The sequence below is a fragment of the Pinus tabuliformis genome, chromosome 1_2, assembly GCF_031772625.1.
Source record: "Pinus tabuliformis cultivar Carrire ecotype Pingquan chromosome 1_2, CPIR1, whole genome shotgun sequence".
Lineage (NCBI taxonomy): Eukaryota > Viridiplantae > Streptophyta > Pinopsida > Pinales > Pinaceae > Pinus > Pinus tabuliformis.
Window position 1 is genome coordinate 165,081,868 of NC_142298.1, and position 72,089 is coordinate 165,153,956.

The window sequence follows — 72,089 nt, forward strand, 5'->3', positions numbered from 1 at the left end:
CAAGAGGGAAGCCTATGACAAAAACGCAAAAATTAGGGCAGATTGGTGAAATGTTGCGAATGACTTGGGAAATTTGTGAGAAGTGAGATGATGTTGGCTGCTTTATGGATGTATGGTGAGCTAAGGTGTCCTGCAAGAGATCTACACATCTACTTACAAAAACTGATCAAAGAAAGGACTAACTATACCATGGAAACAAAATTTCTCTAGCTTGACCTAATTTCTGACCTACAAATAGAAAATGCTGAAAAATAACCTTTGAACATAAAAGCATGCAAAGAGATCTATTGTAAAAGAACATGAAATGATCTAGGCAACTGAATCTGAAGCAACACATTAACTTTTGAATCAAGTCATCACACTAGAAATTGCATGGAAGAGCAAAACTATGTTTTTATGGCAGCAAGCAGATATTGACCTCAATTCATGGTCCCCAAAGGAGGAAAGGAGGTCAGGCTCTATTGATGGCCTTTTTGTATCTTTTTCTTACCACTATTTAACCTACTTCAACAACTGAAATGGAAACAACTATGTAAACCACCAAAAGCAACCTATTCTACCAAGGAAAAATGAATCTATATAACAGAAATTTATTCATGAACTGAAGAAAAAACATATAAGTACAAAGAAAGAGGTGTTGGGCAGCTTGGGTTGGGCCCTAACCCAAGAGCTTCAGCCCTCTGAAAGAGATCAGTGCTGGCTCAAAAATTGTTTCATCTCCATTATCAAAAATAAAAGTCACATTACATAAACTGTCCTCAAAAAAAGAAGCTTGAAACTGAGCTGCACAAAAGTGTGAAAATTATACTAATAACTGGCTAAAATCCAACTAAAAAAATTGAGCACCTAAGCCCTGCTATTTATACAACTCGAGCCTCTAATAGCTCTCCTAAAATCAAGGAGCTCAGCTTCCCAAAACTGCAGATAAACAACAATCCTTCTTTACTTGTTCGGCTGCCCCTTGGATGCACTAATGTGGCTTCTTGTGCTCCGAGTTTCTGATGGAGAATTGAAGGTAAGGGTTCATAAATGAAGGGGACACACCCCCTAAAAATCCTCTCCCCTGTTTTCCTCGAATATGGCTGCCAAATGCTCATAAATCCTTTGACTTTGTCCAAAATTGACCAAAACATCTGCATAAAGCACACATTAGACTTCATGGCATAATGACTAACCCAATTCACCCTATTAGCATAAATATAATAAAAAACATGCAATAAACTAATGAGAATGGTGGATTAAGTCGAATTAACAGGCAGAATGAGCCCATATAATTACCCATTTATGGGGCTCATCAACAGTGGGAAACAAGTCTCAAAGTGTTGTGTCCTTGAAGGATTAAGGACCAACTAGTGAGTGTGAAGACTCTATGTGTTGGTTGTAGATGGACTTATAATTAGATAGAGGGTAGATTGGAGAGTTGAGTTTAGTGACCTAAAGGACCAAGAGAATTGATAGAGGTAGTGTAGTAGAACGAGAGAGAAGGACCTATAGTTGTGTTCATTGTACAAAAAAGAAGTTGTCATTGTGCATTACATCAACTAGACCATTAGAGTATCTTGTTCTTGTATTCTTGTACTAATGGATGTATGAGGGTTGTTAGCCATTGTATGGGATCCCTAAACTATTGTATTATCATATTGCTAATATAATGAATTTGGGTTATTGAAAATTATAAAAAGTTTTCTATATTTGTGCACTAGTATATCTCTTATTGTATATTGTTCCAATGTGCAAAGTAGTTTGTTGTGATACTCAGTGGATTGGTAGTGTTAGTGATTGTAAGTAATCTAGACTCTAGTATCATGGAAAAAAAACATGGTATCAAATCTACTTTGAAGGGCCAATGAATTAAAGTGTGCATAATGAAGTACAACTTAAGAGGGAGTTGGTCACATTGTTGTTGAAGGGCTCACAACAATGTTGAAGTTGGAGGTTGGTCTCCGGTATGAGGACATGTTGGAAGGTTTGTCCAACTATAGTCCATGGAAGGAATGGATCAAGTTGGTACTAATGGTGATGTAGGACTTTTCTGAGAAATAAATAAAGAAGCCGACTCACACTAAGGAGTTGGAAATGTAAGAGAAGATAGTTACGAGGGCCAAGTTGATTATCCTATATGGTGTAACGGATTCCTTAATACCTCATCTATATGGGAAGAGCACTACCCATGAGATGTAGTAGGCTCATCAAAATTTTTTCTAGAACAAGAAAGAGAAATAGGTATTGGTGTTACAGGATAAGTTTAAGGCCACCCAGGGTGAAGGGGTGACTTCGTATATAATGAGGTTGTCTCAAGTTTGAGATGAGATTGTAGCCATTGGTGAGACTATTTAAGATTCTAAGATGGTGAGGATTTCCTTGAAGGGGTTTATTCTAAAGTGCAAACCATTAATCAAGGGGATAATTTCTAGGGACAAGCTTCTAGACAGAACAGGTTGTGGGATGCCTTTTTTTGGGAAGATTTACGAGATGAGGATCTTCATCAGAATAAGAAGGCTTTAGATGATGGCATGGCACTTGCAACAAGAATGAAGAGAAAGAAAAAGAAGGACTTGAGTAAGATAAAGTGTTTCAATTATGGCGAGATGGGTCATTTTTTGACAAAGTGTCCAATGAAGAAGAAAGGAGATGATGAGAAGAAGCAAGGGAATCAAGTTGTAGATGTCGCCACTTCTGCTGAGATAGATGATATCTCCAAGGGATTAAAGAATGAGGACCTTTTTTTGCTCTCTCATTTCTCGTAGGGTACCATTGATGAGGCTGCATGGTACACAAACAGTGGAGAATTGAAGCATATGACATGGTCACAAGATGTATATAGTTGAGTGGGACTCAAAGTTGAATATGGATGAGAAGAGTTAGAAAGAGATTAGGGGATCAATTGTCGTCTCATTCATGATGGAGTATGGTTAGGTGATGTGACTTCATGATGCACTCTTTGTTCCAGGACTCAAATACAATGTGATGTCTATCTCAGCGATCAAGCAGAAGGGGTTTGAGGTGCTACTCTAGGGTGGGAAGGAAAGAATTAGGTTGAGAGGCTCTAGTTCTGTAAGAGCTGTGGTTGGAGTTAGAGAGCATGGTTTATATAGGTTGATGGGAAATCATATAGATTGTGAGAAGAAGAAGCAGAACCAAGTATAGGTTCCAGAGAAGCAGGTGAAAGTTTCAGAGGAGCAGGTATAGGTTCCATAGAATAAGGTTTAGGTTTCAAAGCCTTATAGGGAGTAAATTTCTAGAGGAAATTTATAGGTTTAGAGGGAGAATGTGAAACCTAAGAAGAGTGCATGGTCAATGGGGAGAAAGGATACTTACACAACTTCCAAGAAGGAATCATGGAAAAACCTTAAAGAATTTCAGGAGAAGAAGAAGAAGCAGAAGGGTTCTAGTGACAGTAAAGCTTCCAAGAGAGGCGTAGTCCATGTTATAGGGTTTGCTATAGTTATGGGTGACACGAGTTGGGTGAGTGTTGCGAGTAGTGAAATTGATGATGAAAAATTACTTAGTCTTGGAAGTACCTCCCTCACTAAGAGGGAGTGTTGAGATTTTTAGTTTGGGAGGTACTTCAAGCCCTAGGGTTCTAGGTTTTGGAAGAAGGAGCACCAAAAATGTGATTCATGGGATTAGAACCTGTTGACAGTGCTGGAACTCCCAACATGTCAGGGATCTCCTCGGTAAGAAGTACCAACTAGACCTTAGATCGTTTAGAGTAGGAGTCCTAGAAGTGGGAAGTAAAGCAATTCGTTGACTATGATAATGCGCAGAGGTAAGTGTGATATCTTTGTCATAAGCAAGTTTGTGGACCTTGCAGCGAGTAAAGTGAGATGCATGGGTGTTTTAACACAGAGGGGAAAATGAAGCGTGCCCCTTAGAATCTTGTAATAGTACACAACCTGAAAGGAACGCACAAGCTAAATGAAATAACAAGATGAAAAGTAGAATAGTGCACAATCCAAAGTGACGGGTTAAACCAACAACACAATTACAAAAAGATTCATACAATTGCATAAAAAATAGTTCATACACAAATGTGTAAGTTAAATATAATACATTGCTAAAGCAACCAGAATAGTCCAACTATAATAACGACATATGCATGAAAATGTGTTGGCTCTATTATATATATAAAGTGAAAGTCCCATCCATACATATGCCATTGACAACCAGTAGCCCCAATAGTGGAACATTACAATCAACATTTCCTGCTCCTCCAAAGAGATGTACTCACGACGAACTGATACCAAGCTTGGTACTGTGCTATTATGTCCCTGTATTGTTTGATGACATCTTTGTTGAAGTAGACTCTTGCCTCCATGGCTTCCAGGTATATGGTTTTGAAACCTTTGTCCATGTCATCCTAAAGCATGTGCAACATTGTCCTAAGTGTGGTTGGACCACTAATGTACCTTTGCATGTTCTTTGCACTAAGCTGCAAGTCATTGCTAGTGGCTACGTGCATCAACTGCTCTATGTACTTATCGACATCCAACATGAATTGGTTCTTCCTCATGGCCTGGGTGAGGGTTACGATGGAAGGGATCTTGTGCATTCGCACTATGACATCCATAATCCTGAAAAACCGTGCATAGGAAGCCTCAATGCTAGTGATGAGCGAAGGGAGTTTCTCATAGTTCCAGATCAACATCTGAATCTGTGCTTTGTCTAGCTCAACCTCTGGCTTCATCCTCTTGTGCAAGTAAAGTGGGGTTCCCTTGTTCCTCATTTTCCATTCTTGCATGTCTGCAATAGTAGTGTGAATTTCTCTGAGAGTTTGGGCCATCTACGCGCAATGCTACTGAAAATCATATAGATGGAAAATTGCTTTGTGCACGGTGACAAATATTCTATACATTGTCTGCATGGTGACCTCCAAAGTTGATATAAACTTCACTATTGATTTCTTCATCTCTATCATGGAAAATGCTTTGGATTGCTTTGTTCTCTACCAAGCCTCTTGCAAGTCCTTCACCATTCAATCATTCTATTCTATCAAGAAATTGACCGTTGAACTCGTTGCTTCTGCATAAGCCTTAGAAGCCTTGTCCATGGCAACCATATTTATTCTAACATTTGGTACAATCACCCTTTCTTCTATGTGCGCAGGTGATGTATGTTCTTCCGTGAGCTTCTTTCTTCGTGCCTCTACAATCCTCTGTTGTGTCTCGTCAAACGCAAGATTGTACACATTCGTCTCTGGATCATCATCAAGGAGGAACATTTCTCCTTGCTCGCTCGGGACTGGTTGTAGTTCTAGAGGTGGCAGAGACTATGGTATGACCTTAGATGCCCTTGGCATGAGAGTGATGTCTTGGTCCTCCAGCTCCTGTTCCATCTCCATGTCTATTTCCTCAACCAACTACTCAACCTACTGATCAAGTTCCTAAACCCGCACCTGCTCACCCTCTTCTTCATCTGTTGGATTCTCTGCTATCTCAACCTATATCTGCGTAGTTTTATCTGTTAGTGCGCCTTATCCTTCTTCTTGTTCCCATTTCTTCCTTTCTTCCCTTTCTCTCTTCCTGAGCTCTTGCTCTACTTTCAACTTCTTCTCCATCTCCTGCAACTTCTTCTAATCTTTTCTTCTTCCTCTTTCTCTATGCTACTCTCTTTTCACGTTATCACCTCTTTGCATCTACCTCTAAATCTAATCTCTCAACAAGTGGATCTTCTTTGAACTTGTAGCTTTTCTCAACCTCTACGCTCTCCAAAAACTTCCTCTTGCTTTGTCTTGCGTCGTTTTGCTACTCACTGCTACTATTGTTGCTGCTTCCTGTGGTGTTGCTGCCTCGAGTGTTGTTTTCCATTCTACCGCTATGTTGACCGGTTCATTGAGACTATAGGAGTAATTGTAATACCTCTAAGGATCTTCCTATGGCCAATGACATGCCTCGTGGATCCATGGGTAGTACACCTTTGCATAGTGGTTCTTGCATATGTAGTGTAGATCATACAAAATGAAGCTCTTGGTGCCGAAGCCAAACTTCTTCAAGTATTCAGTCTCGACATTTGCATCTTTCAAGGTACGGATCTCGTACAACCCAATCTTCAAAGGAAGAGTGGGCCATGGTGCCTTTTTCCTCCTGTGTCGTCCTCTTGATAACCCTATGGAGATGTGGTATGAAACCTATTACATGACCATCTTGTCTGTGGCAAACCTTAGTAGCTCATGCGGAGGCTTCTCCATACCAAACATCGTGATGAAGATGCCATCGAGTGAGGCATACCAATATGCAATGTTAAGCAATGTATGCATCTCTTCCTAGGACATGCAAGGTGGATCCTGTTCAAATATCATCCTATATAGTGGGGCAATGAAGTGGTTAGAAAACCTCACCATGAATCCTTGGTAGTTGCACTCAGAGATAAACTTGAAATAAAATTCATAGCTTCCTCTGATGGTGTCCATGTCCAACCCATGTCAGGGAACTACTGTTGGACACAGATTGCATCAAGTAGGTAAATAAACATATAGAATCTTGCTTTTCCATCCCTAGGCAGATTACAGGCATTAGAAACATGAAATTTTAGCTAAAGAGCCAACATGTCTGACCAGTTGAAAGGCCTTCCCTCATTTCCAACTGATCTAACATAACAACCCAACTCTATGGGAAGGTTTCCATGCTCTCTTAACCATACGAGCAACATGCGAATATGACCAAGAGTTGGTAAGCCTTCCTAAGTGACTTAGTCTTGTAGACCTAGTTGGGTGTTGTCCTGAACTTCGATGGCTCTTTTACCTAATGCTTCATGATATCTTTAAAGTTTACATTTCTGTTGGGAGTGAAGAACAATGCATCCATGTATCTCACCTACTGTGGCAAGCGATACATCTAATGGTAGTTTTCCATCCTGAAGGTGGTAAGTTGTGTCCCACTGGTGCTGCTCAATGTCATCATCTTGAGATCGGTATGTGAGAAAACCTAATGAGTAATATCCGTGCATGGGAAGGTAGGGTACCTGCATGCAACCCTGTACAAGCCTGACTTGTGAATTTAGACATAGACTTGTTGATCTTCTAGATATTCCTTGAAATTGCCTGCAAATATGTCCTTTATTTCTTGCCATGTGACCTTCATGTCCTTCTCTACGCACAACTACGTGTTTGTATATATGGGCAAGTTCATTGGCACTTATTCAACCATGTCTCTAGTGATAATCTCTACATTTTCCTTTGATCCAAATCTCTTGAAAACCATGATTCCTGTACTATTGAGAGACTTCTCATCAACTGATGTACCTAGAGACAGAGTGGACACTCACGATAAGAAAATGTCAGTTAAGAAAAAACAAATCACTTCAAGGATTGATCATGCAACAAGCTAGGTGACTGCTGAGCAAGATTGTACAGTAGTGAATCTCAGAGGCAGGAGACTGTCAGCTAGAACTACACATTGCACAGTCCCAGTTTCTAGTGAGACCTACTGCTGTCTGGAACTGCGCATAGTGCAATCCAGCTGGGTTGACTGTGGACTAGAACTGCGCAATGTGCAATTCATTATGGCTTGACTACTGGCTGGGACTGCGCATTGAGCAATCCCAGTGGGCAAGACTGGGCACTATCTCCCAGAAATGTGCAGAGCACAGTTGGAGGCCAATGACAGGCATATATACAATTCCTGGAGCCAAGGCAGAGCCTTGAGTTCTGGGAATGAATAGTGCATGTCAGGGAAAGCAAGATCCGAGCCAAGGCAGCCCTGATCTGCCCAAGGGAAACTTGAAAATGAGTAGATATGAATGCATGAGCGAAGGATGGTGCATATAGGAGTGGATTATCATGCATGCAATAAACAATTATGTAGGAATCAGTCAAACAGAGGAACAACAAAGCTGGTGCGGAGGGTCACCATCATGGCGACCATTAGTGAAAAAACAATGTTTTGCATGCGACGCTTAAGAAAGACAATGCAAAACTTGAAACAAAACTTCTACAAGTTAAAACAAACTAAAACGCCAATGGCCATTTAGTAAAACATGAAAAACAATGCTCACAGAAGCCAAGGAATAAAAGTGATAGAAAAAGTAGCAAAATATTTGAAAAGCAAAACTTACCTATAAAAGTTGTGCTAACTGTGCTGAAGGTTCCTAGATGCTTTGGGAATGACAGAGCTCCAAGATCGAATGTGTAGAATGAGCTCTGGGGTGTCCATTAAATATATTTGGTAGATTTAGGGTTTATGATGCGCATGCCACAAATCTAGGAAAAAGCGACACTTAATGGGAAGTTTTTAAAATCAACTTGAGTGTAACTCCAAGTGCTAAAAATAGATCCCTATATTTTAGGGATGTTTTTTGCTTCTTTTTTTTTTAATTTTTTGGGAAAGGCTGTCGTGCATGCATGGAGAAGTTTCACAGTTCTGGATGGAACCGGGAAACATGCCGAAACATGCATCGGGAAGTAGCTGAAGGAATGATTTTGTGCAATTGCTGGGCTGAGTGGATCTGGCTGCCTGTCATGCTCTGTGAAATTTCCCAGCTAAAGACAATCTGTCAGATGGGTCTATGCAATTCCTAAGCTGAAGCCCAGTGTCTAGATGTTCTGCATAATTTCTCTGAGTAAGGTTGTCTACAGGACTGCTCTGCGCATTTTTGGAGAGCAGGATTGGCTGTCAGGCTACTCTACCCAATTTTTGAGAGCAAGGTTGGTTTCCCTATAGGATTGTGTAGTTTGATAAGATATAGCAAGAACCGGATGTAAACCAAGTGACAGGGTCAGCTTGTGGTTGGTCAGAAAAACAAGTTAGCGAACGCAAGCTGCAAAGTGAAATATAAACTTGAATGAAACACAAGTACCTGAGCAGTGCAAGACGTGCTGCTAAGATTTTGAGGAGGGAGGCTCCAAAAACAAAGCGAAGGCAAAATTTTGGAGGGTGGTTGTAGCTGCTACAATAGAACCTAAGCTTGGGGTTTTGTACCCAAAGATGTGGGGCCAAGACCATGAGGGTATTTTCTTACTTGGCACATGGAGATGAATGAGGACCCTAAAACAAGCCAAGGTAAACTTCAAGTACCATGAGATTCCTTATAGAAATGGAGTTATAAATTTTTGAATGTTTTATATGGATGAATTTGTCTCAAAATCAAGTCAACCTTAGTAAAAGGTGTCCTTCTTGATAGGTTGGATGTCACCGTAGATAAAGCTATTAAAGGAGTGAGGAGAGGCCTCATTCCTCACAACCTAAGTGCAAAATCTCATAGAGGAGGACATCTGAAGGAGTTACAACTCAAGGAGACTATGCCGAGGGCTTAAAGGAGACTATCTTGCTCTATTTTAGGGCCAAGTAAGAGCAGAGGCTAGCCGCAAGCTTAAGAAGTAGAATGTGCATGGTTTGGGGTGGATCTTCCTCAAATATAGGGCCAAGATATTTTTGGTCTATTATAGGTAGGGCTGAGCTCTTTTTATGCCTCCAAACAATGGTTTGGAAGGGTAAAAGAGTTGTTGGGCATGCTTAGAATGACAAAAAGCTAGGACAAAGTTTGTGGAAAGAAGAGTGAATGGATTTGATAGTTGGTTAATGGTTTCATGTTTCCCTCACTAGGTTGAAATATTGCAGACCTGAAGCATCCACAAAACCTTGAGCAGTAGCAGGAAGAAGCGATCTTTAAGTCAGATGTATGTTCTCCTATGTTGATGGTTTTTCCAGGTGGTTGTATTCCTAGAAGAGGAAAAATTTGGAAGGATACTTGTGAACTATTGGATGGCAATGAGACAATGATCCTTGTGAGCCCTAAATGCAGAACTAGGAAGGAATCTAGGTCTTCTAGGGGTGAGAGAAATGACGAGGTCATTGACTGATATTTAAAGGACTAAATATGGAGGTCTAGAGGAGACGTTTGTAGCTAACATCTAGAGGAGAAATTTGTAGCCCAAGTTTATTGTTGGAGAAGCACTTCTAATAGTGATAGGTGGCAACCCTCCTACCCTAATTTTGTCTTCATTAGAGTAGCATAGGAATATAAGGGTGGGAAGAAGTCTCTAAGTAGTTGAGGAGTTGTAGTGGGAAAGAAGTCTCAAAGTGTTGTGTTCTTGAATGACTAGGAGCAACTGGTGAGCATGAATACCCTATGTGTTGGTTGTAGATGAGCTTATAATTAGCTAGAGGGAAGATTGGAGAATCGAGTTCAGTTACCTAAAGTCCCAGGAGCATTGATGGATGCAGTGTTGTAGAATGGGAGTGAAGGACTTGCAGTTATATTTAGGGTACGAAAATGAAGTTGTGATTGCACACTACATCAACTATACCATCAATGTATCTTGTTCTTGTATTCTTGTACTTGTGGATGTGTGAGGGACATTATCCCTCATACGGGATCGCTAGATAATGTATTATCAGATTGTTATTATAACGAAGTTGGGTTATTGAAAATTGTAAAAAGTTGTCAATATTTGTGCACTAGTAGATTTAGTGTTGTCTATTATTACATTGTAAAAAGTAGCTTGTTGTGATACTTGGATTGGTAGTGTCAGTGATTGTAATATTCTAACTTAGACTCCAATATCGTGGAAAAGCAATAGATTACTATCTCCTTTCCCATTAGTTAATGCTTCTACTTCTTCATATCTTTCTCCACGAAATATAACTCCTTGTTGTAGGTAGGGTAGTTAAGAACAACCCCATGAAATACTTAATAACGGTAGGATAGAGGCCATCCTACATTAGGACCACTCCCATAACATACCCATTCACATATGTCTCCACTTCAAAGGGTTGTTGCAAGTTTGGTAATGCAGAAACTAGTGCTTCACTTATTTTCTTCTTTAGCTCCTTGAAAGCCCTCTGCTAACCCTTTCCCCATTGGAAACTTTTCTACTTGCTATTATGGCGTGGAGCGATGTTGTTACCGCTAAAAATGAGGCTATTAATTTCCTAAGGTATTATGTTGCCCCAATGAAACTCATGAGCTCCAAAACATTAGTACGCGTTGGAAATTTCATGATGGACTCCATATTGGTAGGATCTATCTTCAACTCTTCTCCACCTATAACATACCCTAGATACACCAAATACTGTTGTGCAAACTCACACTTCTTGAGATTTGCTAACATCTAGTGCTTCTTTAATGTCTCCAACACTTACGTCAAATGTGAGATCTTCTCCTCCTAGGTAGCACTGTATACCAGTATATCATCTAAATAGACAATAACAAATGAATCTATAAAAGATACAATACATCATTCATTAATCACATAAATGTAGACAGTACATTACAAAGGCCAAATGGCATGACTAACCACTCATACAAACCCTTCCTGGTTTTGAAGGCGATTTTCCAGGTATCTTATTCTTTGACTCGAACTTGGTGACATCCAAACTTTAAGTCCAACTTGGTGAAGTATTTAGCTTGTTGCAGCTGATCGAACAAATTGTCTATCCTTGGTAGGGGGTATCTATTCTTGAGCATTATTTTGTTCAACATATTGTAATCTATACATATCCGCCAAGTCCTGTCCTTCTTTGGCACATTGAAGATGGGTGACTCACATGGTGATGTACTTGGTCGAATGACACCTTGTTCCAGTAGTTTTTGAAACCTTTTTTTACCTCACTATCTCTTATAATAGACTGCTTGTACAACCCAATGTTTAGATATGGGGAGTCTAAGAATAGTTGGATCTCGTGTTCCACTTCCCTCTTAAGTGGTAACCCTTTAGGTTATCAGAACACATCTGATTATTCTTGGAGAAACTCTTCCAGTTGTTTATTTTGTTTCTTAGTACACCCCGCTATGGACACCTTTCCTCTTACTAACTCTTCTACAAACCAGTTTTCTCTTAAAAACAATAAAACATACTTTTTGCTACAACTGATCAATTTCTTGGCTTGGTTAGAACTTACTAGTGAGAATTTTGACTTTCATTTGTGCACATTGATGATGAACGATTTTCCATCCTTGATGAGATGGTATTGGTTGGCTCTCCACATCAATATTGCATCTTTCATGTACATGTAGGGAATCCCAAACATGACTCCACATACATCAAGAGGAACAACATCTAGTTCTACTTCATCAATAAAATCAACACTGATGACAATTCTAATTTCGCAATATTTTTTTACCTTAAGCTCTGCATACTTATTTACCCATCCCAATAGATATGGGTTTGGACGATGACAAACTTCCAGTACCAACTTCTTCAACAACTCTATTGCAATCAGGTTCACCTGCAATCTTGAGTCAAATAAAGCATCAATCTTTGTCTTCTTGACCTATATTTTTATATGGAAGAGCTTGGCCATTTATTTCTCTCCATGTTGTTGAAGGCTACTCATATTAATCTCCTTTTTGCACTGACATCATGAGATTCTTCTTCTTATTTTCTCTCTTTTTGTTATTTAGGTTTAGCTCTAGATGCAACCTCCAACAATTCTCCTCTGTATGGCTCTCAATGTTGTAGTGGTTGTTGGGATATTTGCACTGGTGTGTTGTGGCTGTTGTCTTGTTATCTTTTCCCCTCCTTAGAAGTGTCCTATTGCTCCTTTTGTGTCAATCCACTTGATTGTTCTCTCTTTTGGCCTATGTTCTCCCAGTACTATGCATATACATAAGCCTTGTCCACCTATTTGGGCTTGAACAACATCACTTGCTCCCGCAGATGATAGTGTAGACCCCACAAATACTTAAGGAGTATGTCTAGGTTTGTTAGGGATATGCCCAAAATTATGGTCATCTTTATGAACTTTGTGGTGTCCTCTTGCACACTTTTCTTTGACTTTTGTCTGAAGTAGTGCCATTAGATCCACTGGTCCTCTATGTACCCAATAGGATCAAATTGGGACTTAATGAGGGTTTTGAATTAACCCCACTTAGTCACTGGAGGCTCTCCATTAAACCTTAGGGTCTCCGTGTGGCTCTCCCACCAAGTGAGGGCATGACCCTCTAATTTCAACATTGCAAATGAAATAATTTGTTCTTCCTCAATTTGATGGACATAGAAATACACTTCTAGATCCTACAACCAGTGATTCAGCTTCATAGTGTCGATCTCACCATGGCACAACTTGATATCGATCTTCACTTCCATTTTAAATAGGGGTTGTGATTGATTCACAAACTAGAACTGGGTTGATATTTTCTAGGTTCTTTCTTTGACTGGTTCTATGCTTCTTCATGATCTCATGATCCCCCTTCTAATTTTTCCTCTCCATTTGAACCCCCATCTTCTCCAAATATCCCCAACTTATTGTTCATGGCTTCCTTGAGGAGATTGAAATTATGATTTATATAAATGACTTGTTGTTTTAACAACAAAACCTCTCCTCTGCACGATCACTAGGGGTATTCACAAATTCTTCGGCCATGATTAGGGTTTTATGAATTTCACCTAGTGGTTATTGATCCCCTACAAATCTCCCGAAACTACCCAAAGAAACCTACTCTGAAACCAATATGATTCGTAAGCTACTATGGATATTCCACTGGATAGTTTGTCACAACAGATATGATAAAATTATATTTAAAATATGAAAGTATAAACTATTTCAGTTTTATTAGATTTTTGAATCTATAGAATTAGTATTAATAGTGCATGTATGAAAATGAAAATTATGTAGAAAATATAGAAAAACAAAATAAAATATCACACACACACATTTGACGCAAGATATGCTTTGTGAAAACCTTTTTGGAGAAAAAACCAACTAGGAGGTGAGGCTACTCCGCTCTCTTTCTTTGAATGGAAATATGACTATGACTACAAAGAAGCATGGCCTATGGCATGTGGGCATCTACAATTCACAAATCCTCCTTGTATGCTCTATCTCCGATCCATTTGACTTTTTTTTCTCAGCTATGGAACAAATGAACTCGAAAGAATGGAATCCATTTTCCTCCTAGTGGCCCATTTATAACACAACCCGATAGCGTACCAATGTTTAGGTTTGACTACCTAAAGTCTTAGTCAGAGTTACAATATAGAATCTTCTAGAGTCTTTTACATCATAATCACATGGCTAGCCCCTTTTCCATCAATAATGGGGGCTTTTGTGGCATCCTATCTAACTATAGTGGTGAAAACAGAAAGGTCAACTTAAGAGTGGCATAATTTTGACATACAGACTAAGATTGACACGATTCTTATGCCATTAAAAAGGTCTATGTGTCTAGAACAACATGAGAAGGTGCAATGTAAAGTAGAAAATTTTACCCCAAAAAAAGTCATTTGATGCCTCAAAACACTCTTAGAAGGTTTCAGATCCCTGTTTTTCCACACTGAGACCCGCTGGTAAAAATGGTCTTGTGAGCTGATTCCTCCATTTTTTTCACTTTGAAAACATCAATATGGATGAGAAATAATATAATGATCCAATCCAAATCATATATATATATATATATATATATATATATATATATATATATATATATATATATATATATATATATATATATATATATAGTGATCTGGTTACATAAAACTTTCAAGTGTCTTAGTGAGCCATTTTGGAGGACCATTCTGAGGTCGTTCAATTGAATGAGATGGGGCTTAATCAAGATTTATCCTTCCAACTCTCGCAATCACATCACTTAAAGTGTCTTATTGATCAGTGGACAGAGCTTCATGAGGGGGAGAGAGTGCTTCAGAAGAAGATTCCACATATTGATCTAGGATAGGGATCCCCCTTACAAGATGTGGAATACCATTATCAAATTCTTGAAAAGATTTTGCATGTCCAAATCTGTCTAAGTGATCAAGTTGCCACCCAATTTTTTTTTTAGTCCTGGAAGATTCAAGAAAATCACATTTCTAGACAGTGTAAACGTCTTATTTACTTCATCATAGAGACGATATGCTTTAGAGGTATTCAAGTACCTAAGAAGATACATTTTCAACTCCTTACACCAAGTTTGTTTCTCTATTCCTTAGACATCAAGGAATTGTTACCCACCACCAGTGGGTGACCCCTAGAGGATAAATGTTCTCCTATATTTGTCTTCAGTTGACATCAAACAACCCTTTGCAGCCACGAGATAGCTTGATGTGCCACCATTCTCTATCACCTGAGCTGGCTATTATGTACCCTCACCCATTTGTTATGATTGTATATTTGAAGGTGGGCCTTCCAACCCCAAAGGTATGGATATTCATTATGTAATTGGGTATTTATGCTTACTTTTATTGGGCACATTTGGACATGGATTAGTGGGGGGATTTGGTGGAAAGAGTGGGATTGGATTGCACCCTTGTTCCCTTGTCCCAACTTGGTTGTTAATCTTATATCCTAGTCCTGTGGGATCTCCTCTATGGGCTAATTTCTTTAGGAGTGGAACTACATGGGAAACCCTGCTTTTGGTTGCTTAGTCCCGCTTCTTGACACCATACATGTCACTCCCCTCCACTCATTATAACCCACTTTCATACTTTTTCCATATGGGTCCACAAGGAGTTAGTTTCCCCCTCCCCTTGTCTACACTTTGGGGTTAGGCTTGGAATGATGCCCCAGAGGTTGATGCAGCTAAAAAGAAAGTTAAAAGCATAATTTGGCCACTTACAATATGAAATGTACCACAAAATGAAAAATGTGGCAAGGGCATACAAATTTAGCACATGGGAAAAAACCAAATATGAGCTCTACCCCCTATGAGTCCCTCTTACATCATTAAGGAACCCATGATTGTCCAAACCCTTGGTGGGTGATGAACTGCCCAACCTTAAGGGGGTGATCATTGCTTTATCATACACATCATGTTCTCATCCCCTGGAGCCTTGAGTAGTAAAATAAAGAAAAATCATTAAAAGAAAAAAAGGCATATGAAGAAGGGTGGAAAAACAAAGTCCGGGGTAACTCATGTACCACGATTTCTCCCTCCTATATCCATATGCCCAATGTGTTGGTTTACTACATCATAGTTACCCTTGTACCATGGCTTGTAGCTTGGAGCCTTCCCTTTGCCCCCACTCTATTCAATCATTATTTCACATGACCCCTATCATTTGATTGGTGTACCATGGACCTATAACTCCCTTACAGGTTGAAACCACCTAATAGGTTCCTTTATTAACCTCTCTTGTCGAGCAAGGTAAGACATGTACCTTATAAATCCCATTTGGAAGGGCATGGCACTATGAAGTGTCCATTTTTTCCCATGGTTAGCAAGCTTATTTACTCTATTGCACAATTGTTGTACTGGAAGGTAAGGAGACACGATGGATCTTGTTAAGGATGGATGTCATGGATACCATTATCTGATCCAAAGTGATTTACAATTTGGAGGATTGGGCACACAGTATACTTGAGTCAGACTAGGCCATGATAGAGAGAATTCAGGGTCTCATGCTTCGTCACATCATGGATTTTAAGAGGATAGTTCCATAAGCCATTATTCAGGTAGAGTTGATGTCCTTCCCTTAAGGATTGAAACCATTTTTTGACTAAAATGGGCATGCTCCACTCTCGATTTCATTCCATTATCCCACCCACAAGAATGATATATTTGAAGGTGGGTCTCCATTTGGACTTGGTGTCCATATACCATGTCCAAGCCCTCTAGAGGGTCATAATGGCACTTTTAGGGTGAGCGTTGAGAGTCATGGGGATCCACCACAATAGAACATTTATTACCACTCCATGGGCTTCTTCACCACCACATATTGCTTACTCGTGCCCAAACTATATAGAGATGTTGATGCACTTGGACCACTTGGCAGTTGATCCAGGGCCTAGATGGGGTTTTGTATCATTTGGAGGGACATGGGAGGGCATGTGCCATTATTCTAGCCCCTATTGATGGAGCATAGATATATTTTATCTAGTTGGAGACCCATGAAACCATTGGTTGTGCCCCACAACCACTTGGGAGCACCATAGATGTTTTGCTTGGAAACCAAGGGGCCACCCCCTTGGTCATCATTTTGGAGCCCTCCTATTCATCTTGGAACCTTGAGGACTCATATAGGCCTTTCCAACGACCCTTTCCATTATTATTTTATCATTTTGGCATCATTAGGAAGGCTTATTTTATACTTTTGATCTATTTGGTGGGATTTTCACCAATAGAGTAGCTATTTGCACATTAAAACATTTTTAGCATATTCATTAGGATAATTAGGCTATTCGAACTTATGAGAGGCTCATATAAATTGAAGAAGAGCCTCTTTTGTCACTCATCTTCATTTGGATTGGGATTTTCTCTTGTAAAAGAATTCAAACCTGCAATTGATGAACGAAATTGGATGTTATTGATGCATTTTGATGTTTGGAATTTTCACTATCTTTTCTTGGAGCTTCTAATTGCAATTTTTATGGATGGATATACTCACATCGCCTTGTAAGTGTGATTTTGATGATATATATTTATGTTATTACATGTCTAATGTATGGAATATCTTGTCATAATCTTGTTTGTGCCCTAATTTGATGCAAATTTTTGAAAATCATTGGATTATTGAAGTATTGCATGCATTACTCATTAGGTAATGTGAATGAATGTTCATAGAGGCTTCTGTTATGTTGCATCCTCAAAAATCCATCATTTCTTACCAAGCGAAGTATAAATACCTCTTGTAGCTGAGTTGCTACCTCTTAGGGTTAGAAAAAGCTATATAGGTCTCCTTGACAAAGCAAAATTATTTCATCAAAATAGTCTTGACTCCATTTCTCCCAATTGATAAGGCATTGGTCCTAATCCTAGTTGATCAACCCAAAACCGTTCTCTTTTTCTACCTTTTTCATTTTTATGCCCTAACCCTAAAATTTCAACTAGCGCCTACTACAATTTTCTTTAAGAGGGGCCTTTTTGAGAAAAATTTGGTAGGCTACTATACTATAGTGTCCTTTAATGACCCTCCAAATTTGATTGAATTCCCATGGCTAGTTTGAGAGAAATCTCAAGCCCTAGCTCCATCATTGATTCTAGCTCCAAACTTATGTGGTTAGTGGCATTCCAAAGGTCATATTTCTCTTGAAAACTCAAAGGAAGTTGATCATTCATTGACCTCTCTCATCCTTTCTTAACCTAAATATCTCCTTGAGGATCTTCTTCTAATGCGAGGCCTTTCTTGGATTTTCTATAGGTCTTTCTTGTGGTCCTAAACCTTTAAATGGTCATTATCTTACAAATCCCTAAGAAAGATCTTGCCTCCTTAGGAAGCTTATGGTCGTTATAAGGGCACGAACACGGGCATTGTATGAATTTAAATAAACAAAATTTTTAATGAGTGAATATATATATATATATATATAATTTAATTCACATGTGATGGCTTACAATCGATAAATGCCATTTGATAATGGTTCTAGTTTCCCAAACCTTCTTATATATATATATATAGACAAGCATCATGACAGGGAACATGCCTTGGTCCTGAAAATCCTTCATATGCATTGTTTTTATATCTCATTTATATATATTTTATGTGTCCATATGCTAATAAGATAGACTCTCAAGTCTTTAGTTGTGGTGTGCTATGTTTCTGAGCCTTAATAGAGCCTGATCTTTACATCCTATGGGGTTCCCACCAAGGTAAAAAATATATATGTGTATGTGTTTGAGTGTTGTTGACATGCACTAAATTTGGCCGTACTGTTGAAAAAAATTCAAAATTTGGATGGTTCGTTTCAATCTTCGAATTAATACGGCAACTCGATGTTCGGTACGGTGCACTGGATATTCGGTCGATGGATTAATATAGGAAGACTGACGCAAGTTTCTAATCATAATTGTAAAACTAGCATCCTGTTTACTCTTCAAAAACACCGTCAGTATCCAGGAAATGGCATACGATTACGACTAATAAATGGTAATCTAGTTGATATTTTATGCAATAAGATTTGGACAGTAAATTTCTGAGTAGGTTTTTTAATGAAAGATGCAGAATGTACACAATCATTTTGTGTTTGTAGAGCAAAGTAGCACATGTAATTTATAATTTGTAAATTTATCAAATTTAAATTGAAATATTTTAGCAAGTAAAAAAATTGCATATATTATCTTCCTAAATGGAAAAATTTCAGATTTTAAGTAAGTATTAAATTATAAGACTTAACATTTTGTATTATACAAAATAATAGATGTTACTATATGCTATAAATTAGAGTTTGGTTTGGTTTGATTAATGAGTAATTAAGAATTACAAGTGTATATTTCTAAAAAATATTTGCACACACTTAATATAAGAATTTATTCGGAACATAAAACACTTGATAATGTGGAATTTGTATGGTTCATTATGATGTGGAATTTGCATGGAAATTCACTCTATGTTAACTATCATATAATTTAAAGTGTAATTTTAAATGTAAAACTAAGCTATTTGGCCTAATATACAATTTTATTTGGAATATTTATAATTGAAACAATTTTCAATGTTTTTTCCCCTCGAAAAAAGTCGTAATTTTCATTAATGACGAAAATTACATTTTGCAGATGCCTATGGCATATACTGTACTTTGGGCTAGAAGCCTATCCTATTTGAGAATTCAAAAATTGAGGTGTACTCCACCCACGGAGACATTCACTACTCTGTACTGTTATTTTCAATATAAAATATGTACTTACTCTATGCAGAGAGTATCAAAAAAACTGTCATGTATAACACTGCTTGAAAATGTGTTTATATAGTATTATATAAAGACAAAAATATAACGAAAACTGTGTATCAAGCTCCATTAGAGCTTAACTATTCTGATATATCTATAAAAGGTCGATGATAATACTTACTGATGGAAGGTTCCATCAGTTTGCTCCATTATGCTCCACGTTCCTATAGGCCTGTGCGCTGCTTCCTTGGATTATGTTGACAAGTAAATTTGTCAAATAAGTTTATGAGTCAATGTATTTCTTCCATGATGTGTCTAGAATAAGCATGACAATTTGTAATTTTGTTTATCCAATTGCATACTGTTTTTGAATCACCAAAAAGTTGTAAGTTTTTGCAATGTTTTTCCAGTGCAAAATGTATACCAAAAAGTTGTAAGTTTCTACAATGTTTTTCCAGTGCAAAATGTATACCAAAAAGTTGTAAGTTTCTGCAATGTTTTTCCAGTGCAAAATGTATGGTATATTTTGCTGCTGAAAGCTCAACAAAGTTGTTCAGTCCCATTTGGATTTTGTAATAATGATTTGTTGTAAGATGTAAAACAGTACATGTCCATTTAAATAATTTAAAATAATGAAAAAATAATATAATTGAATTTATATAAGAAGTATACTTCCAAATTTTTTGGGAATCAAATTTTCTCCATACACTTGAATTTGGTAACTATGACTTCATCAACAGGTTAATCAATACATTGTATACGCTATCGAAACCACAATGATAACTCAGCATTCTAGGCGGTTTAACTCATTGCCGTGTTGGTCCTAGCCTTTTCGTGGCCCATTGGTGTCATCCATACTAAACCTGTGCATGCACTGGTGTATATGTGGATGCTCACTGTGTATAGGTGTAATGTATGCCCGACAAACAAATCGTGTCAAACCTCACCGGTTGATGGTCAGATTAATCCCTCGCTGTCGGTGCCTTGAATTGACTGGGTAGATGTCATACGACTATGGTTTTGCCGTCGGCCATATAACATGGTCACTTGGCTTTAGTACTCGTAGGCCCAGACCAACGACTTCCAGGTCAGTCCAACCACCAACTAATGTTAAATCAAAATGAAAAACTATGCAATGTATTATACATACGTATTAAATGATATGTTCCCATGGTTGCATTCAGTGCGTTAATGAATTTACCAGTTAGTATACTATATATAGGACATAAATGGCATGACATGAATGTAGGAACATGTGTTCACAAACCATATCATACACAATGGTTGTAGTGGGCGTGGGTTGCAGAGTCCGGCATCGGAGGTCGGTCTACCATCCCTTGCTCACTTGACTTGGCAATAGGAGTTTGACACCGATCCCCAACCACAGTAATTTGGGGTGTTGTGTATGGACATGGGTAATGTTCATTGAGTAGAAAATTTAATTAATGCAGTCAAGTCGATAATTATACTATCGAAATAAATGAAGAGGACACATCCAACGCCTCACCCTCCATGAAACCCTTCCTATTATGTTATTAAATACATTTGCATTTGTAATGCAGGAGAAAAATTTAATTATGGCACGGTGGCAATTCCTTTCCTTTGCCTCCAAAAGAACTTATAGTGTATATTAAAGGCATTGCAATAATACATATTTTCTAGTTATAACCGCAGTGGTGATTTTTTAGCCTGCGATAACCTTTAATTCACTACGACATGCCCATATAAAATGACCACCGACGCACCATAATAGTGCACTATAATTCCAACCCCTAGAAAATACTGAGAACTTAAGCACTTTAACAAATTTGTGCGCTCTTGTCATTGACATCACAAAGAACCCAAAATTCTAGGTAACATTACTAATGATTCGAAAATAGTGTTTATGGGGAACAAATGCACCAGTCAGGGCCCAAAGGAAAATAGTCCCCATGGGCATTGTTATTAGACATAAATAAGTTAACCACTGCAACAATGAAAGGTTTTTATATGAACTACATAAAAATCACAACCAAAATAGACATATGCTCTATTTCAACCACTATGTATTATTATCATCAACAACATATTAGTCGTGCATATAAGTAATAAACTACATGTATTCCTCACACATTAACACCACCATTTCAAACCAGAAAAGGAACATACATGCATTAACATTTCTAACATATGAAGAATGCTTATCTTTAAAGATTTTGGGCATCTGAGTCGAGGACATTGACTCTCCACCCAACCATAGATAGTTGCAACCAATCCTCACTTGCAGTTATCACCCTCAAGCTAGATTCTAGAGCCTGAAGGGTCTATAGTTTAGGGATTTAAGCACAACTACGTATTGAACCACCGACCATAGATTCTACCACCTCCTCCCTCCAATTGAGCTGCAATAAAAAAGCGCGCAAAGGCATTGTGGTTCCACCGAGATTTAGGTACTCCAGAAACAAAACCAAAACAATATACATGAGTGAGCCTTTAGAAACCTTCTAGGACTTTTCCCAAGAGAATTTCCTCCACTCCAACCCTTAAGAATTTATGTGAAATTCCATCTCCACCCTCTAAGTCATGAGGATTCGAGAGGCAAATTCCTCCTCACTTGAAATATTTCTTCCACACTCTTGCTAACCAGAAAATTTACTTCTCCAATCGAATGTTGGCGTGCACAAAGTAAATTTCTTTTGCTCCCCCTTCCCACAAGTTGAATCCAATCGATTTTACCTCAGAAATTTCAAACTCTCCTCCATTCTCTACTCTGTTCTTAAGCCCCCAAAATAAAACTCCATTGTTCTCTACTTCAAAACTTTATTTTTTCCTTTGCTGTTGTTGTCTGGTCCTGCTAATTCAAACCATTCATTCTTTTACTTGTGAAATATCTAATAAAGAATTGATCTTTATTTTCCTTGTGAGAAATTTAGGTAACCTCCCTAATAGCTAATTGTTTTAGCCAATAGAATTTCTGCCACCTACCTTTCTGTTATTAGGTTTTTAATTGGTTGTACTGAATGTCCAACTCACTACACTAGCTAGAAAATTTGCCTTTCATTTATTGTTTGAATTTCTATCCCTGTTTCCTTCCCAATGCTGAACAACTCATGGAAAAATTCATATTTCCCCCTTTTCCTAGCTACCATTAGATGTGTATCGACTCAAATTTTTTGTGGAAAGGAATAATTCAACATTTTCCCCAACGAGTAATCTCCCGAGCTACGAAATCTGTGTACCATTACTCAACCCATATATATATATATATATATATATATATATATATATATGCAAAAAGATTTACATTATGTACATGAGAGAGATGGTTGGGGCTGTCACACCATCAAACATGTGAATGGAGTGCCCTTGCTAGAAGAAGTGAATAAAGGACAACAAGTTTCTTTGCAACTCTGGGTGGTAGAGAACATCATGTAGAAGAAATTCAGGGGTACCCAACAATTTGAGCCTGACGGTGCCAAGTCCGTATGGCTTGAGTTTTTATTTGTCTGCAAAGTAGACTGCTCCATCTACATTGTTACTAAATTATTCAAAGAAATATCTTTGCAAGGTCATGTGGCAGGTTTCTCTCGAATCAAGCAATTGTGCATATTTTCACGAAGCAAATGAAGCATTAAACAAGTCTTTGGTTACTTCAATATTGCAATGTGCCACAATATAATGAGCAGATTTAGGTGCTTTACCTTTCCCTAGATCTGGTGATTTTCCTTTCTCTTCATTTCTTTCTTGTCTAATTATATCCCAAGAGAGCTTGCATGTGGAAGTATCATGTCCATTTTTGTTGCACTATATACAATGAAGATCAAGCCTTCCTCCTTAGTAATATTTACCCCACTACCTCTGTTATTCTTCTTTCCATGTCCTCTTCTACCACCTCTTCATCTAGAAGAATCTTGTGCGTAATTATTCTCTTTCTATGCAAGACACACAACTTCTCTAGTAGACTGAGCAATTGTCTTATTCTTCCAAAAATCTTTATCTCTTTCTACAAACTTCTCCATAAGAGAGTCAAAGGAAATATCCTTAAGTTTGCCACTAGCTTGTAATGATTCAAGATAATTATAATATGTGGGATATAGTGCCTTAACAATATCTATGAGAGGAACATCTATGTTAACACTGGTAGCTTCTATATCATGCATAATAAATCTGATTTCAGAGGCTAGGGAAAGAGGATCACCATCTTTAAATTCGAGGTTGAAGAGTTTAATCATTAATTGCACTACTTCAAGCTCTAGGTGTGAACCATATAAGTATTCCAGGTTCTTTAAAGCATCAAAGGCATTTGTAAATGGTGCAATGTGATTACTCACCTACTAATTTACTGATGCATAAATCAAGGCATAGTCCTTGCTATTATTGTTCTCCAATATGGCGAGCTCTTTGTTAGATGTGGGATTTTTCGGTGGATTCCCAAATTCTCCTTTACATACTCGTTTCAACAATTCATTGGACATGAGGACATGATTTATCCTTTTGGACCATCCATGGTAGTTCTCTTTGCGAGTGAGAACTACTCCAACTATGGAGATGAGTGAATGCATTTTCCAATGGAAATATCTACTGAAACGTTTTTTGAATGATAGTGTTTCCAAAAAGCTTTCAATTTCCAAAGCAATCAAAGCCTTACTCTTTGCGTTTTTTATTTATTTATAATTTTTTGAACATCATTGTAGATACCCTTCTATTAAAAATACCAATCCAATATAATATGCATAATAACAAACTGATTTGATATGCTAATGCCAATACTTCAATATACTATGTCAATACTTTAATATGTGCATAAACCCAATGCATATGAAATAAACCATCACATATAATATATATCATTACATATAATATATGCCTATAACATATATATTCCACAAATCAAACACACATATAAATGTGTCATATGTTCAACCACTTCAACGCACATATGAATCAATTCAATGTTGTAATGTTTAAACAAAGGCATATAAATTATGAGACCAATGCATGCATAAGAAACACCGACCTTTAATCAATGCAACATTAAAAAAACTAAATTCTCATACCACGAATTATTCAATGCATAGGAGATTCAATGTAAAATTAGTTGAACGTTTTGTATTTGCACGTGAATAACGTTGTTATGCAGAATTTACGATTGCAAACAAAAGTATCTTCCCTAGACCTAGTGGACTGGTATAGAACAACATAAAGCAAAGAGTATAGAGTTTTCCTTAGAGAAATTAAAGAATGGGAAAGAGGCTTAAGTGGAATCCGTCACAAGATTTACTTTCCTCCTTGCTTGTAAGCTCCAATTGTAGCTCTGAATGCTATAATTAGAACTTGCGCATACAACCAAACAAATCTAAGGATATACAACATCTATGTAGCATAATTCAATTACTCTATTCAAATAATTAGCAAGGCATTGAAATACATGAATGCAAATGTCACAGAACACATATAGGAAAATAAGATACTCTTTGTATTAATAGAAATAGCAGAGAGTTTACAACCAAGAATAGTAGTTGATCTTGTAGAGATCTACCCAAGTTGACTTGTCCTTCCTTATCACAAAGCACACCTCAATATCACCGTATTGCATTGAGATGATGACTTTCTTAGATTCAAAGAAGCAACATAAGGGCATGATCAGTCTCCAAAAGCCAACCGTGATGTTATGGATGAAAGTAAATTTACAGGAGAGGGATTGTAGTTTAGGATTTACCACAATGAGCTTGAGATCAAATTATGATGGGAGAATGAGCTCAAGGGATAAGAGGTGAAACCTCCAAGGTAGGATCAGATAGGACTTGAGCTTCTTATGCATGGTAAATGGTTAAAAAAACCAATGGAAGCTTTTGGAAGAGGAAGATTCAGAAATATTTTTTGTTAGAAAATTATATATTACAGAGCAATGGAACACAAAATATATTGCAGAAATATAAACACAAAAAACACATAAAACAAGAGAGACACAAATATATGTTGTTCACCCAATTTGGGTTACATCCACGGAGAAACAGCTAGTCCTTCCTTTTATATTATCCAACAAACTGAAGAGATACAACCTACAACAGATCTGCTATAATTTCCTCTTCACTCTCACACAATTTCCTCTCTCTTTCTCACTTAGAATACAGATCTACATAGACGCAATACAATTCCCTCATATATAGCGAGGGGTTGCCTTCTAGGGAAAAAAACTGTAAATTAAACATAACTTCTACCATCATATCTCCGCTTAATGAATGGCCGTTGCCCCCCACCCCTCGCCCCTGGACCCCCCTAGCGGTGTACATTTTACGGGCGACATTGCTGCCACATTACGAACTGGGGTCCAATGCGGCAATACCTTTGAATAAAGAAGATAATCAGGCTTCACACCCAACATTTTTAATTTTCCTGAATTTCTAGAATTAGTGCACCCTTAGCAAGGAGAAACTAGTGTTGACCAGCACTGGTGTAAAAGGGAGCAACCAACGCTAAATGTAGGTGGCTAAAGGGAAGGGTGCATTGGGGCTAAAAACATTGATTTTGTGCAGTTAATCCCAGAAACTCAGACATTTTCGAAAGGTCATGCTTAGGGATTTGTGTAGGGATGATGACAACATGTTCACGGATGTTAACTAATTCGGTTTGTAGGCTTATTGACCAGATGTGACAAAATGGCCTATAACAGATTCCCCCTAAAGTGAAAAGTTAGAAATAGTAGCTAATGACTGAAGTTCTTTACCTTGTGACAGGTCTGCATCAAGAATAACTGGTCGAGACCATCATCTATTAAAATACATTTTCATCATGATATCATTGTTGAGGGAGGCATACCCATGCTCAAAACTTAAGCTAAAATTACATGTACAATGATAAAAATTTCATGTCCATTGATGAGAGAGAGTGGACCCATGCTTCGATGACTATTTATATGATCACAGCCTGGATGGATGAAACTAGATCTAAGGTATTCTATCTCGTTCTCTTGATTGTTCAATGTATGAGTCTAACCATGCGAATAAATGAGTTGAAGTCAAACATGGTAGACAACAATTCATTACCGACCAATGATGTAAGCCATTAATAAACATGAGAGAAACCACCGATGATGTTAATGTCTCTCAAGGTACCATATTACAATCTGTATGGTGTGAATAAATGAGTCGAAGTTGAACATCAAACAAAATCTTCTAGTCGAAGGCCAATGCTGAAGACATGTCACCGAGAGCAAGGAAAATTTCCATTGATGTATGTAAGCCCCAAGGCACCAATGGGAGTTTCTAAGTCAACTTCCTGGATAATGAGTTGATGTCAAAAGGAAGTGAGCCATCATAGGAGGGCCTTGATGTATCCCCCATCAACGACATGAAACAAGTATCAAGATTTGAGACAAAATAATGTTGACGTGGAACTGGTTCAGAAACGACAGACATGGAATGAAGGCTTAAGAGTATTGTAGCAGATATTAACTAAATGACTTCTCTTAAACATATCGATGACATTGAATGGGGTTGGTAGCATTGACCCAAAAATGAATGCGGAGGCTTTGATATGGTATTATAAACCGAAAAGACAAGCATATTTCCCAACCCAACAACCACAAAGATAAAGTGGAAGAGTGTCATGTTCAAGAGCGACCGACTGCCATTAATAGGTAGAATACCCTGTTTTCCCAATTTCCCCAACAATTTCTGGTTCGTACCTTTTTATTTTTGACAATATTGAGGAGGATAACATATGCTTGATCTGTAAGTTCATCCTTTGGATGAACCCCTCTAAGTACTTTTAACGAACCCTGAGAAGGAGTGGTCTAGTCTCATCATGTTTGACGAGCCCATCACTATTCGATGTTTTTAGGAGTCCAGTGAATGTGAAACTAAACATATTTTCAATATTTAGAGAGTTTGACTAAGAGGCAAAAAATAAAACTCCAAAGGTTATTTTTTATAAAGTGTCTCTTGAGTTTGAAAAGGTAGAAAATGATACTTGAGAGAACCTCTTATCCATGTTCGACTAAGGTATTCCTATTTCATAAATAGTCTATCCCAGTACGGAAAAGGGTTAAAATTATACTAAGTAGACATCTTTTCATTTACTTTAATGAGTTTGAAAATACAAGTTCTCGACAATATTTTTATGTTTTGGGAGTCTGAAAAGAGCTGAAAGAGGACTCCAGGGTGTTCCTTTTTCGTAAGTTTGCAGAACTAGAAAAAGTGATAAAAGTATTTTCTTTAGTCAAAATGATCTGTTTCGATTCAAACATCATTAAATCTGTCAAACAACCGTCAACCTGCTCAAAACATCATCAAAACATTGAAATATCAAATAAATGGTAAAATTAAGTCATATATAGGTCTAAATAATAAAATATTACTAAAATAATCAGGAAAATTACCATAAATAGACAAAAAGTAATTTCATTTTTACCGTTTTACATTTTACTTTTTTGTGAGTGAGTTTTGAGTGCATTTTTCCCTCGTTCTTTAGCAATTGATTGCGGCCAATCTGGTGGATATTTTTGATTGCCGTCACTTCTAGGTAGAAGATCTCACCCTACTCTTTCTTTTTATTGTTTTGATTTTTCATTTCATGCATATTTTTCGAAGTTCTGGGTGACTTAGGGCTTTAATTTTCTGCCCTAGCGCCAACGAACCCCAGCAGTGTCGAAAGGTGTGTGGGGAAAGTCAAATTTGTACTTTTGAGGATGCTGTAGTGCAATATCTCCTTTTGGTAGGGTGTGCTGGGTGCATTTCAAAAAAATGTTTTTCTTTTTTCACTCAAACTTCTCTCAATTTTTTGCATGGAATTCACTCTAATGATTTTTTTTGTCATGTTTCAGGTATCCATAAGAATGAAATGGCTCTAATATGGAAAGAAAGAGAACATGAAGAATAATACATGAATGCTGCTAATGATCTATCCACCATCAAGGCAATGAGAAACTATGGGCTTCTAAATTTATTTTAGCTTCGTGCGATGAGGCAACATATGGAGTTATTAGAATATCTTTTTCGGACATGGGATGTTCAGGCATAGGTTTTTAGGCTTGCAACACAATTTCTCAGTATACAGGTGGAAGGTATGTATTCCTTGAGAGGTTTATCTAAGAGATGTGTCGCTATCTCATTATCTAGTTCGAGAATGGGTGGAGAGACTATCAAGGACTATATCATTGTACACTATGGACCTTGATCCCATCTAACCAAAGATGGGAAAAATCGAGACAAAGGATGTGGTCCATTTGCTTCTTAGGGAAATCCTATTTATCATTGCTAGATTGGCCAACAACACTACCTTACATTTGGCTAACAGGTCCTAAATGCAATATGCTTTCGAGTGCATAGATCCGATAGTATTTAACTAGAGGGAGGGAGTACTAACAAATATGAAGGAACAACTTAACAAGGTGAAGGATGGACTATTGAAAAACTTTGGGTATGGTTCCAATTTAATCTCATTTGCCGTGGAGTGATTTGAGCTTAGAATATTAGTTTTCTATGCTAATATTCTCATTAGAATACAAAAATGTGCTTGAGGTTTGTACTCCAAAATGGCAAGTAACACCATGAGTTTTTATGTATGTTTTCTTAAGTTAATTTCATGAAAAAATTTAAACATGAAATCATAACACTGAATGGAAGCATGCATCAATCAGTGGTACACCAACCATTGTTAAAGGAGTTCACCCCTCTTGGGCTACATCTCCTTGGATCAGTGCTAATGGCATGACCCATTCTCATTATGCTTAATGTCTAGAAAAAGAAGAGTACATAAAGTGTTGAAATAGAATGGTTAGTTTCTCCTTCAAAGAAACAACTTCTACAAAAGTTATCATTCCATACACATGTTAACCTACAGTAAAACATGTAAACTTTCAGCAAACATAGGCATCTCACACCAAGGCGCCATACTCCAACTTCAAAGAGCATCAACAATACCACAATCTACTTGAAGTACATAAACAAGTCTCTTCTCCAAAACACATATATAGAAAAGAAGAATACAAGCTACAACACTGATGTAATGGCTAATGTAGAAAGCACATGGAGGCTAGAAAACCCCTCCAAGGTCATCTCCATCTTCAAACTCCTCCATAAACTGAATCAACACTCTGGTTGACCATGGCATCTATAGGCTTCAATTTAAAAAAATCCTATCTAGCATTACTCCTTTGATCTTGAAACCTACTCCAATGAGTCCAAAATGTCCAAAAATGCCTACCTAGCCTCTTTCCTCATCCAATTTCATTGAAAATTGGAGAAGTTATGACCTCTCCTAGTTTCTCCACTATTTTCTCTACAACTTGCACAAAATCAAGCATCATCCTAAAAATTTGCACCATTTTCCACTAATGAAGCGACAAATTCCCCAAATTTCGGGCAGATTTGTAGGACCGTTAAATGTTCTTTTGAAACCTTAAAACCAAAAGCTTGGTCATATGGGGACCATGCGCCTAGGTGCTAGCCCCCTCCCTCCAGCGGTCATAGTAACCGTTTGCAAGCATGTTCACATGTGGAGGCCCGTTGGTGGTGACTGCTAGCGGTCTTCGTTGGTGGAGTACTTGGAGGCTACATCAAGTGGTTAGCGATGAAGATTATGGTGTTCACATGGGGGGGTGGTGGGCCAACCATGGCGGCATTCAATGTTAACACAAACCCACTTGCCCATATGGTTAAGAAAAAAACTATGGGCGCGATGGTTACTGCTTGGTGCTATGCTATGGGAGGTCGTGGGGTTGAACCCGGCCTCCGCCCTGTCTGCCATTCAAAATTTTAGAGTGCCATTAGGAGGACATGTGGTGGCCTCAGGCTTATCCATGTGTCACTTACTCATTGGCCCAAATAAAAACACATGGACCAATAGGATGATGCCAACTCAATAGAATATTCCAATAATATTCCCCTTGCAACCTAGGTGGTGCGGATGCCCAATTAGCATCCCTGTTAGCCACTTGCAAAATTTTTACTTGTTTCACAAAGTGAACAATTCGCACTTTCTCGGAGCATATGGTGTCTGTTTTGCACAAAACAATTTGCGTCGAATTCAGGATGACGAGCAATATGCAGTCGTTTAGGTTCCACACCATTCTGACAACTTTTATTTTTGAGCATAATTTTGAGCACCTGACCACTCCTCCACACTAGAATCCTTTTGGACCCAAAAATATCACTTTTAGTTGTCTGATGGGTGAAGGTATAGTTCCTTCAATTTTCCAAACTCGATCCAATCGATGATTGTAGTGCCTTGACTTGTACTTGTCTTGCCTCTTTCCCAAGGTGAACTTGAAATATGACCCGACCAAAGAATTCAAGTTCAATGTTCTTCCCGGCTTGTCCATGTCGCTATGGCCATCCACAACAACATCCTTCCCAAGAATAATTCCATGGTGCTATTTTGCAAAATCCTTATCAAGGATAAGATCTCAAAAGACTTTGAAAAATGAACTAAAACAAGTTTCACATTGTGAATACTTGTATAACTTGAGTGCTTAACATATTTGTAACATATGGAATGTGTTGCAACTACTCATACAACAATTTTAAAATTCTTTCTTATACTACAAATATAAATGCATTTTACAAGATGGAATAAACTTGACTCCCAAATTTTCCATTCAAATTGACTATGAACAAGCCAAACTAGCATAACAATGCCCAAAGAAAGCACTGTTGCATATAAGTGATTTATTTATGAACATCACTTTTACAAATTTCCCAATTATGGGGATATGCAACTAGTGCAAAACAAATATTTACAAACTTCAGTTGGACAAATAGTCCGCCCATTTCTTACCCAACTAGGTAAATGAACCTTCTATTTGAAATTTTTCTTCTTTTGAAGCTGCTTCAGGGATGGTCATATCTTGCGTCACTTTCTCTTTTGTCGCTTCCTCTTCTGGTGCTTGCATAATTTACTTTCCCTTGCCACGATGAAGTTGTGGAAACAATTTCGAACACTTCTCAACCCAATGCCCATTGATATTGCAGTGAGTGCAAAATTTCTTTTGAGCTTCTCTTGGCTCAAATGTCTTTGACCTTGGATGAGATTTTCCCTTTTCGATCTCAATTCCATTAGACATGAACATATTCTTGATGATTTCTTTCCTTTTATTGCACTTATGTACACAATGGTTATATGAAAGGAAAAAGGTGCATGGAAACACATTCCTCAACATGTTATTCAAATCAACATGTTGTTTTCCATTATGAAAAGCGTTTGAATTAACAGGACAATTACACCTCTTTTCGTTGTCCTTTGGCTTACGCTTCTTGCCTGAGGAGCTTGCATGGCAAGAAGAACTTAGCTTTGTTTCTTCTTAAACTTGTTCATCGCTCTTTTGAGATGTTTTGCACTTAAAGTCCTCATTGTTCTTGAGGAACCAAGAAGGTACCAATTCTGGATGCAAATCCCAACCTATTGCCTCCTCGTGTCCTCTTTTATGGCAAAAGGAACATGATACCCATGAGTCGTCGCTAGAAGACATCATTATTTTAAAACATACCCTAAGCCTTCATATTTAGGCCTCTCCTTTGCCTCAATTGGATTTTTAATGCCTTGATGGTTCACTCCAAGGCCTCCTCCATTGTAACCCATCTTGGTAAAGAGCTTGGATCCAATGCCTTTACTATGTTTTTCAAAGGCTACAAATGAATTTACATCAACACTTTCATGTAAAGAAGAAGCATATAAATGCTTACCATTTTCCCCGTCTTTTGATTTACATACAAAGACGTTTTCAAGCTCTCTTTTGATTCTGGCTGTGTCCTCTTGGACTCTTTGGCTCTCTTCTTTCAGCTCCTTAAATTTGGGTGCTCATAGAACCTCATCCTCCACATCATGTGGACAAAAGGTACAAACTTGTCCATCTACCTTCTCTGAGGGACTTTCTACATTAGAATTTTGCATAAGAGTTGTACAAAAACAACAAGATTGTGGAGAAGATGGTGGTTTATCACCATTATTGTTACCTTCTTCCCTTAGAGAACATTATCCTCTTGGAGTTCTAGAGAATTCACCTTGAAATTTGGTATTCCTCTCTTCATAGAGGACTTTCACGATTTCTGCCATGTATAAGAAAGCCTTTCTAAAAGCCTTTACATCCTCTGAAATTCTTGCAGGCTCTCCTCCTTGGTACATGCTTTGCTTGAAGCTTCTACTGCAACTTGAGGTAGAACTGGTGGTAGAGATTGTAACAATCTTGCTGTCCTTTCCAAAACCTTCTCCTCACTTGAGCTTCAAAACACATTCAATTGCAAACAACAGTCAATTCCTCCTTGCACAAAGCAAACCAGTTCTCTGCTACCAACTTCATCTAAATTTGGAATATTAGTTTTCTATGCTAAGATCCTCATCAAAATACAAAAATGTGCTTGAGGTTTGTAGTCCAAAATAGAAAGTAAAAACATGAGTTTTATGTATTTTTTCTTAAGTTAATTTCATGAAAAATTTCAAACATGAAATCATAACACTGAATGGAAGCATCCATCAATCAGTACTACACTAGACATTGTTAAAGGAGTTCACCCCTCCTAGGTTACATCTCCTTAGATCAGATCTAATGGCATGGCCCATTCTCATTATGCCCAATTTCTAGAAAAAGAGGAGTACATAAAGTGCTGAAATGGAATGGTTAGTTTCTACTTCAAAGAAACAACTTCTCCAAGAGTTATTACTCCATACACATGTTAACCTACAATCAAACATGTAAAATTTTAGCAAACATAGGCATATTACACCAAGACCCCATACTCCAACTTCAAAGAGAATCAACAGTACCACAATCCACTTGAAGTACATAAACAAGTCTCTTCTCCAAAACAAATATAGAGAAAAGAGGAATAAAAGCTACAACACCAATGTAATGGCTGTTGTAGAAAGCACATGGAAGCTGGAAAACCCCTGCATGGTCATCTCCATCTTCAAACTCCTCCATAAACTAATCAACACTCTGGTTGACCATGACACCCATAGGCTTCAATTTTCAAAAGGCCTATCTAGAAGTGCTCCTATGATCTTGAAACCTACTCCAATGAGTCGATAATGTCCACAAATTGCTACCTAGCTCGTTTTTCATCCAATTTGGTAGAAAATTGAAGAAGTTATGACCTCTCCTAGTTTCTCCACTATTTGCTCTACAATTTTCACAAAATCAAGCATCATCCTACAAATTCGCCCCATTTTCCGCTAACAGAGAGACAAATTCCCCCTGATTTCAGGTGGATTTTTGGGACTGTTAATTTTTCTACTAAGGCCTTAAAACCAAAAGCTTGGTCATATAAGGATCATGCGCCTAGGGGCTAACCCCTGGCACTGGCCCCCTGCCTCCGACGGTCATAATAACCATTTGCAAGTGCATTCACATGTGGAGGCCCATTAGCAATGACTGCTACCGGCCTTCATTGGCGAAGCGCTTAGTGGCTACATCAAGCGGTTAACGACGACGGTTATGGTGTTCACATGGAGGGGCAATTAAGTCCGCCCGACCCCCCAGCCATGATGAAATTGAATGTTAACACAAACCTGCTTGGCCATATGGTTAAGAAAAAACCTGCGGGCATGATGGTTAGTCCTTGGTGTTGTGCTACGAGAGTTCACGGGGTTGAACCCGGCCTCCACCTTGTTCACCATACAAAATTTTAGAGTTCCATTAGGAGGACACGTGACGGCCTCAGGCTTTGCCATGTGTCACCTCCTCATTGGCCCAAATAGAAACACATGGACCAATAGGATGATGCCAACTCAACATAATATTCCAAGAATATTCCCCTTACCACCTAGGCAGTACAAATGCCCAGTCAAGATCCTTGTTAGCCACCTGTAAAATTTTTACCTGTTTGACAAAGTGAACAGATCACGTTTCTAGAAGAATACAGTGTCCGTTTCGTGCAAAATGATTTGCACCAGATTCAGGATGACGAGCACTACACGGTCATTCAAGTTCCACACCATTCTGATGACTTTGATTTTTGATCATAATTTTGAGCACCTGATCATGGAGCATATTCCATTACTCTAACCACAACATATTTCTCTTGATCTCCCGAATCTTAGAATCCCACAGATGAGAAGATCGATGGATCTCATGTCCATACATGCAGGTCCATCGTCTATGAGTTTCACACCAGTCTTCCTTAATGGCTACGCATGCAAATCATTATGATCGAAGACTATCCATACGATGGGATGGATTTCCATGGAGACCTAGAGTTGGTGCTTCCTGATGGCAAGTGATGGGGTGCCATAGGTAAAGCAAAATAATTTTGATCATTTTTTGATTTTTAAGTTTTACTATTTTGTTTGTATTTTCTATGTATCCGAAACTAACTATCGATTTTTACATGCAAACATTGGACCCATTCAACTAATGGGTTCATATTATCTTCAACATGCTAGATACCCACAACAGTCACCGATTGGAGTACAAGTTACTGCATGGGGAGGAGAGGTATTGTAGGATCTCAATGTGGCTGAGACTCTTGCATAGGTCGAGTGGTACATGGAGGGATTGGCCCAGGGCATAGTTGAGACTAGGGTTGATCAACTACCTATGCAATTGTAGTATCATACTATTGGTGTGTCTGGATGTATCAGCTAGTTGCTGTGAAGATGGATCGCACATTTACTTTCTATCATAAGCATCACCAAGATTAGTCTACTAGGAGGCTATATAGCCATATATTTTTTTCATGTATATTTTTGATATAACAAGACGTATGGCCATATTCGTTTCGGGCACACATTTTTTTACAACCACACTTTGATATCTCTCTCTCTCTCTCTCTCTCTCTCTCTCTCTCTCTCTCTATATATATATATATATATATATATATATATATATATATCTATATATATATATATATATATATATATATATCGATATTTCATATGCGTTCTATTACAATGTGTGATGTAAAACATGTCAAATGCAACATGTCAATGTATTGTCAATGTATTTAGGAATGTGTTGATATTATATATAATCAAAATGTATTTCCAGAAGGAAAAACCTTAAGAACATATGAAGAATAGTTGGAATTATAACTGAATAAACATTAGTCAACTGTAGTACTACAAGTTATGAGTCAATTATGATAACTATATGACAAATACCATGAGAAATAGCATTAGACAGGAGTTTGATCACTACACTATATTCAATGATATTATTGGTAGAGCGATTGATACAAATCCCTTGTAAACTCATGAAGTCGCAACCCAAAGCATATATAACCCATGTTGCGGAGGAAAGGTTCCAAAGACTATGACTAGCGCCATTAGCATAACTAACATATGGTTGAAGGGATGCTGACATCTGCAAACCAAATGTAAATAGGATTAACAGAAACCCTAGGAAACTCTAAATGAAAGACACTACAAAGACAGTCAACACACCTATATACAACATGTACATAGCGAACTACACAAAAATGACTTAAGCATAGTATTTTTTAAGGTACAACCCATTCTAGATTGTGCCAACAGAACTCCATTGAAATCATTAAGCTCGCAGGCCCCTTTAGTAAGTACACATTTAACAATGTACGGGCCTAGCCACATTGGCTCGAAATTCCCAAATCCTAAATTATCGGACTCTTGGTCAAATAATATGACAAATTCACCTTAGAGAAGGCATGTGACTTGAATTTCTTGTTGTATTACACCTTAATGCTTTTCGTATGGGCCTCAATAGCCATCGTAGCATCACACTATGTTTCATCTAATCATGTCAGATGCAAGAGATACTATTCTTCTGCAGAAGTGGCAGGGAGGAGTTCGACAACAAGTTTTAGAGATGGAATTTCACACTCAATAGGAATAATTGCTTCCAGAACATATACCAATTGAAATGGTGTGAATCTAGTAGTAGTCCAAAAATAGGTTCGATATGTGCAGAAGGCCGCATAAAGGATAAGATTCCAATCCGATTTATGGATCCCTATCATGCGCTGAAGCATTGTTTTCAAAACTTTGTTTATTTCCTGAACTTTTCCATTTTCCTATGGGTAGTAGGGAGTTGAGTTCTCATGGTGGAGGCATAACTTGGTAGTCAATTATAACATCATGTGATTACGGAAAAGTTCCTCACAGTCTGTAACTATAGCCTTTGGTACAACAAACCTTGCAATAACGCGATGGAAGAGAAATAGAGCAGTTGTTTCGTTAGTGTTATTATATGTAGGCATCACCTCGACCCACTTGGTAAAATAGTCTACCGCCACAATGATGTAGCCATGCCCCCCCAGCTGAGTGAGGGTTACATGTCATAAAGTCAATGCCCTATTTCGTGAAAAGTCTAATGATGATAATAGTGTGTAAAGGAGTTGGTGGAGCACAGGTTTTATGATTGTATATCTGGTAGGCATGACACTTTTGGACCGCGAGGATGCAGTCATGAAACAAAGTAGGCCAAAAATAGACAACACACAAAATTTTGTGTGCGGTGACATAAAAAAACATATGTCCACCACATTCCCCAACATGGCATTCATTTAGAGCTTTCTCAACCTCCTCATGGGTGAGGCACCTTTGAAAAATCATATTGATAACATGATGATAAAGGGTGTCACCAATAATAATATAGTTTTTAGCTTGATATTGGATATGTCCCTGGTCAGAGCGAGAGTTATCGGGCCAAAAATTATGGGTTCTGAGATATATGTTTATGTCTCCATACCATAGGTTAGATGAATCTATGATGAATGCAACTCGTCTAGAATAAAATTGTCAGACATTGATTCAGTTTCAGTAGTGGTAAGTTCACAGATCAATTCGACAAAGACTAAGGATTTATTTGACTTGGATTTGATGAAATCCAAATTGAACTCTTGGAGGATGACAATCCATTTTGAGTACTTTCCCCCCAACAATTTTCTTGACAAGATGTACGTGACAAGGTTACAATTGGAAACAACCTATTGTAGTGGCTACAACCACCCTCCAATAATTTTCCTTAGCCTGTTTTGGAGTGTCCCTACCAACCTTACACAATAGCTTGCCTTGCTTCGTCAATTCCTCAAGCTTCAGTGTCTTTATTTCTCAAATGCAGTCTGTCGATCATAGTTTGATATTTTCCCTTCACAGGATGCTCACTTGAACTTGGTATAGATGAAGGCTGAGCAATTTCCCAGTGAAATTTGTGTATTTCTGGATGGAAACTAGCCTTTCCCTCTAGGAATTACATAATTCCCTCTGACAGCCTGCTGGGCTCAAACATTGCACAATCCTGCTAGCCAACCCTCCCAGCAGGAATTAAGCAATTTTTCCTATCAAGAGGCAGTTCAGCCCAGGATTTGTGCAACTTTGGGCAATAGTCAGTTGTTGGGCCAAAAAATTGTGCAATCCCCTTGGGAATTCAGCCCAACTTACAGTCAGGAGTGCACATTTTTCCCAAGTAGTTGAGCACTGGCATGCATGGACAGTCCGGTTGACTAGTTCCACCTGGGACCGAGGAAAATTGACTTGCATGCATGCATGCCTTAATCTTCCCAGAATAGCAAGAGGAAACATGCAAAAGGCATCCCATGATTCAGGGAGCTATTTTTAGCAGCCGGGGTTTACATGCAAAGTTGTTTTAGAAGTTTCCCTCCAAGTGTCACTTTTTCCTAGATTTGTGGCATGCGTGTCTTGAAACCAAACTTAGTTATTTGATGCATCACAACTCATTCATTCACATTGATCTTGGAGCTCTGACATCCCACATCACATCCAAGACTCTTCGACACATCCAACTCAGCTATTCACAGGTAAGTGGCCTCAACTTGTCTTTTTCAACATTTCTGTCACTTTTTCTATATTATCTTATTTGAGTGCTATTTTCTTGATTTCTTTGAATGCATGTTGTTGTTTACATATATTCTAGCTTGTCCTAGCTTTTTTTTAATTTTCGTTGCTATCTCACTGCTGTCGCATGCATGAAACTGTTTTGCACAGACGTTCGCCCAACCGGCGAATGATCTCACCCACATGCATGTTGATATGTTTTCTCAATCTTCCATTCATGTTTTGCATGCACTACTTATCACTTCTACTATCACTTAGTGTCACCATGCATTTCATCAACTAACTTCCTTTCAGTTGCCCGTCAGCGAGTCGGGCCAACCTTGGCCTGGTCTCTGCCTTCACCAAGGCATTGCGCAATGTGGAGAAGGAAGGCTCACCTCCCTCTCCAGATTTGTGCATTTTGGCCTAGCACTGACCTCCTGGACTGAATTGTGCATTTTTGGAGGTCAGTGGCTGCTTGGCCCAAAAATTTGTGCAAATATATCCCTGGGCCAGTAGTCTTTCCTAGCTAGAATCGCACATTCCTCAATCCCAATAGCCAACTGCCCAAGTGGATTGTCCATTTTGCAGTTCTAGCAGTCAGTCAGTCTCCCAACAGCCTGGACTGTGCCTTGTGCAGTCTTGGCAGTCGGTCTCCTGACCTCTTGGTTGAAATTGTGCAACCTTCATGATCATTCACCCAGGTATGTTGTAAGTCAGTTCTCATTTTCATTTTGGTTTTCAATTGACATATTTCTTGCTATGAGTGTTTCCATGTATCCAGGTATCACAGGTGTTCACTTGCCTCTCAACAGTATATGTACAATGGTTTCCAGGAGAGAAGAGATGAAGACACCATTTAGAGCATTCTTGGAGATGGAGTCGATCAAGTGTCCATGGGATTACCTACTCATGAAGACATCAAGTTTTTCATGGACAAGGACATCATGCAGCAGCATCACAACAAGAAGCATCATGAACAACAGCTGAAAGAAGCATACCAAATGAAGCAAACGCAGCGAATGCAATAGGAAAGTTGTTAACAACATAGAGGTAGAGCAAAGTTGTAAGATCAAGCAGATCCACTGATAATGAAAGAAACTTTGGAGACTCAGGCTATGAAGTGACGATGCGACATGAAGATCGTGCGAAGGTAGAAGATGGAACAAAGAAAGAGTTACATGCGTTAAAGCAACAACTCAACGAGAAATTGAAGTTTCACAGACAACCAAATGAGTTGCAGTAGGAACATGAACAACAATGGGTTGAATGTGCACTCACGGATGAAACTGCGCTGGTACAAGTAAAGGATCCATCCCAGTAGCTGACATAGAGCAAACATGGTGAGCAGTGTTGTTGATCGCTTGCAAAAGATCCAACAACATGCATGTCGTTGCGCATGTGCATGCAATCCAACCCATTCAACACACTCATCAAGGCGAAGACAAGAAGCAAGTCCAACTAGGGTTGAACATGCACTTCGGCAAGTTGATGTGCATGACCACCAACACACACTTGAAGATCAACACAGACACTATGCATCAGTGTGTTGACTGGTTCAACCATACCCAAGAAGACCATGCACATGTTAGCAGGTGAGTTGGATGAAGGGGCCAAACCAATGCGTCAGTTGCAATGAAGGCAAGAGTTCGCTTCAGCAAGATGTCACCATGAGATGCATGCACACTATCATGGATGACCAAGCTTGGCATCAACTCGCCAGCTTCACCATCACAAGCATGTCAAAGAGTTGTTTCCACCACAGCGGATCGAGTGTCAATGATATCTTGCAAGGCTTGCTCAAGCCATGTTGTCTCACATGAGTACATGTGCATTGTAATATTGAGTCATGTCAAGTGTAATTCGAGTGTCAACAATTGGATGTAAGAGTCATAGAGTAGGTGAAGAGTCATGAGGGTAGTTGAACTATCACAAAGGGGAATTTCAAAGGTCACCCCACTCTTTGCTATAAATAGTCCCTCATAACTCATTATATAGGCTTTTGGTTAGCCAAGCTTCTACTAAGACTATCTTGAAGAAGGCTTGGACAGTATTGTAACACGCCTTGGATTCTCCACTGCACGGAGCTAGTACATCTATTTGGAGGAGTAGGCAGATGTGACTGTAATGTTCTACTAATAGGTATAGCAGGTTTACATGGTGTATTATATGATTGTGACTTACAGTTCTTTATATAATAAAAGAAAACACATTTTCATGCATATGTTGTTATTGTAGTTGGACTACTCTGGTTGCCTTAGTGATGTATGTTGTTTAACTTATGTACTTGTTTATGAAATGATTCACATGCAATTATATGAATATTGTTGCTAATGTGTCGCATATGTTGTTAATTTTGTCACCGTTCGTGTCGAATTCTCTCCCGGACACTAGACAGACCTTTCTCTGAACCTTGTTATATCAACCATCACACTCGCCTTGGATTGATCCACGAGTGTTGTTCATGTTATCTTACCTTGTATGTTGGTACTGTCGCATCCGTGTCGACTGCTCTTCCAGAAGCTGTGCATGTCCTTTGTGTGGTTTGTTCCTAGCTAAGTTGGGACTAATCACTTTCAACCTGGAACTCACCTTCAATTTCCTCCCCCTTTGAAGTGTTGGAACCTCTCATACTCATTCCTTGACTCACTGCATCAGTCAACCCTTGCTGTTGATAGAGTTATTGTCACACGGAATAAGTCAATCTTGCGGACAAGATAGACCTCCCTAGAATCTAAAGAAGACCTAATGACAAGCAAACCAACCAGACACTATCTTTCTCTAAATATGCTTTGATAAACAATAGCAAACAAGTGTTTTTAGGGCCTACCTTAGGTCCAATGCAAGCTTGTGGATGCCCTCGCTCCTTTGATCCAAATGAGCTCCTTTTCGCGAATCTGCAAACACAAACAAGGCAAACAAATTAAATAGCACCTGAAAAGCCAATTGCATAAAACATATTTAACATGAAAGTCAAGGAGTCCATGAAACAAATAACATAAGATACTTGTTGAGAAAAATTAGTTTGATTGTATTAATTCAAAAGAAGAAGAACTTTACAACCTTTTCCTTGACGTTGTACAAGCTCCTCCCAGGGTCCAGCAAGAAGTCTCCTCTACTTTGACAAGTTTCACTCACTCCCCAATGAAGCCAAAAAGATGTGTGATCTCTCCTCTTAAGCTCAACTAGGAAGTCTTGATTTCACTAGCATTTACCCTAAAAAATGTTCAGCTTCTAACCTCTCCTGTAACCAACCCAATGCCTATATTTATAGTGCAATGGAGGGAGGTTACTAGGTCCTCCTTCAAAGGGATAAAGCCCTCCTTCAAAGGGATAGCTCCTCTCATCAAGGGATTAGCTCCTTCTCTTTTGGGATGCATGAACCACCTCAGAGCGAACAATCCACGTCAAAATTCCTTCTAGAAACCTCTAGAATTAACCCAAAGTGAGTTTTTTAAGATAAAACTTGTGCCTTTTGACTTTCACAGGGGTCCGCACCTACACCGTAAGGGACAAAGTGGGCAAGTCCACAGTTTTTGTACACAGAAGGTGCGGGACCGCAGGTTACCATGAGAGAAAGTGCGGAACCAGAGTTACATTGATTTTTAATGTCTTTCTCTCATTTCCAAAGCTTGATTTGAAGAACTGAGGTCTGAGACTTGCTTAGGAGGACAGTACAAGTAATGATAGACCCATACTGACTGCAATAATCATGGTGACGATATTTTTGTGTAACAGATTGCCCCCTAAAGTGCGAAGTCTATAGTAGATGAGGATTTCTTATCATTTAGGAAGAGTGAAGTACTTTATCATTTCGAGGATCATCTTGTGGAGAACCCAGTTGGAACCTGTAAAAACATTCAATGCAAGATATATATATGAGATCATATCATCGCTGAGGTAGGAATTCCCATGCTCAGATCAAAACTGACTAGAAAAACTAACTACTGCTCTGATACAGGAATGATCTTGTAAAACATCACAAGTATAGACTCATGTGGACACAGTATGGACGCAGCCATCTGTTTATGAATAATCCATGATATAATGAATACAAAATTCCTCGCAGCCTGGATTGTGGAAACTAGATCCAGGGTCTTCATTTCTACTTCCCGAAACAGTACGATTCTATCCATGCGAATGAATGTGTTGATGTTGAACATGGTAGAAACCACTTGATTACCATTCAATGATGTAAACTGTTAACAAGTGTGAGAGAAACCACCAGTGATGTCAATGGCTCTCAAAGTACCCAGTACAATCCATGAGATGCGAATAAATGTGTTGATGTCGAACATGTCACGGAATCCTTTGATCGAAAGTCAATGATGTAAACTGTCGTCAAAGGCGAGAAACCTGCCATTAAGGCATGCAGATCTCAAGGTACTGACGATTCCTAGATCATCTTTCTAGATAATGAGTTGATGTCGATAGAAAGCGATCCGTCGTAGGCAAGCCCACAACACGAAATCATAGATCAAGTCGAAGAAATTTAGTTGTAAGGACTGACTCAGGGATGGTCAAGATGGATGACAGATATTTTGCAGATGAATGGCTTATTGGCAGTGACCTCTTGAACACATAACGACACGACAGATGGCTTGGTGACAATTGACCCAAAGTTAATACCCAGAAACCGGCTGAAGACTTTCAATGTGGTTTGATCAACTGTTAGGCAAAGGATTTCCCAACCCAGGTGAATAAAAATGTCGTGTTCAAGAGTGGTTACAAAGTATGACAAACAGGCTCATTTTTCTCTCTTTTCCCCCACCATTTCTGGCAATTACCTCTTTATTTTTGACAAGCTTGAGGAGGATAACATTTGCTTGATTATAAGCTCATCCTTCGGATGAGTCCAACTTAGTTTAAATTCAAACCCTAAGAAGGAGTTGTTCATTCCTGTTTGTAATTGAACAGGTCCTTTATTGTGAAATTTTAACGAGTCCAGTATAGGAGAAACTCGGTGTTTTTCAATTTTAGAGAGTCTGAAAAAACTTAAGAAGACTCCAGGGTTGACCTTTTTCGTATTTTTGTGTCTCCCAAGCCCGAAAAAGTATAAAATAATACTTGAGAGAACCACTTGATCTTTTACGACCAAGGAGTACTTTTCGTCATTAGTGCCCTTGACCCGAAAAAGTAAAAAAGCGATCAATGACACGTCGTTTTATGACTGATATCGAATTTGAAACGACAAAAACCCGGCAATCTTTTCATGTTTTTACGGTCGGAAAAGAGCTGTAAGTGGACCGTCTTTTAATTCCGTTTTAACGAGTTTAAAAGAAACACTCGGCAATCTTTTCATGTTTTAGGAGTCAAAAAAGAGCTTAAAGATGACTCTACATGTTTTTTCGTCGAAAATGATAGATTCCGCCTGAATAATCCTTTATTTTGCACAAAAACACAAACATTACTCATACCTGTTTGAAATGGATAAAAATGTCGCAAAATACCTTTTCAAAGTGAAACATAAAAAAATTTGCAATTTATTTACTCAAAAAACTTATAAAAAGGGCCTTTGTCGATTCATTTTTACCGTTTGAGTTTGGGTGAGAAAATAGTGCTTTTGCTCAGAAAACTTCCCGGGAAGATTGCGGAAAATCCAACCGTCGGAATCGAACGCCGTCTTCTCCAGGTAATCCACATCATCCCACTCTTCATTTTTAACCGTTTAATTTTTTGTTTTAGTCCTTTATTTCATTTTTTGGAGGGTTTTTAGGCGCAAAACCTGCGCGTGGGGGCCCACAAGTTTACCATTGCGGGCCTGTGGACCCCGACTTTTTCTCCATTGGGAAAAAGCTCGGGGTCCGCACCTTCCGTGTAGACAAAATGCGGTCCCACGCACTGTGTCTAACCTGGAGGGTGCGGTCCCCGCCGCAAGGGTTTTGAACCCAAAAATTCTCAAAAATGGACCACACAAAATATTTTCTAGCATTTATTTTGTCTTTATACTTGATGCAGAGAGTACATCATGCTAGATTGGCGTGAACGAGAGCATGAGGACGTGGATGCCACCGCATGGAATCATCAGCCTTCACTTGATGCTTTGAGGGCGTGCGGATTGTACAAATTTTGGGCCATTCCTGGCATGAGGGCTCAGGTGGATTTTTTACAGTGGCTGGTTGACAGATGGAGCATACAGGACCAGTGCTTTTTCATCGGCGGCCACCAGCTCGAAATCGAGCTGGCGGACATATATTTCTTGACTGGTTTGCCTAAGAGAGGTGAAGACTTGACTCTGCACGGGACTAGGCCAGGTGGCCAGTCTGTCGATAGCCTCCGGCTAGAGTACTGCAACAGCCAGGCTAGAGACAAAGGGATAGACATAAAGACGATATCCCGTCCTGAGCTCATGGTGATTGCATTCAATGTCACCAGACTTTGCGGAGCTGCCGCATTACATATTTCCACCGGATCCCAGATGCGTATGGCAGTTGATTGCTTTCGAGGCACCATCTTCAACTGGTACGATGCCGTGTTGGCCAATGTGAAAGGCCAACTGACCAAGGCCAAGAACGGACGACTAAAGACCTTTGGTTATGGGGCTTTAGTCGTGAGTTTTGGTCTGGAGAGGGTTCCTATGCTGATCCCACAACACCTTACTGTTGGAGCTGGGCTTCCTCGAGAGCCCAAACTGATGCGATGGGTCGCAGTCATGGCCTGTCACCCGGACGAGAGGACAGAGGTTGCTTGATTCAAACCTGAGTATTTCCAATGGCTGGAAAACCAGGTCTTTTCCATTCAGGACTTCCGTTACGCTGGGATAGATTTTCGTGGTGACCCAGACATGGTTCTTCCACCAGGAGAGCAGTGGGACGAGTCAGGTAAAATCCTTTTCAACATTTTTCTATTTAATTTTTTTTTTGTTATTTTTTATCGTCTCAAAACTGATAGTAAAAATTTCAAATGCAGATGTGGGTCCACAGCGACCAGCCGCTCTCCGGCCTTACGAGAGGAGGCAACCAGTTGCACCCACGCCAGCCCCATAGGACGAATCAGCAGAGGTTTTGGCCGAGTTGGAGGGTCATCTCGAGCGCTTGACAGGAGATATTCCTGAGACCACTATAGATGACATTCCTCGTCGACTTCAGCGCTATGTGATTGGAGTCCCGGGACCTTTTAGGAGGTTCCTTTGCAAGGTGGCCCGTGCAGTGGTTTCTTATAGAGATCATCACCAGTGATAGGATGATCGCCTATTGTGGGCACATGTGACATTTTTGTTTTTTGTACTTATCATTTTTGCCGATCATAAGGTGTTTTTCAACCTATGATCGAGGACGATGTATTTTTTGACACACTCCTATATATATATATCACTATTACCGGCTTATCTTGTAAATCATGTTATGGAATGGTTTTAAATTTACCTGTATGATTATTGCAAATGTCTATTTAACATCCGAGAAGCAATTGCATCTGCTAATGTATTTAAAGACCTTGGAATATGCTGATATTCAATATAATCAAATTCACATTCCAAGAGATGCACTCTCAAAAATAATCTTAATAACATTGGATTTCTAATGGCATACACTCTATTAAGTTGTAATACAACGAGTTCAGAATCTAACCTCACTATCAAACTCCTAATCCCAAATGAAATAGATTCAGACAATAACTCAATCACTGCACTATACTCGGCAATGTTGTTCGTTGTTTGACCGAGGCTTACCCCATGCATAGATACTAACTCATCAGAGGGCGAATAGATAACCCAAGCTGCGGAAGAGATGTTCCGTGTATTACGACAAGCACCATCAGCGAAACCAATGTATGTTTGGAGAGGCATCGACATCTGCAATATCAAGAGTAAAACCAAGATAAGCAGGAATAATGACGAAAAAACACTCTCTAAGCTAAGCACATTGTTTAAAATAAAACACACCAGTTAGAAAGAAAAAACTATCCTAACTAAAAATCTACATACCCATTCTTTTAAGCATAATACCTCTTCAAGTAAAGGCCATTTCTGGGTTTACCCAAAGAGTCCCCGTCAAAGTCTACCAATTGATAAGCCCCTTTGGCTAGCTTTCGCTTGACAACATAGGGACCATGCCACATAGGAACGAATTTTCCAGTGCCTAATTTATCATTAGCTTGATCGTAAACTAAGACTAGATCTCCTTCCGAAAAATTTCAAGGGGTCACATTTCGATCATACTGAGCTTTCATGCGTTTTGCGTGAGTCTCGATCGCCAATGCAGCATCATGTCGATTCTCATCTAATTGAGCCAAGTATAACAAACGCTTTTCCTCTTCAGAAGTGGCTGGAAGTAACTCGATGGCCATTTGCAGTGACGGGATTTCGCATTCAATGGGTAACACAACTTCCAAACCATAGACTAGTTGGAAAGGAGTGAACCCTGTTGATGTTTTTACTGAAGTTTGGTACGCCCAAAGCGCTGAAAATAGCATGTTGTGCCAATTTGACCGATGAATCCCAATAATGCGTTGGATCATGATAACTAAAACTTTGTTGATGGATTCAACCAAACCATTCGCTTGTAGATAATAAGGGGTTGAACTATTGTGACGTAAACCAAGCTGGCCTGTAAGTTCGGTCATCATAACGTTTCAAAAATGGCGCCCATGATCAGTGATTATCGCTTGTGGGACACCAAACCTAGCAATTATATGATTGAACACGAAAATTGCAGCTGTCTTGTCGTCTTCCTCGAATGTAGGCATCGCCTCGGCCCACTTAGTAAAATAATCTACCCCAAGGATGATATACGCATGCCCCCCGGCCGAGTGAGGGTTACATGTAATAAAATCGATACCCCATTTGGCAAAAGGACCAACGACAATTATAGGGTGGAGAGGAGCAGGTGGAGCGCGCATCTTACGATCAAAAATCTGGCAGTTGTGGCATTTTCGGACCGCCGTAATACAATCTTTAAATAAAGACGGCCAGAAGTAGCCAGCGCGCAATATCTTTTGGGTTGTGGCATACCCAGACATATGACCGCCACATGCTCCAGAGTGACAGTCATTTAGAACCCTTTCAGCTTCCTCATGAGTTAAGCAACGTTGAAAAACAGAATCCGCCCCACGGCGATAAAGAGTATCTCCAATAATCCTGAACTATTGGGATTGGAATCGAATTTTTCGACGTTCTGACCTTGAAATTTCTGGCCGAAAGGATTGGGTCTGGAGATAAACAATGATATCCCCATACCACGGATCTAAAGTGCTGATTAGAAACAAGGATTCGTCTGCAATGGGTTCCTCTGCCACAGTTTCTGTGTCAGCACACGGGAAGTCACACATTAACTCCACAAAGACTAAAGATTTCTTAGACTTAGATTTCTCAAATTCCAAGTCAAACTCCTGCAGGATAACGATCCATTTAGAGTACTTGCCCCCTAGCAATTGCTTGGTCAAAATGTAGATCATAGGGTTGCAATCCGAAATTACCGTAGTTTTGCGTAGTAGAATGTAGTGACGAAAACGTTGGACAGCTTGAACGGCTGCCAATGCCAATTTCTCCACATGTGAGTATTTTAGCTCAGTTGGATTTAAAGTTAGACTAAGGTAATATATCACATGTTCAGTTCCTGATTCATCTTCCTGAACTAAGACCATTCCAATGGTGGAATGAGAGGCGGCGAGATACAAGAAGTAATCCTGGTTGTAATTGGGAGGATGCAACAACGGTGCATGGGTCAACGCGTGTTTGAGTGCATCAAAAGATTTCTGAGCTATCTCATCCCAATAGAATGGAGTGTTCTGTTTCAACAACCGGGTAAAACCCTTTGTAACCTCGGTGTAGTTAGGAATGAATCGTCGTAAAAAGTTTGCTTTCCCCTGCAAACTTTGGAGTTGGCGAAGACTCGAAGGAGGAGGCAATTTGATGATAGCTTCGACCTTTGAGGGATCAACGCGAATGCCGGCTTTCGAAACTACAAACCCCAGCAATCGACCCATTTCTATACAGAAGACACATTTGTGTGGGTTCAACCGAATACGATAATGCCTACTCCTCATAAAGATTGCTCGTAAATGGACGAGGTGATCAGCTCGATGTAATGAATGAGCAGGCAAGTCATCGAGATAGGGTTGCACAATGTGCTTGATGTCATGAAACACATAAGACATCGCCCTTTGAAAAGCTGCTCCGGCATTCTTAAGCCCAAAAGGTAATTTGCAATAAGCAAATGTCCCCCATGGACAAATGAAAGCCATTTTTGGTTGATCGGCAGGTAGAATGTTGATTTGATTGTATCCAGAAAAACCGTCCATAAAGGAGAATATTTTGCTGCCGGCACAATCATCAATGATTTGATCGATATAGGGAGTTGGGTAATTGTCCTTTGGACAGGCTCGATTAATGTCCCTATAGTCGATGCATATTCTTATTGTTCCCTGCTTTTTGTTAACCGGAACAATATTCGATACCCAATCCGTTAACGGGATCAGATAAATGAAACCTGCTTTCAATAATTTTTCAACTTCTGCTTTAATTGCAGCGGCTTTTCGTGGGTGAATCTGACGCAAACGTTGCCGGACGGGTTGAGCGTCCGGGTAAGTCTTGATTTCATGAACAACAATCGCGGGATCAATTCCTGGCATTTCCTCATAGGACCATGCAAACACGCCGCAGAATTCTTGAAATAGGGCCTTATATAATTGAATTTCGTCATCTGTACACGAGGCACCTATATGAATGTTCTCAACAATTCTGAGCTTAACCGAAATGTCAATAGGAATAGTTCGAGAGATGTTTCCAAAATTTAACTATGAATCGGGATGTTTCATTGGATTCTGAGGTTCCTTGACATATTCAGTTGTAAAAATTGATGAGAAATCATTTTCAAAACGATCATCCTTAGGTAAAAACGAAGATCTGTGATGGAGATCTTCCCATGGTAAATCATCTACACATAGGATTTCACGAATTTGCTCATCAGAGTGAAAAAGTTCAGAAAACGTAGCTAAATCCGAGGTTGATGTGAAAAGTGATTCCTCACGGGCCACATTCATTAAGTCATTTTCGGTTGAACATGGGTCGGCAAAAGGTTGCACGGCTTCATAGGCAATTTCATATGGACTCAAAGGCATGGCATTACCTAACGAGTCTATCTCAGATTCAGAAGGGACGATCCAAGGATCATCATAAATAATGGTGTCTGATGTAATCATATGAATGGTTGCAAATGAATATGATGCGTTGATTGGAGGAAAAGGAAAAGTTCCCAGTAAACCGACATCTTTAACTAATCCTACTCCAACATCCTTATATGGGATAGTCGTTTTACCAACATGCTGAATACTCTCCAAAGAGGCTGGGTCGGATGAAAAGTAAGCCAGCTGGTCTATTGTTACAATCTTTCCATTGTGTGGAAGCTTTATTACTTGAAAGACCGATGAAACGACCACTGTCATAGCATAAGACCAACTTCGACCCAAGAGAAGGTTGTAATCTAGAGGGGCATCAACCACCTCCACATCTAGACTAACGGTTTTTCCTTCAACCCCTATAGGCAAATCCTGTAGAATGCCAAAAGGATGAAACCCACGGCCATCAAAGGCCTTTAGAATCATCGGGGATTGATTTAGCGAAGGAGAACCAAGCGATCTCCAACACTGTATCGACATAATACACGTTGAGGCTCCCTCATCAATTACAGTCCGATGAATAGGCCTGTTTTTTACTATCACTGGAATTTGGAAAGCCATTTGATGAGGCAAACACGGTGTACTATTTTCTAGATCGAAGATCGTTAGGTTTGGGTCCTGAACATCAACAGCTCCTATAGCCGACAAAAGTAATTTACGTTGTGCTCGGCATGATTGCAGCACTTCCAAAGCCGACATTGCTGAGGGTGAAACAGCTAGATCCTCAACAATGCTATAATTCTGAGCCACTCTTGCATGTGGATTGAAAGCTGACTTTCGAAGTATACCCTTGGCGGGCGGTTTGATTACCAAGTTTGGATTAGGTTTCTCGATCTGTAGTGGATCGGAACCGGGAGCTGAAGTTGATGGATTAGAATGAGAAGATTTTGCTTCTTTACCATCAACAGGACTCTTACTACCATAATCTTGCGATCGAGTCGCAATCCTAACATGGGACATCATCAGTATGGGTTCTTCATTGGCACTCGAGGATGAACCTATCATCTTAATGTCTTGAGCCGGAAAAGGATCCTTCAAAACAGCAGGAGTTTGGGAACCCTTGACAATCTTCGCAACCTCTGCACGATGAGGGTAGTCTCTTGTAAAATGTTCATCGTCACAAATGAGACAAGGATAACGAGGTTTGCACTTTTCATCATTGGATTCCGCCTTTTCAGGTTTCTCCTTTGAACTTTTGTCCGTTTTATTCTTCTTCTTTCCTTTCTTCTTCCCACCGGATTTTGATTTGGCTGTAGATGACTCTACAATGTGAATATCGGAAAAAATCTCTGCAGAAGAATCTCCTGTTGGGGAATCAGGCAAGGTTATAATGGGAGAAGAATTCTTGGAAGACTTCTTCTTACTTTTAGTGTTAACCGTGCCAATCATACCATCGGCGGCATGAGATCCCGAAGGAGCTGCAGTGATTTGATTTTGCTTGGGAAGATCGGGGATTTTTTCGTGTAACGTACCTGACTGAGTATAGACCAAGTCAAGGTACTGTGCTTGAGAAATGACTTGCTCCTCAGTAACAACTCCGGCTTTAGCAACATCTTCAGTGATGTTTGGCAACAAAGATTTTACAAACCACTCAGCCAAGATTTGATCCGGAATAAATACCTTCACTAAACGACGTCGACGTCTCCACTCATGAATATGATCTGAAATGTAAGTGGATGTCGATTGTTTTAGCGAAGTTAACAATTTCGTGCCATTTTCATATCGGACTGGCAACTGAAAATGAGTTAAAAACGAGGTAGCTAACTGACTAAAATTATAAAAAGTACCTCGTGGTAACTCAATGTACCACTTGGCCGCGAGACCAATTAGAGTGCGCTGGAAAAGTCTAAGACGGATTGAATCATCTGTGATGGAGTTAGACGCACACCAGAGGTGGTAAGTCATCACATGGTTCGACGGGTCCTCTCCTGATTTACCTTCGAACTTGGGAATGTCACTGGGCAACTTATTTGGCATTGGCAGCCAAAACGGGAGATAATTAATGGGATCATTCGTTAGGCGCGACAAGTCATGTAAGTCCAAGTTGTGATAAACAGGGAAAATTTTAAGAACCCCCCCTAAATTTATAAATATAATAAATGGGCGAATCTCCATGGTATATAGGAAAAATGGAAGGCGATTTTATCAATAATATATATGTATATATAATTTTTTGGCGAATCTCTCACCAGGCATGGCGAATATTTTACTCAATTATAAAATCTTGTAAGATCTTGGCTAGTCTTTCACTAAATAATAAAACTTTGTAAAGTCCTAGTGAATCTTAGCATAGGCTACATGCTGGTTTAAATCCCCATTTAAATAGGCTACATTCTAGGTGAATACCATGGGTCAATACCATGTGCCATTTTGGTGAATACCATGGGTCAATACCATGTGCCATTTTTATTTTTATTAGAATATTTTACTCAGTTATAAAATCTTGTAAGATCTTGGTGAGTCTTTCACTAAATAATAAAGCTTTGTAAAGTCCTAGTGAATCTTAGCATAGGCTACATGCTAGTTTAATTCCCCCATTTAAATAGGCTACATTCCAGGTGAATACCATGGGTCAATACCATGTGCCATTTTTTTTTTTATTAATTCTAATATTAGGGTTAATAATGGTCTTTTGCATGGTATTAATAACAATCTAGTCCATGGTATTTGTCCCATAGTATTTTGGCCATAGGTTTCACCTAAATATAACCCATTTTTTGAGTGTTCGTAAATATAAGGTGACTTATGGAGTAAATATAAAAAAATGTTTTATTTGTTTACCATACCTCTCGTTTATTTATATTTTTGTTAATTTACCATACCTCTTTTACAAATATGGTATTTGGCCCATAATTACCATACCTCTTTTACAAATATGGTATTTGGCCCATAGGATTCACTTAAATAAAACCTCTTTCTTGAGCCTTCATAAATAGAACGAGGGTTATGGACTAAATATAAAAAGAGGCTTTATTTATTTACGATACGTGTAGTTTATTTATATTTTTATTTATTTACCATACCTTTTTATTAAGTATAAAAAGACGTTTTATTTATTTACCATACCTCCACTTTACTTATATTTTTATTTGTTTACACCCTTACATGTATATAACGTGACTTATGGAGTAAATATAAAAAATGTTTTATTTATTTACCATACCTCTCATTTATTTATATTTTTATTAATTTACGATACATCTTTTATAAATATGGTATTTGGCCCATAGGATTCACTTAAATAAAACCTATTCTTGAAAATGGGCGAATGGATTCACTTAAATAAAACCTATTCTTGAAAATGGGCGAATGGAAGGTTGTAAGTCCTAATTTCAAGGGCTAAATTTACCCTTTTTACCCTCTCCCTTAAAATAAGGTGGGCTATTGAGGTGATTTGTAAAAATGTACTATGATACAAAATATTCGCACTAAAAATTTAAAACCCCTTAATTTCGCCAAAGGCGAACATTCGCCCCTAAAATTATCCTTGGTGATAAATGGTAACTGCCGATTAGGGTCCCTAAAACTCTGGGTCATGAGACCAGCCCCAGGAGGAGGATATCCAGGATAACTAGGAATGGGAATGGTGTTCGGGATATTGTATCCTCCCGGAAAACCAGGATTAACCGGACCGTACTGGGATTGTTGAGGTTGTTGATAAGTGTACCCAGGGTACGGTTGATACTGATAAACTGGCTGCTGCACAGCAGGACCGAATTGGTACTGTCCCTGGTATGGTTGATAGGTGAATTATGGTTGACTTGTGACAACCGTACTTAAACCAGGTTGTCCTACAGGCATCTGAACCGAAGTTTGAATCGTAGATCCAGATGGTGGTAAAGATGTCTGAGGAGTAGATACAGGAACAGTAGAAACCGGAGCTGTCGATACTCCAGAAGTAGGTGGGGTAGATTGAATAGATGTTGCGGCAGTTGTAGCAGTCATTTGAGGTGGAGTATGAGGTGTACTAGACCCAGGCTGAGAAACTACCGAAGGTACAAAAGTTTGAATGTTAGACTGGACTGGTTGCTGGGGTGTACCAGAAACTAAGGGTTGTCCAGTTTGAGATGACAACCATACACTTGGCTGCAACACCTGTTGGGTTTGCGATGGATCCCACACTATATTCATTCCGGGGTACTGACCCATAACTGGTTGAGAATACTGAGGACCATAACCGGGTTGAGGGTAGGATTGATAATTGAAAGGTACATTTCCCGTTCCTTGAACATACGTCTGACCTTGGGGTGGTTGGAAACCTTGGTTCGAGTATTGACCTTGGGGTTGATACCCTTGAGGCACATACTGATACTGGGGTTGACCTTGAGGTATAAATTGATACTGGGGTTGACCTTGGGGTACATATTGAGTCTGGGGTTGACCTTGAGGAACGTACTGTCCCATAGGTATGTACTGTCCTTGAGGTTTCCCCCCAGATGCAAATTGTGTACCTTGAGGTTACCCCCCAGGCGTTAATTGAGGTTGCCCCCAGGCGGTAACTAGCTACCTTGAGCTTGAGGATTGGGAATAGAACCTGACATCATAAGAATGTCTTCTACGCTCAACGGCTTAGTACCATTGCTTCCAGTTAATAACCCTTGATCAATGGGTTGAGGAGATGCTCCTGAAAAAGTACCAGAAAGTGACTGATACCCGGAGGGAACAGAAGGACCGCCGTACAAAAAAGATTCGAGCGATTGAGTAAACATGGATGACTGTCCTGCCATATTGACGGGAGTATAAAAACCTCTAGGTGTTGGGTGATAAGGAGCACGAGGTGGTGAAAAACTTAACCCTGAGTTTTCTAGAAAATTAGTCAAAGAAAGATACCAAGAACTACTCCTAGGTGGACTATAAAAAATTGATTCACGCTCCCTTAGTTCAATAACAGGTTGATTTTCAGGGATAGGGATGCCTACTTCTTCTTCCGGAGCAAGTTCTTTAATAGCAATAAGTCCAGAAGGAAGATCTTGGGTGATTACTCTTTCTACCCTAGGTGAACCAGGACCACTAGAAGTTGGAGAAACAAACCCCGATGTCAGAGTAGCAGCAAATTCACTTTCAGGCTCGGATATTTCGGTTTCTTCACCTATATCACTAGTAGATGAAAAGCTACCAGCGATTTCAGAGATAGACACTGACTGTGGATTATAATCTGCTACTAACGGTTGAAAATCAGGATGTACTATCAAAGAAGATTCTCCTTCCTCAGGTGACCCAACTCTACTGTCTCTAGGAGTTACGAGGACTTTCAAGCCTTCGAGCTGGCTCGGTACTTCCTCAGGAGGTTGGCCCCGAAGTCTACGGGACTTCCTCAATAACTGAGCCACGTTTACTAACTCAGGAGACTGGCCCCGAAGTCTACGGGACTGTCTTGGTAATTCAGCCACAGTTAAAGACTTTTAACTACTTCACACGCAAACAAAGTAAAATCTCAATAAAAAGCACCTAAAGTCTCTAAAGAACCAAACAAATTTGAATCACACGCCTAAAGAATCTAGGAGATCAAACACACACAAACAGTAACTTTCCGTATCGAAAGCACTAGTTGGTGATGAAATCCAACGTTGCAGAGTTCAATACAGAAATAGCGGTTGGAACAGTTACCCCGGCAACCTGCTTAATGAATAGACTGGCACAAGTTCCTCCACTTAACCGTCTCGAGTGAAGTGAACCCCCCAGAAAATCCAAGTGAGTCTAGCCGACGTCTGCTCCAGGTACAGTGGGATCTTCCCACCACTGTCACCTCAGGAAGAGTCCTAAAGAATATGGCCACTAAGGTTACCAAATGAGACAAATACACCTGGGGGAACAGTCTACGATCCGATACGCACGCAAGGGCAGAGTAGCAAGCTCAATCCCCTTGAAGGCTCCTTGACATAATCCAAGGTTTACCAACAAGTGACCCCAGGCTCCTCGACAATGGTTAATCCAACGTTTACCGTTTTTAATACGTGAATATTTGGCGTCGTTCCCAATGAGGAAGGATTGATTCCCACACTGGTTCGGACATGATCTCGTGCTTCTCCTTTAAGAGGAGCTTTCCCAGAGCATAGATGCAACAATTGGATTTCTTCCCTACCACAAGATACAACTACTTGTTTGTTTTTACTGTCTTGGAGAGTTAATTACTCTCCTACTCCAAGACACTAGCCTAAGCTAAGTTGGTGTATCAGAGACGTAGAAATAAAAATGTTACTAGGTGAATTTTACTTTAAGCGTTAATTTTAGTGGTTTTTGTTTAAGTCCAAAGGTGCGGAGATGAAACTCGTGGCATGAAGACTCGACTCAAAATCACTAAAAATGCACCTAAGATGATCTAAACAATCTTTTTTTCTTCGATGAACTTCTAAACTAAGAAAGAATTTGAGAATGCAAATACTTTGTAAACACAAATCTTTCTCAATTAAACAAATTAAAAGAAGAGCTTTTCCTTTCCAAAGCACTCAAAAAACGAGACAACTAGTTATTTCACAAAAATTTCCCTTTTTCGTTTCAATGCACTCAATCACTACAAAAACAAACTTTTTCCAAAAGAGATTTTTATATTTTTTAATAACACACTCAAAACTAATGCAAACGACTAACTTTGAGATCTATAAATTATAAAAACCTATTCGAAGTCAAAGCCTACTAAAAGTCTTTTTTAAGGATGTTTTACTTAGCTAGATATAAGCTAAGGACCAATTTATGCAGAATCAGAAATAAGTCAAGAACAACCAATTTTGTTTTCTTTTTGAAAATGAAAATCCAAACTCTCAAACACAAGCTTTTCGAAGTTTCGTAAAGAGAAAACTCAAAGCGGATTCCTCAAACAAGGGAAGATTTCATAAATGGTCAGACTCATAAGAAAGCTGATAGACACTAAGGTGATCTGAAGTCCCTACAGCTTCTAAGCTCAGAGCCACTACACAACCAAAACGAAAAACAAACCCAACAAGCAAAACTCCTAGGAATTTCACCTAAAACCCTAACACTAACGAAATCAATCCAAGGAAAGCTTCTGACAAGTTATACGCAGGTCTGGGCAGTGGATAACAATTTCTAAACACAAACTAAGCTGACTAACAGAGGAAATCTTAGGGTTTTCAAAATTTTGACAGGGTCCGCAGGCCCACAGTTGGCACAGGTGCGGTCCCGCTCTGTGCTAAAAGCCAAGCTACAGGTAGGTACACACTGTGTCAAACGGCTAGGGTGCAGTCCTCTCCCAAAGCTATGAAAAATGAAAAATAACCCTGGATCTACAAACTCTACCCAATTTTACACACAACAAGCCAAAAATAGAAACAAAAATAGAGTTTCTCAGGTCAAAGTAAAACAAGGAAAGCAATCAAGTCCCCAGCGGAGTCGCCAATTTGTCACACGGAATAAGTCGATCTTGCAGACAAGATAGACCTTCCTAGAATCTAAAGAAGACCTAATGACAAGAAAACCAACCAGACACTATCTTTCTCTAAATATGCTTTGATAAACAATAGCAAACAAGTGTTTTTAGGGCCTACCTTAGGTCCAACGCAAGCTTGTGGATGCCCTCGCTCCTTTGATCCAAATGAGCTCCTTTTCGGGAATCTGCAAACAAAAACAAGGCAAACAAATTAAATAGCACCTGAAAAGCCAATTGCATAAAACATATTTAACATGAAAGTCAAGGAGTCCATGAAACAAATAACATAAGATACTTGTTAAGAAAAATGAGTTTGATTGTATTAATTCAAAAGAAGAAGAACTTTACAACCTTTGCGTTGACGCTGTACAAGCTCCTCCCAGGGTCCAGCAAGAAGTCTCCTCTACTTTGACAAGTTTCATTCACTCCCCAATGAAGCCAAAAAGATGTGTGATCTCTCCTCTTAAGCTCAACTAGGAAGTCTTGATTTCACTAGCATTTACCCTCAAAAATGTTCATCTTCTAACCTCTCCTGCAACCAGCCCAATGCCTATATTTATAGTGCAATGGAGGGAGGTTACTAGGTCCTCCTTCAAAGGGATAAAGCCCTCCTTCAAAGGGATAGCTCCTCTCATCAAGGGATTAGCTCCTTCTCTTTTGGGATGCATGAACCACCTCAGAGCGAACAATCCACGTCAAAATTCCTTCTAGAAACCTCTAGAATTAACCCAAAGTGAGTTTTTTAAGATAAAACTTGCGCCTTTTGACTTTCACAGGGGTCCGCACCTACACCGTTAGGGACAGAGCGGGCAGGTCCGCAGTTTTTTTACACAGAAGGTGCGGGACTGCAGGTTACCATGAGAGAAAGTGTGGAACCAGAGTTACATTGATTTTTAATGTCTTTCTCTCATTTCCAAAGCTTGATTTGAAGAACTGAGGTCTGAGACTTGCTTAGGAGGACAGTACAAGTAATGATAGACCCATACTGACTGCAAATAATCATGGTGACGATATTTTTGTGTAACAGTTATCTTACTTGCCTCTGTGCGACATCATGGTCAATGAATTACCTTACGACCCACTACTGGGACTCGTACACCAAATGATCTGAGGTCTAATTGTGACTTCTCACCGGGGAGATCCCCTTGACATGTTGGCGGGTCCAACACCATCAACACAACCATAGTCTTGAGAAGTAGGATATAGTGACAAAACCTTTGGACAACCTGGATAGTCGCTAAAGCTAACTTTTTGACATGAGTATATTTTATCTCAGCATCATTTAAGTTCCAACTCAAATAATAAATAGGATGTTCTGTCCCTACATTGTCCTCTTGGACCAATACCATAGGAATTGTAGTAATTTTAGTGATGAGATACAGGAAATAATCACATTGGTAATCTGAGGGATACAACAATGTTGTCTGAATCAGAACATTTTTCAAAGCATCAAACACCTTTTGGGCAGTGTCATCGCAATGGAAGGGAACCCCTTTCCTTAACAAGAGAGTAAATCCTTTGGTAAATTCGACATAGTTGGGAGCAAATTTCTGTAGAAAGTTAGCGCTCCTCTAGAGTCGTTAAAGATGAACAAGGGAACAAGGAGCAGGCATATCTAGGATTGCCTAGACTTTGGGTGGGTTGATACGAATTCCTTTCTTCGATACAAAGAAACCGAGAAGTCAACAAAAGCTTACACAAAACATAGACTTGTGAGGATTGAGCCTAATGTTATAGTGATGACAATGTAAAAATATAGCCCTAAGATACATTAGATGATCAAAATGATGTTTTGATTGAGAAAGTAGGTCATCCAAATATGGTTGTATGATGTGATTAATTTCATGGAAAGCATAATTCATTTCCCTTTGAAATGTTTCCCCAACATTTTTCAATTTGAAAGGGAGTTTTTGATATGAAAATGTGCCCCATGGACACATAAATGTGGTTTTATGTTGGTTTGATGGGAGAATATTTCTCTGCTTGTTGTTGTAAAATCCATCCATAAATGAAAATAATTCACTAATAGAACGATTGTCAACAATCTGGTCGATAAACGGGGTAGGATAATTGTCTTCAGGACACGTGTGATTAATGTCCTGGTAATTGACACACACATGAATTGTTACCTATTTCTTCATGACAGGGACAATTTTAGATACCCAATTAGTTAGAGGTACTGGGTATATGAAATCAACCTGTAGAATTTTTTCAACTTTGGCTTTAATAACAAAAACCTTCTTGGGATGGACTAGATGCAGGCACTGTCGAACTGGCTTAACATTAGGATATGTTTTGATTTCATGTACAACGATGTTGGGGTCAATACTTAGCATCTCTTCATAAGACCAAGCGAAAACATATCTAAATTCATGGAAAAGAGCTTTATAGGTCTTGATCTCATTGGGAGCTAAGATGCACCAATATGTACATTCTCGAAAATTCTGGGTTTGATCGAAATATCAAGAGGGATAATGTCTTCAATATTCGACAAATTATTCTCAGAATTGATATCATGGATTGATACAGAATTCGTAGACATATAAATGACATTAGTCCAATAAAGATCACTAAGATTAACCTTAGAGGAATATGGCAAGGAGGAATGATGGTGATGGTCGTCTCATGGCGCATCATCTAATATCATGATCTCCATGATGCTCTCATCAGTAGAAAATGTACTAGATAAGGGATCAAAGGATGTTTCGTAATGTAAGGAACAATTAACCCAATTGATCGAAGAAGAGAAATAAAAACGTGTCGCGGAGGCCAATTAGATGGATTCATAGTCGAGCTTAATGGGACTGAGCAACATGCGTCATCAAAGGTGTCAATATTAGATTCATCTGGTACCATCCAAGGATCATATGGAGTAGCACGAGAAGATACCATGTTTACATACACAACCGAATTAGAGTTTTCAGCAAAGGAATGAAGAAATGGAGGAGGAAGTGAAAGGGTTCCCATGAGGGAGGAATCCTTAAGCAGTCCCATCCTAACATGCTGATACGGATGTGGGGTTTCTCCCACAATAGGGATGTTTCCAGTAAATTGAGAATTAGTGGAAAAGAAAGTGATTTGATCAACAACTATTCTGCCCCCTTTACAAGGGAAAGCTATCATTCTGAAATATGTCCAAATGATAGTGGCCATAGCAAAAACCCACGTACGACCCAATAGAAGGTTATAGCCTAAAGGCTTGTCAATAACTTTGACCTCTACCAACATCATCTTTGACGTAGCCCAACCACATTGGCCCACAACTCTACGTGTCCTCGGCTTTACAACAGTTGCTGGACTTTACAACGTGTTAGAATTTTCCGGCAGTCGCATGCAAAGGTGGTCAGTGAACGTCAGGTTGGCAACTGTGAGAAATTAATGCCGCATTCAATTCTTACCTACACACCTCGGGCCTGGTTCCTTCGTTGGTTCTTTGGCCAAAACGCTTTGGCTTCCTGGTCATTCGAGATTGTTCTGTTCACCTGTGAGGTTGCTGCGAGGGTTTGTTGTGTGGTTTTTGCTCTGGTGAGTATGGAAATCCCTGGTTCTTCTCCGGGTATGATTGTTGGTGAGTATCGGTCTCCCAATCCTGGTTATGATTTTGTCAGTGGTTTTCTCCGGTGGCTCGAAACCGTTCTGGTTCTGGTGGTGGGCTCGCTCGGCTCCTTTTCACACGGTAAGATTTCTTAGTCTCATTCTTTCCGTTCTGCTCTGGTCTGGTTATAGAACCTAGGGTCCCGTCTGTTAACTGCTCCTTACTATTGTTCTATAGCCTCTGCTTTCGTATGGTCACCTCTACTATTATTATTGGTGTCTCTGATCACTGTTCTGTGCGCAAAATGGTTTTCCGTTGTCCTTAGATTTAGGCAACAAATTAGTAAATTATCGCGGCTCTGAAACAGGTATTGACTCCTTTCCTAGTTCAATTCGGCCTTCTCATGGTATTGATGCTAACCAGAAATGCTCCTCCTGTCTCAGCTTTGTTGATTCGGTCATGGCTCTGCTCCTCGAACCCTGGGTCCGGCTTGCTCAAGTAATATATGAAACCCTCCTGTTTCTGTGGTTGCTTTGGCTTCAGTTCTTTGCTGTGTAACTGTATTAATGGTGCTCTGTTGTGTGTGCAGGTCAATGGCTCGACCTGAGTACAGGGATCCTCCGGGTTTCAGTCTTCCAAGGGTGGCAAACCTCTGCCGGTAGGCTCTGGCACTTCAATCCGTCAATGCACGGTTAGATCTTTGGGTTTTCTGTAGATTTTGTTTTGCCATCCTTACTTGTCGTATATAGCCATTGTCCCTTGCAAAGATGAGACTTTTTCCTGGTTGTAATTTCCTAGTTTGGTTAGTCGTTCGTTTGTTTGATTATTTGGGTTTCTGTTCCCAAACCCTAGGCCAGGGTTTGTCCACTCTGGACGTGGCACTTGTTTTTGTTTATCAGTGAATGCAATGTATCTATGTATCGGTCAATAGCAATGGGAACATGGTTTTGTGATATCTGTTTGATTTATAAAAATTATGAGGACTCGTTCGAAATTACCTTAACTGTGGTTTGCTTCTCCGGCACTCTATTGCCAGTTCTGTTTGCTCTCGGTCCTTTTACTGTAACTCCCTATTCGGATTGTGCTTCAACTCATTGGTCCTTCGCTTTGTGGTTGTACATTTAAATGAGTTTGCTGTATTTTGTTTATTCGACGAGAACACAAAAACAATACGACCTTACCGTGGTCTTTCACTGTTTGTCAACACTGTTCATTACAATTCGATAAATAAAAAGAAAATATAACATTACAGTAGATAGGCAATGAATACAGATGGACATTTTCGGAAATCAGATCTGTCTCTATTTCTTTATTTCTCTGTTATGAAATTGCTGAACCTTTCTCTTGTCTTACATTGCTGCTTTTATACCTTTTGGTTACAGTTAATTTGAAACTGCAATTGTTTGTCAGTTGAACATAAACAATTGGTTGGGTAACTACAGTTTCGGTTGTCATTACAAGATCTGCTTTTAGATAATTTTGTCTTTTCTTTCCTAAATTGATAGATCAATTCCTAAACTAATGTTTATTACTGTTGAACCATAACAACCCTAACTGACATTTAACTTTGACATTTTTAACTTTGACCTCATAACAACTAAGAGTAAAATAAACTAAAATCCTATCTCATGACCTCATAAACTAATAAAAAAAAAACAATCCAGATACTCAACAACCTTCCAACCTAGTAGAGACTTCACCTGGTCATGGTGAGCTAGATGCTCCTGCATCAGGCTCCCGAGGCAAAAAGAAATCATGGCTCCGGTCCATGAGCTTCTCGACTGAAGTACCTGTCTGTTCAATTTGCCTGGCATCAAGCCACGAGCTATCCTCAATAGGACGGTTCTCCCACTTGACCAGGTACTGTACATACTCCTTCCGCCGAGTTCATTTAACCACCTGAGTGTCGAGACTTCTTTTGATCTCGAGAGGTTGAACGTAAGGCAACTATCTCTTCCAAGCTTCTCCTTTCTCCTGGGTACTCCGTGTAAGTCGTGTGGTTCCATCTTCCTCCTTTTCCTCTGGGTTAGCCGTGTAAGGGAACAGGTCTGCTACATTACAGATAGGTGAAATGCCTATTTCGTGTGGCAACTGGATCTCGTAGGCATTCGCTGAAAACATCCAAAGGACTTTGAAAGGTCCTATCTTTTTATACTTCAATTTATTGTACGTACCTTTAGGGAAGCGTTCTTTGCGTAAATGCGTGAGGACTTCGTCCCCCACGTCAAACTGTACTTCCCTTCTCTTCAAATCTGCCTGTTGTTTGTACTTTAAGTTGCTATCCTGTAATTTAATCTTTACCTTTTCATGCAAAATCTCTCATCGCATTAGCGAAATCTTCTCCGTCTGCGCTACGCCTTTCCTGCAATCCAAGGTCCCGCAGTTCATGCACTTTGCGAGGATGCATGCCGTACAGGATATGAAATGGACTGAAACCTGTGCTGCGGTTAGGCGAGTCATTGTAATCGAACTCTGCCTGTGCTAGCGCTCGATCCCACATCCGAGAATTCTCCCCGACCAAGCTTCGTAACAGGTTTCCCAGACTCCTATTTACAACCTCTGTTTGCCCGTCGGTTTGCGGGTGATATGCAGAACTGTAGCTTAGCTGTGTGTCCATTTTTTCCATAAGGTACGCCAAAAGTGTCCCGTGAACTTCACATCCCCGCCTGAAAGGATAGATTTAGGAAATCCATGTAACCTGACAATCTCATTGAAAAACAAGTGGGCCACGTGGGTGGCATCACTGGTTTTTCTGCAAGGAATAAAATGTGCCATTTTTGAGAATCTGTCCACCACTACCATTACCAAGTCGTATCCTCGCTATGTCTTGGGTAGACCTAAGATGAATTCCAAACTGACTGAGTCCCATGGTCTGCCTGGAACAGGTAACGATGTATACAGTCCTGTGTTTTGATTGTGACCCTTCGCTAACTGGCACACTTTGCATCTGGCCACAAACTGTTGTACATCTCTCCGCATCTTTGGCCAAAAGTAAAAATGACTAAGCTGCTCGAGGGTCTTATCCATGCCGAAATGTTCAACCAAACCTCCACTATGCTTCTCACAAATAATATTCTCCCTCATCGAGCAGTCAGGTATGCACAACTTTCCTCCCTTAAACAACAACTTTTCCTGTAGATTGTAGTCCAACCAAGGACCGTTATCTCTCACTAAAGGGTTTTGACATGCCTCATAGGCTTCCTTAAAATCTATATTTGTCTGGTATAAGTCTTGTAAGTGCTCAAAACCTAACACCTGCACAGTGCTTTCCTGTAGAAGTAGAGCTTTCCTACTCAGCACATCCGCTACCTTATTTTCTTGCCCGCTAATATGCTTCAATACGAAATTGAAACTCTGCAAATACTCCACCCATTTAGCGTGTTTTTGGTTTAGCTTGTGCTGCTACATTACATACTGTAGTGAAGAATTATCTGAAAACAGCACAAATTCATTTCCCAATAGGTAATGCCTCCAATGTTTTAATGCCTGTATAATAGCATAGAACTCCTTATCATACGATGAGTATTTCTGTCTACTCTCGTTCAGCTTCTCATTGAAGAATGCTACAGGCTTATCCTCCTGACTGAGTACAGCTCCAATTGTTGTCCCGCTGGCATCACAACGAACCTGAAATAACTTCTTGAAATCTGGTAATCTCAGGATCGGCCTCTCAGTAATCTTCCTCTTTAACAACTAGAAACTTCTCTCTCCTGCCTCTGTCCATCGAAAAGGCTAGCTAGCCTTTTTGATGGTGTCTAGCATGGCTGCACAAATTTCGTTGAAATTCTTTATGAATTTCCTGTAAAAACTAGCTAATCCGTGAAAGCTACGTACCTCAAATAAATTTTTCGGAGATGACCAATTCACTATCGCTGCCACCTTCTCCGGATCCATATTCAGTTCATTCTCTGCTATTACAAACCCTAAATAAATCAATTCCTTCTGCAGAAAAGTACATTTCTTTAGATTTATTAGCAGTTTATTCTGTTGTAATTTATCCAGCACCTTACGCACATGTTGAAGGTGTTCTTCCCTTGTCCTGCTGAAAATAAGTATGTCGTCCAGATATACAATCAAAAACTTCCCAATGTACTCCTTCAGCATCTCATTCATTAACCTCATGAATGTACTGGGCACATTGCTCAGCCCATATGGCATGACCGGCCATTCGTACAGCCCCTCATTTGTCTTAAAGGCTATCTTCCATTCGTCCCCCTCTCGTATCCGAATTTGATGGTACCCACTTTTCAAGTCCATCTTAGAGAAATAAGCTGCCTCACTTAAACAATCATCATATCATCCATTTGCAGTAGTGGAAACCTGTACCGGATGGTGATTTTATTGATGGCCCTTGAGTCGGTGCACATCTGCCATTCTCCTCCCTTCTTGGGAGCGAGGACCATTGGAATAGCACAAGGGCTTAAGCTCTCCCTTATCAACCCCTTGTCCAACAGTTCTTTCACCTGCTTCCTAATTTCTTCATTGTCCTTGGGGCTTATTCGGTATGCCGCCTTGTTCGGCAAACTAGCTCTGGGTATGAAGTCAATATGATGACTTATGCTCTATTTGGGGGGTAACTTGTCTGGAAAGTCATCTACAACTATGTCCGTAAACTCCTCCAAAATTTGCTGGATCTCTGTAGGTAAATCTGATACCTCTGTATGCAACAATACTGTCCTTGCTTTCTTTACAACTACATAACCTATCTCACTGTCCTCAACCTATTTTAAAAATTGTTTTCCGCTGACCAACGATGTTCTTGGTTCACTAGTCTCTGCTGTCCCTTCTTCCTTGATGGGTACAAGCGTATGCTTGATTCCATCCTTCACAAATTTATAACAGTTCATCAATCCATCGTGGACCACTTTCCTATCGTACTGCCAAGGCCTGCCAAGTAGTATGTGACATACATCCATCGGCATGATGTCACAAACAACTTTGTCCTTATATCTGCCTATCTGAAACTCGACCTCCCTCTGCTCATCCACCAGCAACTGATGGCCTTTTTGCAGCCATGAAACTCTGTTAGGGTTGGGATGCTTCGAGCGTTTCAACTCCAATTTTTCCACCATCTCTATGGACACTAAATTATCAGTACTACTGCTGTCAATAATTAACTTACAACACTTACCTCGCGACTTACAAATTGTCCTAAACAAAGCTTTCCACTGCGTCTGTTCGGTGACCTCCTTGACTGGTTTTAACAACACCTTGTGCAGCACCAGAGCTTCCCCTGTCTTTGGAGCATTCTCTGCTTCTTGGGGAGGTGCTACTGCTTCCTCTGGTTGTGCCACATACGCATCCCGCTGTCCAGCTAGATCTCTTCTGGACATTCAAACGATCGGTGCCCCCATTTATGACACCTATAACACTGATAACTAGCCCCTCTACCTTAGCCATTTCCCATACCTCGCTGGGATGACCTACCGCCTCTTGCGCTATCACCTCTATCTGTTGATCCGGAAGCTTTAGAACTACTACCTTCCTCGTTGCTGTTAGCAGTTCGGCCCCTGCCATAGGACTGGCCTTTCCCTCTGCTGGCTCCTCGTCCTCTCTGGGCATTCTGCCTTCTGGTAATTTTCTCCTCAACCTTCATCATACTCTGATACGCTTCCTCAGTGTTGTTCGGAGACAAAATACTGATTTCATCCAAAATATCTAACCTTAGCCCATTAACATACCTGGCTTTTCTTTCTGTTGTATCCTCTGTATATTCGGCTCTCAAATTCACTCGATAGAACTCCTCCGTGTACTCCCTCACCATCAATCCTTTCTGTTTCAAATTCTGCACCTACCTGTGCAATGCAATCCGATAGTCCCTCGGCAGAAATCTGCCCTTTAACTTGGCCACCATCCTTGCCCAAGTTTTAATCGGCGCCTTTTTCAATCTCTTCCTCTCGTTCTAGACACTATCCCACCAGAGGGCTGCGTGTCCTTTCAATTTCGTCGCAGCAAATTTAACTCTGCGGTCTTCACTGACTTCCTCGCACTCAAAGTACTTATCCATCTCACTAATCCAATCCAATAAAACTTTGATAGACAGGCTGTCGTCATACGTCGGGAGTTCTGGCTTGGGTTTATTGCTTGCTACTAAAACAAATCTCAACAATCTCACTTCTGCAGATTCACCTTCTGGTCCATCTGTTGCTACTTCAACTTCCTCTTCATTGTCATCGCTTATTTCTGGATCTCTTCGTCTACCTGCCTCTACTGCCTCCAAACGGGTAGCAAGAATTCTGATCTCCTCTCTCAATCCTTCCTCTGCCAATCTTCGAGCACCTCTGCCACAACCTTGCCTTCCTCTCTCCATTCCTTCGACTAACATAAACAACTACTCTGATACCACTCTGACGTAGCCCAGCCACACTGGCCCACAATTCTACGTGTCCTCGGCTTTACAACAGTTGCTGAACTTTACAACGTGTTAGACTTTTCCGGCGGTCGCATGCAAAGGTGGTCAGTGAACGTCGGGTTGGCAACTGTGAGCAATTAATGCCGCATTCAATTCTTACCTACACACCTCGGGCCTGGTTCCTCCGTTGGTTCTTTGGCCAAAACACTTTGGCTTCCCAGTCATTCGAGATTGTTCTGTTCGCCTGTGAGGTTGCTACGAGGGTTTGTTGTGTGGTTTTTGCTCTACCGAGTATGGAAATCCCTGGTTCTTCTCCGAGTATGACTATGGGTGAGTACCGATCTCCCAATCCTGGTTATGAGTTCGTTAGTGGTTTTCTCCAGTGGCTCGAAATCGTTCTGGTTCTGGTGGTGTGCTCGCTCGACTCCTTTTCACACGGTAAGATTTCTTAGTCTCGTTCTTGCTATTCTGCTCTAGTCTAGTTATAGAACCCGGTGTCCCCTCTGTTAAATTGTCCTTGCTATTGTTCTATAGCCTCTGCTTTCGTATGGTCACCTCTACTATTATTATTGGTGTCTATGATCATTGTTCTGTGCGTAAAATGGTTTAACTTCCGTCGTCCTTGGATTCAGGCAACAAATTAGTAGATTCTCGCGGCTCTGAAACAGGTATTGACTCCTTTCCTGATTCAATTCGGCCTTCTCATGGTATTGATGCTAACTAGAAATGCTCCTCCTGTCTCAGCTTTTCCGATTCGGTCACGGTTTTTCTCCTCGAACCCTGGGTCCAGTTTGCTCAGGTAATATATGAAACCCTCCTGTTTCTGTGGTTGCTTTGGCTTCAGTTCTTTGCTGTGTAACTGTATTAATGGTGCTCTGTTGTGTGTGCAGGTCAATGGCTCGACCTGGGTAAGCGGATCCTCCGGGTTTTGGTCTTCCAAGGGTGGCGAACCTCTGCCGGTAGGCTCTGGCACTTCAATCCATCAATGCACAGTTAGATCTTTGGGTTTTCTATAGATTTTGTTTTTCCATCCTTGCTTGTCATATATAGCCGCTATCCCTTGCGAAGATGAGACTTTTTCCTTGTTGTAATTTCCTATTCTGGTTAGTCGTTTGTTTGTCTGCTTATTTGGGTTTCTGTTCCCAAACCCTAGGCTAGGGTTTGTCCACTCTCGACGCGGCACTTGTTTTTGTTTATTAGTGAATGTAATGTATCTATGTATCAGTCAATAGCAATGGGAACATGGTTTTGTGATATCTGTTTGATTTATAAAAATGTAATGTATCTATGTATCAGTCAATAGCAATGGGAACATGGTTTTGTGATATCTGTTTGATTTATAAAAATTATGAGGACTCGTTCAAAATTACCTTAACTGTGGTTTGCTTCTCCGACACTATGTTGCCAGTTCTGTTTGCTCTCGGTCCTTTTGCTATAACTCCCTATTCGGACTGTGCTTCAACTCGTTGGTCCTTCGCTCTATGGCTATAAATTTAAATGAGTTTTTTGTAGTTCGTTTATTTGACAAGAACACAAAAAAATACGACCTTACCATGGTCTTTCACTGTTTGTCAACACTGTTCATTACAATTCGATAAATAAAAAGAAAATATAACATTACAGTAGATAGGCAATGAATACAGATGGACAGTTTCGGAAACAAGATCTGTCTCTGTTTCTTTATTTCTCTGTTATGAAATTGCTGAACCTTTCTCTTGTCTTACATTGCTGCTTTTATACCTTTTGGTTACAGTTAATTTGAAACTGCAATTGTTTGTCAGTTGAACAGAAACAATTGGTTGGGTCACTACAGTTTAGGTTGTCATTACAAGATCTGCTTTTAGATAATTTTGTCTTTTCTTTCCTAAATTGACAAATCAATTCCTAAACTAATGTTTATTACTATTGAACCATAACAACCCTAACCGACATTTAACTTTGACATTTTTAACTTTGACCTCATAACAACTAAGAGTAAAATAAACTAAAATCCTATCTCATGACCTCATAAACTAATGAAAAAAAAAACAATCCAGATACTCAACAAACTTCCAACCTGGTAGAGACTTCACCCAGTCATGGTGAGCTAGATGCTCCTGCATCAATCTTGCCAGCTAATTTGAATTGTAATGACCTCAAAATTCCATAAGGATTGAAGCCTCTTCCATCAAATGCCTTTAGAGTAGTCAGTGATTGATTTAATTGAGGAGAACTAATGACCTTCCAATAAGAAAGTGACATGATAAAAGTTGAAGCTCCTTCATCCACAATGGAGTGGTGGATGGTCTTATTTCGAACGATAACTTGAATCATGAAATCTAATTGGGTTAGATTCAAGGTGTATGATTCTCATGAAAATCTACAAGGTTAGAATATGAGGGATCAATACATCAAATTGTGGAAAGTAAAGCCTTCTTTTAGGCATGACAATTTTGCAACACCTTGAGAGTTGACATAGCCGAAGGAGCTTGAGCTAGATCCTAAACTATGTTATAATTATGAGTATCTCTTGCACGAGGGTTGAATGTGGATTTATGGACAATGCCCTTAGGAGGCTGAATTTTCAATTCAGTAGGAATCACATTTTAAGTATGATCCGGTGGAGACGCGGTCAAACTGGCAGGTTGTTCAGTAGCCTAACCATTCGAGGAATTCAAATTACCATAGTTTTTATTCCTAGTGGCCACCTTAACATTACTTTTCTTCTTGGTGGAGGAAATCATCATAACCGAGGGAGAGGAAGCGAGATCCTAAGAAACCACATTAGTCTCCTGATTAGGAAAGGGATTTGTGAACATAGTGGGTGCAATAGATGACTTAGGGAATTTATTTAATTTCGCTCAATGTGGACAGTTGTGAGTGAAATTCTCCTCATTACAAATTAAGCATGGATAACGAGGTTTCCATTTTTCTTCAGAAGACTGGTTATTTTGTTTGTCTTGCAGAGGATTATCTTTCTTCTTTTTAACTTTTCCTTTCTTCTTACTTTCTCGTTGCTAATATTTGCTCTTTATAGATTGAACAACATTGATCTCGAAAGTAGAAGCCACAGGAGTAGTGGAGGAGGGGTTTTGGGTAGCCACAACAAGAGTCAAACTAGATGGTTTACTCACCAAATGTTGGCTAGCAGAACTAATCATGCCATCATCAACATATGATTCTTTAATAGAAGATGGGTCAACAATTTTTCTGGGTTGCAGAGTATTGGGTATTTTATCGTAAAGTGTGCTTGATTGTGTATAAAAAAATATCCAAATATTGGGCATGAGAAATTAATTGCTCTTCGGACACAATCCTACCCTTAGAAAAATCTTCAGCAATAGTTGCTAATCAAGACTTAGTGAACCATTCGGCTAACAACTAATCAAGAATAAAGGTTTTAAGCAAATGATGGTGACGTCGCCACTCATGAATGTGATCAGAAATGTGAGTGGAACCAGATTGTTTGAAATTGGTCAAAATTTCAGTTCAAGTCTCATATCGAATGGGTAAATGAAAATGAGTTAAGAATGTTGTCCCTAAGGCCCTCAAATTATTGAACGAAGCTTGTGGTAGTTCAATATACCACTTTGCTACCTGTTATCACTCAGGTTGTTCCCTAAAAGCTGTGAGAAAAGGGAATACAGTCGAGGTAACCACTAACCAATCTTTTAGATGCAGATTCTAGCCCATCTACATCCAGAGAGGGCTCTCTCTTTATGATTTAGCTTTGTTTTGCTATATGTTAGGCTAGTTATGAAGCAAAAGTATTTGTTTGATTTTTGGATGGTGACATTCGATAGAACAGGGCTATAAAGTATGAGAAGTTCAGACCATTGGGTTAATGGAGTCAATGAAGGTGAACTGCTGGATATGGTTTCTTGGACAAAAGGAGGAACTACAAAGCTAGATAATTAATCATGGAACAACTTTCAAGCTGGAATCGGGTGAAATGGAGTCAGGGGATGAAAGGAAATTAAGAATCTTTCATCATGTTGACAGAGGGAATGTGTATGAATATTACCAGGGAGCAGTTAAGAATTCCTTGGTTATATGCAAAGTGTAAGAACCAGGGAAACAGGAGCAGTTAAGAATTCTTGCCTATGCTAGTCCTGAAGAAAACATGAAAAATAACAGGAATTGAACACAGAGTACAATTAATCAAGTTCTGGATTATTCTTTTTCCCTGTAATTTAGAACATGATAGATAAATGATATCTAAAACACAGAAACAATAAAACAAGAGTTAAAAAGACTTATTGATCCATGAATTAATTCTAGAATTCTGTAACATATTCTTCTGCCATTAATTCCATAACCAGAGAGTTCATCAGCAAAGCATTCTAGCAACCTTTTATTCAGAAGAGTTCTCAAATTTACAGCGCAGTTCTAGAATGATAACACCAACCCCTAATACTTAGCTTGGGGAGGTATTTGTACAAAAATGTTTACAAAATATCTCAAAAGAGATAATATCTTGCAATAACTTCTTTCACCTACTCTACAGAAGGAGTAAATGTTCTTGGGAACAGAGAGAAATGAATGCAGAAGTAAGAGATGCTGTGTTGGCCGTTTTGTTGGTGAGATGCATTGATTACTTGCTCAGCGAGTCGGCCAATGGATAATTTAGTGAAATCCCACGCTGCTGGCATTGATTTCTCAGGTGCTTTTTCCTGCACTTTAATTGACTGCCGCCCAGCGCGATTTTTTTATGTGCGCTTTCATTCACTTTATGGCATCTGTTATGTTCTGGAAAAATAAACAAAACTTTGAAATCCTCCCTACAAAATTTCCAACATACTCTGCCACCATTGGTCATCTGGTAATTGGTGTCTGCACATTTTTATCAGAGTCTCATCAGCATCCGTGTACCTGAAGAAAGTAGGCTTGACTGTGAAAATATGCCTCACTTCATGTTCAATAAAAAACAGATTTTCTAAATTGTCATATAGGCTCTGTCTAGATGGGAGTGCCTTCTCTCCTGCAGAACTTGATGATGTTGTGGCTTGGATATCCACATATGTATTTAACCTATGAATATAGGCTGCATGTGTCATTAGTCTATAGTCATCAGTTAATAAACTGGGCAGACCCTTTTCCTCCAAAGCTGTAAACTTCTGTGTGAAAGCATTTATCTCCATTTGCATTTCCTGGCACTTCCTTTCCAGATTTCGTATGAAGTTCCTCATGGTCAGAACCCTTTTAATTATTAGAATAGTGCATGTCCTGTCCCTGATATCTAGTGCTGCCAGATCTTCCTTGGTGTGGGTATTCAAAAAGTGTATTAGCCTATTGGCCTGTTCGGGCATGTGTCCCAATGAATACCTGGCCTTTTGAATTTCTTCTTGAGTTGCCGCTACCAAATCAATCCGTTCATGAATTATCTGTATTGATTTCCACATATCAGTGATGGATTGGCAAATGTTGGTCCACAAAATGCTCCTTATTTCTGCTAGAGGTTTGTCTAATAAGAAGTCCCTTTCCAATGCCTTTACTTTATTCTCCAATGCTTTTACCTCTCTTGTT